Source organism: Phaseolus vulgaris, chromosome 3, assembly GCF_051622355.1.
Source record: "Phaseolus vulgaris cultivar YP4 chromosome 3, ASM5162235v1, whole genome shotgun sequence".
Taxonomy (NCBI): domain Eukaryota; kingdom Viridiplantae; phylum Streptophyta; class Magnoliopsida; order Fabales; family Fabaceae; genus Phaseolus; species Phaseolus vulgaris.
This window is the reverse complement of record NC_143500.1, coordinates 45,628,377-45,700,465: the sequence shown is the minus strand read 5'-3', so window position 1 is coordinate 45,700,465 and position 72,089 is coordinate 45,628,377. Positions and strand designations below refer to the sequence as shown.

Genomic DNA, 72,089 nt, shown 5'->3' with positions numbered 1-72,089 from the left:
TAAATATGAGTAGGTAACTAACAAATTTCTTATAGTGGTGTATGATATGAAATGTATGTGTATACTTGATGGTGATATTTGTATGATATGTGTCATGTGAGGATGACCCCATATGGTAGATAATCCTTAGTAAAATGATTATATATATATATAGTGATGAAAAATTTATATATGACCATTTATGGGTGAAACTTGTGAATGTATGTGACACTTTTAGGTGTATATTGTGTATGAGATACATTGGAATGATATCATGCTTTAGGTGGTGATACTAAGCATGTTAGATTATTAACTAAAGTAGATATCAATCGAGTGGATTAAATATCAAGTGGTGAGAAATTAAAGAAATTCATATATCTCAAGCTTAAATAAGTATATGTATGAACTATCATAATCTAAGACAAGTCTTGATATCTGATGAAACATATTCAATATAGATGTGAATATTTTAAAATGTAACATATTAGAATTACATCGTGAATTGAGATGTGACTTAAAATTCTAATATTTTTGTTATAATATTTTAGTTAAAACTATTTATTAGAGGTCTTTTGAGAAATACCTTCATTTAATTGAATATAACCATATAAAGTTGTGTATTGATAATCTTGTTGTTGATGTGTGTGTTGTTGTATCATGTTATGATTGAATTTTATGTAATGTATTATATTACATGTTGTAATACAATAATAGTTATTGAATGACATAAATTTTTATATTGCATTTTGTTGTATTACATAGAAATATTCATTTTGAGGATTAGATGTGAGTTGTATATATGAATATTATGTTTGTTTATAGCCGCAATGTACCTTTTCGAGATGCTACACAAAACCTTCGTTCCTGTTAATTAAATGTGAATCTTGCTTGATAAAGAAGAAATCGAAAGCATTTCCTTGTTCAAGATTAGAAGAAGTATATTCTGTGTATCACTAATTGGGTTTTTTTTTTGTACACTAGTCATGGATTCAAATTATAAAATTGAGATTCTCTAATAAGATGTGATTGGGTGCTTAAGTCAAGACACGTTATTACAAACTTTATACCCATCACTAGAACCCAGCTGAAATACAATTTTTTCCTTTAGTTATTAGATGTTATTTCAAATAGTTTTAACTGGTTATAAAGTTTGTGTAATTTTATTATTAATATTTTGTAAATGCATTTGTGATGCAGATTCAGGAGGATAAAGAAAAATACGTGTTTTAAAGAACATATCAATGTGATGACTTTTTCAAGATTAAATTCACTCTTCGAGGTTAAGAGTAAGTTGAATAAAAGTTTATTACAAGAGTGAAAAAAAGTTCATTAACACTTGAATTAACATATTAACACTTCAAATTAACATTATTGTTTTGTATGATTTTTTTTTCCCTCCGTCAATCTTCTACCGTTTATGGTTTTTAGTTTCATCACTGTTAACCTATTAGCATTTGTGTTTGGTAGACTGGTCACTATTGAACTTGTTCAAATTTTTCTCGACAGTTGATTTTAGTCAACAAATTTTAAATAATTATCATTTAGTGATAGTATATTTTACTCATTTTATGTCATATTATAACATTCATATATATATATATATACATATATATATATACATATATATATATATACATATATATATATTATTAACCGTTACATGACATGAAATAGAATATGATATGCGACACATTTAGATGGATGATAATACATTATTACTAAATGAGGAGATATACTATTCTCAATTTTTAAAAATCATTAGAACAAAATAGAAAAAACGTACTAAAACAAAAATTCTTCATATTTACATTTATTAACAAATATTGTAAATTCATATTTTTATCTACAATATAAAAATTATTTTAAATTTAATTTAATTCTAGTTTCGTGAAGTTAATATACTTTTTTTTAAAGAAGTCAATATACTAAGAAATGGTTGAATTTCACTGTACTTGTTTTTTAATAAGGTTAGTTATCATTTAAACACTAATGGTTTGACATTTTTGTTATCAATTTATTTATTTTCGTATTTATCATAAATTTCCCTTGTAAAAATACAAAAAAAATGTCATTTTTTAATTTTTAACGCATTCGCATAAATTAACAAAAATAAATTCTCATTATTAGAAGTTTTTACAACTCTCAGTTTCGTAAGAATATATCTTGATTATATTTGTAATTAGTAAAAATAACTTTTCCTTCATTATTCTAAAAAAAAAATTATAATAATTGTGTGAGGTCACATGTCGATCCATAATTAGAGAAGAATTGTTTAATTTCAATTGAAAAATTAATGGAGATTCTGATTTTATTATTAGGAATGATGAGAATTATGGTTATTGACAGATATATGAGTTAGAATTATTAATACACAATCAAAACTATAAACAAAAATGAGGAAACTTAGTATAAAAAAAGAAAGAAGACGGATGAAGAACACATATTACTTGACTGAAAATCAGATTCTTTCTCTTTACTAGAACAAATTTAATTAATATCCAACACCAACCTGAAAAAGAAGTTAATAGTTGACTAATTAAAGAGAAGAAAGAAAATTGAGTTTGGTGAATTATAGTGCTATAGTATATTTTCCAGATTCCTGTTTATATCTTGAGACAGAAAAAAATGAGCATATTGATTTGGTCGTAGAGAAAGAAGAGAAAAAGGTAGGAAAAGGACTCAGCAGAAAAGAATATATGAATTTGGATTTGATAGAGTAAAGATTAGAAAATGAGTAGGCTTAAAGAATAGAGCGCACATGACATGGTTTTGGTGAATGATCACAACAATAAAGTGATGTTTAATTAACTAAGGCCCAATTGTAGTTTGTTGAGGGTATTACAGAGGGAAGACAAAAGCACCCAGTGGACACTGCTTTGTTTTTGAAAACCAAATCACACCATTCCATTTCTGTTTATGTTTCTATTACAGATCACATCACATGCTTCATTTTTTCTACTTTTATTAATGTCTGACCACTGTGTTGTGTCACCAGAACAGCACAATGAATTGGAGAAATTCACCTAACTCCGCGCTTGATTAATACACATTTCAATTTCTGTTCAAAGTCACCAATGCGTGCCAGAGGACTCTGTTTCATCTTTTACCTTTTCAAAACTGCTTTCATTGGAAGCTGGATCATGCCTATTTTTCCATTCTCTCTTTCAACTTTCACAAACGTAAATCCTATATATATTTTTTAATCAGATAACTATATACATTAATTAAGTGAACATGCCAATACATATTATCCCACAATTTCTCCTCTTTCGTTTTAATTTACTGAACCCTTTTAATTTGACAGGTGTTTCAAATACGTCATCAACTTCAATTATTAATTTATAGTTATTAGAGTTAACAATTTTCCTAACTCAAAGTAGTACTATGAAAATCAAAGTTAAACTATATTTAAAAGATATTAAAAATTTGAATAAACACTTAATGGATCTTTAATACTTTGAACATTTGTCTAAGATATTTTATATTTGGTTCATCCTTAATTTTTTTATAATAATGATTTGTTGAAATTGACGAGGTATTCGAAAGATTTACTGAATTAGGTTTGGGTTTCAATCATTTAAAATGTTAGTATGCCGATTGTGAAATATATTTTTGTATTTGTTTTGGATATTTACTTGAGGTAAATAGTTATTAGACTAAAAATAATAAACAAAATAGAATTCTTTGCATTGCTTATATTTTATTTTATTTTTATTAAAAAGGTAGCTCATAATATATACATAAAGCACTCCACGAGAGTCATGGCTTGTATTAAGTAAATAACGTGCAAGTCACCAAGTCTTTAAAGTTTATATTTCTTCTTAGAACACACAAGAATATTTTGAAAAGTAATTTTTTTTATTATATAATGAAAAATTAAAAAGGAATTTTAGTTAAATTTAATGAACAAAAAAATTTTATCTAACAAAAATTAATTATTTAATTTTTATTTAATAAGGACTACTTCATTTGTCTACTTTAAAAAAAATATTCTACAATGGTGAATTCAAATGGAAGATTCCAAGTTGTGGGATGATTTAAGTTGGGAAGTGATTACAATGTTTAAATAGTATAATAGATCATAATTTACATTAGTTATTATGAATCTTAAATCAATACTAGTCGACTTAACATTTAGGGTGTGTTCGTTTTCATGGGAGGAGAGAGGAGGTGCTTTTTGTGTTTATTTTAAAGATTTTGAGGGTGGGGAGTGGAAGAGGGAGAATGTGAGTGATTTTTTTCATTCTTCACAAAATGAGGAGATTTGTGGAGATTTATGTAGGATGATTGTATTTTACCAAAATACCTTGAGCATGCATTTTATTACAATATCAAAATAAAATATTACATAAATTTATTTATAATTTCAAAAATATTTAATTATACTATTAATAACAACATACAATTATAAATAATGAAAATAAAAAAAAATTATAATATTAACAAAATATATATAATTATATAAAATAATAAATGAATATAATAATAAATATTATTTTCATAAATTTTAATATATTTAATAATTTTATTTCAATTTAACACAAAAATATTTTCTATTATATTTTTTAATTTTTTATTATAAAATATAAGTAATTATGAATATTATATATTAAAAAAATTAATTAATTCAAACATACACACAAAAAGAATCATAATTAATTATTTAAATATTTTTTAATAACAAGGACAAATTTGTAAACTTACAATAAACAATCCTCACAAATCCACTCTACCATCCCTCAATCCAAACAACCTCATATATCCTCACCATCCTCTCTAATCTTCACAAATTCACTCTCTCCCCTCCTCATAAATCTCCTCCTCAATCCAAACATAGCCTTAGTTTGTGTGATAATATATATCGTGTTACTTTCTCTTTCTACACCAACATGTATATCAATGTTGATTGTGAGTTAAAATTAGTCACATATTCAAACATGAATTATATATGAAGTAACATTGTTCTAACTTTATGAACTCTAATTATTTAACTTATCTAGCACTATTAGAATATGTAGCAAATGACATCTTCCTCTTCTCAGGACATGCAGTCTCCCTAAAGATCTTACACACCTCTTTGAACCATTAATATGCTACATCTTGATTTGAGTTCCTATTGAATTTAGGAGGATTATGTCTCCTAAATTTAGTCAAAATCAAATACTATAATTATTAGTTCACTTTTGTTGCCTTTATTATCATTTTAGTATAGTCTCTAGCTAATGCATATACCTAATGTGATAGGACACGGTGACACTTTGCTGTTATAAAGCAATCGTCATCATCTTTATAACTCAGACCACCTAACACACGTCTAATGAAGGGTGAGAAAGGTAAGAGGTTTAGGTGTCATCCTTTACACATATGCAAAAGATAAGTTAGAAATTAATTAAAAAAACTACAAACTTAATTCCTTAAACAATGAAAATTTATAGAAATAAACCAACAAGTAAAATCACCATTATTGCACAACAAAGTATAGCTTGAGGATGCAACCGAATCTAATATCATAAGTCTAACAATCCTATTATTTTAATATAAATAAAATAAACAACACACATATGTTTAGTAAGATAAGTAGATGTGCCCATACATATAAACTTACAAAACATTACATAATCATATTTTTGTAAAACTCTCAAATAACAAAATCTTGGGAAAATATACTTTCATCCTAGACACTAAATAGTTTCGTACTTATACTATCATATGCTCCCATTTCAAAAACAAGATTATAGTAGTAACATAACAATCATACATAAAGGAATAGCATAAACTAAGCAACATTGTTGAAAAAGAAGTCTTTAGCGATGATTCTTAGCTCCTTTTAACAATCATTTTATAACCATCGTTGATCAAGTCATCTTAAAAACAAATGTTTTCAATGATGGTTGAAATAGTCATCATATGTTCGACTGTACCGAAAGTTATGTGTAAAATTATTATTGTATATACACCTATGACAATGATTCTCATTAACAACCATCGTTCTTGGTGGATATGCGACAACAATTCTCATTAATAATCGTTGTCGTAGGTGGAATGAAGGTTCATTAATAATTGTTGTTGTACCCTTAACCAAAATCAACAATATCACATAAAAACATAAATAAACAATGTATAACTCAATAAAAAAACAATGTTGTAAATATTATAACTTGATTAAAAAACACACTGCTATATTATATTTTGTAATATATATCATCTCTCAATTCTATATCAAATGCAATTTCTCAATTTGACTTACATAAGATATCACCAACCAAAATTATTAATCCACATAATAATCCAAAGAAAAAAAAAAGAATAACTTATGATACTTTTCTAACATTCACCAATTTTTGACATTTCTTTTTAAACCCAAGTCAAAAGTAAATTAAACTTACCAAAATCCATCCCAAAGTGAACTCTCAATCTAATGTACCCTTAAGTCAAAATATAGATCTATAACAATTTAAACATTTTTCATATTTGTTTATAAATTTATAGTAATATGTTTCAAAGTCAAACAATTTAACAAAATACTCATTTTATTTTACATCAATCATAAACAATGTTCTCATCCAAACAAATTTTCAAATTTCAACTTATAACTTAAGTTTAAATTTAGATTAGAGTTAACATCTTTTAACTTGATCTGTTGTGCAGGTAAAGGATTAGGATTTGGAGAAAAGAAAGAAGCAAAAATCCTAAGAAAATCCTTGATCACTTCAACATGTCAACCCTAGTCAATAATCACTATCAAATTCGACTAAAACTAAAATGCTCTTGTATATTAAAAAAAACAAGTTGTAACATATACTATTTAAAGGAAGAATAGGAGGTTGAATGAAGGAGGAAGATGGTCACTAAGGCAAAGTTTCCAATTGGTGCTTTATACTCTTGTAGGTAGATAGCATACCAATTCACAAGAAAGGAAGAAGGAAACTTGAGTTCATGGAGATGGAGAGAATGAAGGAGAAGAAGGTTGACTTTGGATGTAATGAAACTGGTTTCTCTATTTTCTATTTGTAACCCCCTTTCTAAATTCACCTATTTTTCTTGAGTATTAAAAGGTCCAAGAAGTAAAGCCCAAACTTATTTGTACTTTCTACACCAAAAGTAAATTATTATTCTCATCATTCTAACTTAAATATAACTGACACCTTCATGAAAATTTACAATTAATCCACACATATAAAATAGACACCTAAAATACATGATTAATTAAATCAAAACTTAACCATACTACATCTTTAAAGGTCACTTTTAAATTATTTCAAACACTTAATTTATTACATAAAAATAAGTCCTTACTATCAATTTATTAAATATATAAGAAAGATGAATGATATTGATTGAGAACAAAAGGATTATATATTTAAAAAAAATGTCATTATTATTTTACTAAAAAACTAAGGAAGGTGTGTGTGTTTTAAAACTAGATGAGATATAACTAATATTTACTATAATACCAGGAATGATAAGAGTAATCTTCCTTTAAAATTATGTTATTTATTAATAAATCATAAATATATAAAAATAAAAAATAAAAATAAAAAGAAGTAACATAATATAAGGAACTATTTTTATAAATTTGTAAAACAAATAGTAGTTGAAAGTATTTTTTTTTTCTTAATAGTTCAAAAATAGATTAAAAAAATACATTATTATAACATAAGTAACGACTAAGCAGAATTTTATACAGAATTTATATTTTGATTTTACATTTTTTAATAAAAAATAAATATTATAATAATATTTACTTCTAAATTATAAAAGAGGCAGTATTTGAATGTCCGTCACTACTTAAAAAATAAAAAATAAAAGTGTATTTTATTAGTATATTGATCATAAATTGAATAAAATGAAGTTAATTTCAATTTGAACTTTATTTTTTTTCCTTTTATTTTATATTGCTATTATAAGGATTTGGTTTTTGTTATGATTAATAAGTGTTTATTTAAAGTGGAAATTAAAGTAGTATTGTTTATATTTCATATTATTTATTTTATGTGCAATGTGTGAGTAGTAGAGATACAAAAAGATACTTGAACTGTCTTTAGGTTGTATTTTTTTAAGAAGTAATATTAGTTATAGAATAAGCAAGGTGCTGGTGAAAAAAACATAGAAAGTAAAAAAGGTGCAAAGAGTGCAAACTTGATTTATAGAATAAACTTCTTTGTTTTTTTTTAAGATATTCCAAGTTCAAAACTATTTAAGAATTTAATAGTTGTAAGAGAATTCACCATTTTCTTTCATTTTTATCATTTCTTTTTAATAGATAAATCATAACTTATCTTTAATGGATAAACCATGGCTTAATGTTGAGACTCGGATGACTTAAGTTTAAGCTTGATTCTAGATAGTTGATGATTAGGATGATAATGAAGATGGAATCTAATAGGTCAATTTGCTAGTTCATCACAAATTTTGTGAGATTCATTGATATTTTTAGCCAACTCTAGTTTATCTCTTCGCCACTAATTTGGTAAGTGAGATACAGGATAATCTTTTTCTATTACATTATTTGAATTATATAAATATACAATAGTTTAATAGTTTGTAACTTAAATCATTAGTAATCATAAATGTAGTTCAATCTTATAAATGTAGTTCCAATTATTACAATGGATTAATTTAAAATTAATGTAAAAGTAATAATCCTTTTTAACTTATCCAAATACGAACATTAACTATTCAATTAAAGACGTAGAAGATATTTACTTGATTAAGTGCGTTTTCATAATTGATTAAGTGTGAATTAAATAAAAAATTAAAAAATTAAAAATTGATAAGCTAGCTAAACATGGTGAGTCAACTGATTTTCAAGATTGATTATAAAGCACATTCGTATGCAATCTTTATTATTCTTATCATATACAAATTAATTTGGGTTTCTTTTATGCAAAACAAAATTGAAAACAAAATACGAAAAGATAAATAACAATTCATATATATTTAAGAACCAAACAATTCATCTTATCATATTACTTTAAACATTTATATTAAAATTTAAACATTTAACCAATTCAATTAAACTATTAATAGAAATCAAATCAAAATATTATTCAATTTAATTTGTATATAATTATCAAATCAAGATTTAATTGATTTCTAATTTTGTTTCTACAGTCAAAAATGCAAAAATCAATATCATAAAACACAAATATGAAATTGGAGAGAAGAAGGAAAAACTTAGAACGTTAATATAAGGTCATGAGTCTGACCCGATGGTTGGTAATTTATAGATGGTTTTCGACCTGTGTATCTAACGTTATGAAGGAGCACAAGTAAAGGGATCTCAATTAATTAGCCTTAATCAGTCCATTAAGATAGAATCATGACTAAAGACGGAGAAGTTACAATTCAGTTTATATATACCAGATTATACTCTACAAAAGTTATTATCTAACACACAACACAGGGAGTACTTCCAATTCATATTTTATACATACTCATTATATGTTATGTTCTTACTTACTTGAGCGCATCAGAGTATCTTCTACCGGTGGAGCCACCTCGGAGTTTAACTGACTTCAACTACATGCTATAATTAAGAGACATACTCTTTGCTAGAATAGTTAATGATTTGGTGCAAAAATCAATTTGGATTGCGTGATTTTGATTTCGTGAATTGATCCTGAAAAATTAGTTCTTCGTATATAAATTAGTAACAAAAGACACAAATAAGAGAAGAAAAGGATGAAACATTCAAAATTTGAGAGAAAAAAAGATGAAGATACCTTCTGAAACTAAAAAACTAAAAAAATTATTTTTGTTTATATGTTTAGATCAAATTTAGGTTATATATATATTCTCATTAAATATGGTTTAAATGTGGTATTTAATTATGTCCACAGTACAATCGCAACAAAAAATTTTAAAAAAAAGAAAAATTAAATCGGTATAGATTCGTATACAAAATTCAACAAATTTAATTTAAATATCAAACAATAATAGAAAATAACTTAAGAATATAAATATAAACAAAATGTTCATTTTAAAACTCCAAAAATTTAAAATCCAATGCATAGAATCAACTAAAAATAATATTTACTGACAAAAGTTACGGTCAAAACAATAAGCAAAGATAATATTAACTGAAAATGCCAAAAATTAAATCAATGTATATTAAACTTAATTTATTATTACTAGAAAGAAAATTATTTAAAAATTAAAAATAAAGCATATTAAAAATATTTCAATGTATAATAAAATTATAAATGTGTGAAAAAAATCATAATATCAATATTAATAGTTTAAATTAGATTATATTGTAAATAATCAAAACTTAAGTAAATTAATATTTCAGTTATGTGTATAAATGTTTTTCTAACATAAGTTTTTAAACTCTAATTTTTAAAGAAGATTAAAAAAATCCATTAATTCTTGTTCATCTGACCTTTTATGAGTATTTTGGTTTTGTAAGTTTATTTTATTTAAGCTTTTTGTCATATAGATCAAAGTCGAAACCTATAAACTAAATCAAAATTGACGTGTATAAGGTAAATATAACTATTTAGAATTTTATAATTCCAGACTTGATTTTATTTTTATATATTTAAATTAATTAGTTCTAGCCCATTTATATCCTTATTAATTATATATTTGCATCTTTACGCTATTACTAAAGTATTTATACTTGTGCTTATTTTGTATGCAATTTTTTATTTTAGAATGTTCAAATAGATAATTTATGATGATAGTTTCTAAAGAATATTGAGTTAATAATCATCTTTATAGATATTAAAACCATGAAACTGTGCTGGATTGTTATCAAACAAAGAAATATATCACAAAACAAAAAGGATATTTAAAAAATGGCACGAATTTTTTTAAGAACAAATTAATTAAAAATATTCAATTCATGCACGTGTGTTGTATCATTACTGTCAAAAGAGGTTCTAACACGTTTTATTAATTATCTCCTTTCAATGTTTTTTTTCACAAATTATTCAATGCATCTGATCCGCAAATATTTGATATCATTATTCAAATGCTGTTCTGACATAATATCAAATCAAGTATTGCATTTGGGAAATCATTCAACTTAATATATAAAAATGAAAATCAAGACGTAGAAGTTACTCAAGTTGTGGTGCCTAGTGTTTCTCAACTATTTGTGTTATTATTATTTCTCTTAAACAAAGTAATAAAATAGTTCACAAACAAATAGTTCATTTAAATTTATTAATTTTAAATAATATTTTATTCAATATATACTATTTCTAAATGTACCAAATGAAATGTTTAATTTTTCTCAAACGGGAATATATTATTTATAAGAAAAATAAATAAAATCATTTATCCAAAAAAAACCAATCACGTCATGTGTATAATGACATTTTGGAACCTGCTTGAAATATTCACGTTCCCAGTGAATTAGTGGGTAAGTGTTGTCAAAATTTATTTTAAGTTAAATTGATTTTGGTAGACTCTATCAACATGTATTGTAACTAGATTGAGAATTAACTTTGCATATCATTCTCAAATAGATGGACAGTTTGAGAGAACGATCCAGTTTTTAGAAGATTTGTTGAAGATATGTGTATTAAATCATCTAGAAAGTTGTGATGAGATGTTGTCTTTGGTAAAGTTCACTTATAATAATAGTTATCATATCAGTATTGGTTGGGCCAGAGTTACTTCAACTGGTCACTGAGAAGGTGAAGCATATATAAGACAAAATGAAAGCTTCTCAGAGTAGGCAGAAGTCATATGCAGATCAAAGGAAGAAGCCTTTGGAGTTTACAGTTGGAGACCATGTGTTACCGAGAGTATCACCTACCAAGGGTGTAGGACGAGCTATCAGGAAGAAGTTATCCTTGAAGTTTGTTGGACCTTATCAGATCCTAAACCTGCATAATGTCTTTTGTGTGTTTCGGCCAAGGAAGTATTCCAAGAACCTAGTCACATATTGGAAATGCATAATGTGCAAATCAAGGATAACATGTTTTTTTTTTAAAGTAAAATTAGTTAAGATTGAAGATCGTCAGAGTACACAGCTCAGAGGCAAGACCATCAATATGATGAAGGTAGTACGAGTTGATAGGTTTGGTGATTCATCTTGGGAAATAGAAGAAACCATGAGAAACCTATCCCTATCTCTTTATCGCAAGTCAATTTTCGAGGATGAAAATTTTTATTGTTTGAGAGAATGTAAGTATCGAGAAAAAATAGTTTTAGAGTAGAAGTAGTATAATTAAAATGACATCTGAATATTTTATTATTAAATTTAAAAGAGCATATAAATAGAAATTTAGTTATTCAGGTTTCATTTTAAAAAGAATCATCATCTCTCTAAAACTCAATTTTCTTTTTCTCTGCTTTCTCTTTAAGATTTTGACATCCTCACTCATTAGACTCCTGACAACGAAGTCTACAAGACTGCCCAATCAGAATATCTGATAGAGTAAGTTCATTTTTTTGTTTCCTTTTTTCCTTTCCTTTCCCTTCTCTATAAGATTCTGACCTCCTCACCTATCAGTTTGACAATCGGAGTCTGCCATTGGACTCCTGGCAGTGAACTTTATGAGATTGCCCGATCAAAATCTCAAATAGAGTAAATTCATTCTTGACTCCTTTTCCTTTGAGTTAGTTTTGATATGGTTAGGTTTGTCTTTAGTTTAAGCTTGCATGTGATGCTTTTATCTTCATAAATAGTCTCTTTTTAGCTTAAAGTTCTAGTGGTATAGTTAGATTTTGATCAGGACTCTATGGTGCAGGTTAGGCTACCCTTGAGCTTTTGATAGTTTTGAGCTTTTATGGAGCATTTGCTCAAGTTCAGGTAAGGGAAGCTAGTCTTATTCTTTTCAATAGAATCCTAGGTTAGAAGATCTGGATATGGGGGTGACCTGGTCACCAGTTCCAATTTTTGCTTGCAGGATTCTCTCTTTTGAAGAGTAAAGTAATATATTCACTAAAATGGTTGATTTTGAATATTTTATATTGATTTTAAGGTGAATAAGTTGTTGAAAGTGTTTGTGTTTGAGAATTGAAAGTCTTTGAATGATAATATAAATGAGTTGAATTGTTTTTTAATATTTTGTTGAATTACTTAAACGATATGTTTGATGAGAAGTGGTTGTTTGATTTTAGATGAAGATTGATTTATAGAGCATATATTTGGAACTTAGTTATGTGTTTAAGTGAATTTTGAGATATATTTGGTTTGGTTGGAAAGTTTAAAATATGATGTGATTTAATGGTGCATTGATATGTTAAATGATGTGTGTAATGAGTTGAAAGTGTGATCAAAACATAGTATTTTCAGGAAAGGAAATATCGTGTTGAGATTGTTATTAGGGTGTATTGATTTGTGAGTGTCTTGTGAATGAGACGATCCTGACTCTACTGATATAATGGAATCACATAGATGAAATTATTCAGTTGGTGAGAGTCGAAAGAGGTTCATTTGGCTGAGTTTGAGGTTGGAAAGAACTTATTAGAGCAGATCAAATGGATTTACCCTATCATATGAGATGATGAGATATTGAGATTGATTATGCGCATGACTGTGTAGATTCACAATGAGTAGTATGACAAATGCATGTCTCTAGATGCTAATTTCAATACACGAGTCTTCTGGAAGTAGAGTCGAGTGTCTGAGTATGTGAGTTAATAGAAATCTGACAGGAATAATGTGGATGATAAATGTGATATATGATTTTGTTCAAATTATCCTGACTCTACTGATATAATGGAATCACATAGATGAAATTATTCAGTTAGTGAGAGTCGAATGAGGTTCATTTGGCTGAGTCTGAGGTTGGAAAGAACTTATTAGAGCAGATTAAATGGATTTACCCTATCATATGAGATGATGAGATATTGAGATTGATTATGCGCATGACTGTGTAGATTCACAATGAGTAGTATGACAAATGCATGTCTCTAGATGCTAATTTCAATACACGAGTCTTCTGGAAGTAGAGTCGAGTGTCTGAGTATGTGAGTTAATAGAAATCTGACATGAATAATGTGGATGATAAATGTGATATATGATTTTGTTCAAATTATGAGAATTTGATGAATTATGTGTGTTTTTAAAAATCAAATTTATATTAGAATTCTAAAAAATAACTAGCTTACCCTGTGTTTTGTTTTGTGTTTGTTTTCTTTAAATTTGTGATGATCGTGTTAATTACACAAGAGCAGATTAAGTTGTAGGTGATAAAACTCTTCAGAACAAGTTAGAGGAACAAATGTTTTATTTTGAATGTTTTATTTGTAGACTTTTGTGTATTTATTAGATCCTGTGAAGATGAATATCTTTTTGAGATACAAATATGAGGAAGTAGTATATGTTTATATGTTAATTAGATATTGCATGCATAATATATTAGTAAATATGGGTAAAAATAGGGATGTTACAGAAAGTATTTAGAAAAATAAATTTTAGAGAGATGATTTTTTAATAATAATAATAATAAAAAAGTAGTATCTATATTTTATTTATGGACTTTTATTTATTTAAAATTATATTTATTAAATATGAATTCTTGCGTAAACAATAACGGATATACCTATTATTACTATCACATTCTTAGAAAAAAATAAGTTCAAATTTGGTTAAAATCACATAGTTTAGCAAATGTTGGATTTTGAATGAGATGATGAATTTATGTAATTCATTTGCTATAATGGTGGTGCATATTAGCCCATAGAGGATCAACTTGTGCATTTAATGCTCAACAAGATATTTTTGCAAAGAATATGTAGACCTTTGAATTTAACATCTTATAGTTTTACATAGTTCTATGGTGTATATGGTTAGATAAAAGTAGAAGATATTTTCTTCCATTACGAATATACTTTGACATTAAACTAGTTTGGTTAGTTTAATCTTACTCTAAGTTATATTCTAAATTTATATTCACTAATCTTACAGGATGTGGTTGAATTAATACTTTATTAATTTTATTATCAACAAATTAACAGAAGTTCAAAGTAATAACTAAAAGAGAATACTAAAATATATAAAAAAAATTATTTATTTCAAGTATTGGATCCAAATACATAACAATATTGGTAAAGATTTAAAATTATATTTTGGAATTTTAATTATTTTTAAAAGATAAAAGATAAGTTTAAGTCCTTTAAACCACGACTTCAATTAATATGTGTTTCTAATATGCAAGTTTTACGATCTTATTCTTTACAAAACTTTCTCAGCATATCCTTTAAAATATAAAAAAAATTATTGGATATGAGAATTTATTGTTAAATAATAAAAAATATTGTATATTTAATTACTGAGTGATTCTTTATTTTATAATCCATCACAAGAAAATAAGAAATTAATGGTTATCACTAAAAACATATTTATAACATCTTCACTTTAAAAATTATTAAATAAAGTTTTAATTTAAATTTTGTCACATTATTTTTAATACATTATTGTAATTTTAATTTTAATGTAACTTTTTATAAAATCTGTATATTTATTAATATTTTATTTAGTTGTTAACAGAAATATATCTCTCTAATATTTACTTAAGTTCAGGTAGAAAAGTTTTATAAAATCCAAATTTTCATTTTATTAGTCAGTTCAAAATAATTAGAAAATTCAATTAGTGCTGCAGATTTCTTAAAAATATTAATTTATTAATATCTTTGATTTTACATCAATTATTTTTTCTTTCCATTATATAAAAATACGCTTCAAATAATTATAACATGGAACTGAAAATATATTAACCATATTTAAAATATTGTTTGAGAATATATTATTTCCATCATTTTTATGTTATTTATTAATCTATTTTAATTGCTATTTTTATGTACCCCTCCTAACACGATTTTCATTAACATTTGTTGGGTTTTACTATTGTTTTCAACATTAAATAACAAATATGAAAATTAATAAATTCCTTAAAAATATTAACGATATTTAAAACAATATAGGGCATTTGCATTTTATTGTGAAAGTAAAGGAAAATAAAAAATGATAATTTGTATAAAAAGACATTATTTAATTAATAGTAGCAAAAAAGAATTAAGCCAACCAATAAAAATAATGATTAATAAGAAGATAGAGTGAGTGAGAGGAAAAATTTAGGGTGAAAAATAGTATGAAAAGAAGAATTATAAAAACAAGAAAAAGAAAGCGACAAGGACAAAGGAAGACCCCACACGAAGACCCCAAAAACAAAGAGAAAAATTAAAAAGAAAACAAACTAAAGGGAAGAAAAGTGAGGAGCGGCGCGTGTGCTTCACTCCCCAATCATAAGCAACGTGGGAGTTGGGTTCCCGGAAAGCTGTTTCCCACGCGCAGACTCCCGCGCGTGAAAAAGCGTCGCCCTTTTTCTGTCATTCATCTGAGAGTGGAGTAGCCGTACGTGTATCTGCTCCACTCTCATTCGCTTTGCTATTTCGGTCTCATTCACTTCTTCACTCACACACTCCTTCACTCACTCACTCACTCTCTCACAACACAAACCTCTTTTCCCTTTCATTATCATAAGCCACCCTCTTCTCCGATCGCATGGACACTCGCCGGAAACTCAAATCCCGGCCACTCTCCGGCTAAATGCTCCCTTCCCCCGAGTCCCGGAGCGACGACGACGACGATGACGCAGAATACGTGATCCTGATCAACCCTTCCATTCCAGAGACTACTGTTTCCGTTACAATCTCATCCGCACTCTTTCGCAATGGCGGCGACAAACGCCGGCACGTCGGTGGAGTCGGCCTCCGCCGACGAAGCGGCGGCGAAGACGGCGCAGAAACGCTACGAGGGGCTTCTGATGGTTCGAAACAAAGCGATAAAGGGTAAAGGCGCATGGTACTGGACACACCTGGAACCCTTGCTGGTTCACAACACCGAAACGGGACTCCCCAAAGCGGTGAAACTCCGTTGCTCCCTCTGCGACGCTGCTTTCTCAGCCTCCAACCCTTCACGCACAGCCTCCGAGCACCTCAAGCGCGGCACCTGCCCCAATTTCAACTCCGCCGCCAAACCCATTTCCTCTATCTTCCCCGTTGTCGTTCCTTCTTCTTCGCCCTCATCCGCTTCTCCCTTTTCGGTTCAGCACAACCACCGCAAGCGAACAACGACTTCGCCTTCTGCTTCGGGTTCGGGTTCGGGTTCCCTCTACCACGCGCCATCACGGTTCGGGTCGGGTTTGGTTCCGCAGCAGCCGCATTTGGTGCTGTCGGGTGGGAAAGAAGATTTGGGGGCTTTGGCCATGTTGGAGGATAGCGTGAAGAAGCTGAAGAGTCCCAAAACTTCTCCTGGGCCCGCTTTGAGTAAGGCCCAAATCGATAGCGCGATTGAGTTTTTGAGCGATTGGGTATACGAGTCCTGTGGCTCCGTGTCTTTCGCGAGTTTGGAGCACCCGAAGTTCCGAGCTTTTCTGTCACAGGTTGGTTTGCCGGCGGTGTTTCCTCAGGAGTTGACGGGGGCGAGATTGGAGGCGAGGTTCGAGGAGGCTAAGGTTGAGTCGGAGGCGAGGATCAGGGATGCAATGTTCTTTCAGATTGCGTCTGACGGGTGGAAGTGGAATGAGAATGTGAATGAGAATGGGAAGAGTTACGATTCTGGATTGGTGAATTTGAGCGTGAATCTTCCGAATGGGACCAGCTTGTACAGAAGGGCGTTGTTTGTTACTGCCTCTGCGCCTTCCAAGTATGCGGAGGAGGTTCTGTGGGAGACAATCACTGGCATTTGTGGGAATCTCGTGCAACAGTGTGCTGGGATTGTTGCTGACAGGTTCAAGGCCAAGGCCTTGAAAAACTTAGAGAATCAGAATCATTGGATGGTTAATCTCACTTGTCAGTATCAGGGTTTCAACAGTTTGGTAAAGGACTTCGCCAAGGAGCTCCCCTTATTCAGGGCTGTGGTTCACAATTGTCTCAAGCTCGCCAATTTGTTCAATTACACCTCTCAGGTGAGGAACAGCTTTCACAAGTACCAGCTGCAGGAGTACGGCCACACCTGGCTGCTGCGGGTGCCCCTGCACGAGTTTGAGTTGGGGCCTGTGTATGCTATGATGGAGGACACCTTGAGCTCGGTTCGGGCCTTGCAGTTGGTCCTGCTGGATGAGCCTTTCAAGATGGTGGCCATTGAGGACCAGGGCGCCAGGGAGGTTGGGGACATGATTCGGGATGTGGGGTTCTGGAAGGACTTGGAAGCCGTTCATGGTTTAGTAAAATTGGTGAAGGACATGGCTCAGGAAATTGAGGCAGAGAGGCCTCTGGTTGGGCAATGCCTTCCCCTTTGGGATGATTTAAGGGCAAAAGTGAAGGATTGGTGCTCCAAGTTCCACATTGCAGAAGGGGTGGTGGAGAAGCTGGTTGAGAGAAGGTTCAAGAAGAATTATCACCCTGCTTGGGCTGCTGCTTACATTCTTGACCCGCTTTACTTGGTGAGGGACACCAGTGGCAAGTACCTTCCACCGTTTAAGTACTTGACGCCAGAACAGGAGAAGGATGTTGATAAGCTCATAACTAGGCTTGTTGCAAGAGACGAAGCACATATTGCTCTGATGGAGCTCATGAAGTGGAGGACGGAAGGGCTTGATCCGGTATATGCTCAAGCTGTTCAGATGAAGGAGAGGGATCCAGTCACTGGAAAGATGAGGATTGTCAATCCACAGAGTAGCAGGCTTGTGTGGGAAACTTATTTGACTGAATTCAAGTCCTTGGGGAAAGTTGCAGTGAGGCTAATATTCCTTCATGCAACCTCATGTGGCTTCAAATGCAATTGGTCCTTGTGGAGATGGGTTTGTGCTCGTGGCCATCACTCCAGGACTGCACTCAACAAGGTGCAGAAGTTGATATTTATTGCAGCTCATTCCAAACTTGAGAGAAGGGATTTTTCCAGTGATCAAGAGAAGGACGCAGAGCTGTTCACCTTGGCAAATGGTGAGGATGATGTGTTAAACGAAGTTCTTGTTGATACATCCTCAGTGTAACATTTTTTATTTGCCCATCTTCTTTTCTTTTTTGGGTTAATTACTCAGTTAGGAATTTTAATTTTTTAGGATTTATTGAATTCTTTCCACTACTCTTTTCTTCCATCTTTCTTTTTCACACCCTCTGCGTTTTGAACACTCACTGAAGGACTTTGAGCTACTCTCCTTCTTTTACCCTGCCATGATCGTCAAGCTTTTAAATATAGGAAAGCGGGAAAGATTGTAACGCCCGAACTGGAAGGATGTTGTAGAAATTTTATTCCTCTTGTAGTTTGAGATAAATAATATTTGTTAAGGGGAAATTTTTATCGATTCTCCTTTGATTTTAAGATCGTTTTTCCACTCAAACTTTCTCACAATATTTGTAAATTAAGAAGCATGCTTGCATGCATGCATGCATGTTGAAGGACTTAATCGTGAAAACATTGTTCTTCTGTTTTGCTTCTTTCTTTCGCTAAAAGCCGTGATCGGTGCCTATGAATGCATATTTAGTTTTAGTCTGTGTAGTCTTTGGCGTTAGAAATCGTCTTGATGGGATGTGTGGCTTATTTATCTTATGTTTACGTAGAATCTTCAAAGGTGTCCACTGCATTTGTAAAATCTGGAAAGGTGCTTCGCTTTCAAGCACTCCTACATTGAAGTCTGTTCATTCCAAAGGCAAACAGCTTTCTGTCCCTAAGTCAAAGTTGAGTGTGAATCATCCTAATCTCGTCTTGAACTCATATAAGCCATGTGATGGAACTTTATGGTCACTAAATGAGTCACCATGTTGATTCCTTAATCATCTTGATGTCCAGATTTTTTGTCAGCAGAATATAAAGAAGCTAGGTACTAAGATCCTTCCACGTTTGTTATCAAAAGCTGTTGTCCGTCACAAAATAACTTAACTTTCGGCTGGAAAAAGTCTTCTCACAAACTCAGTTCACAGGGAATCTCATACAAGGATACTAACAATCTTTATGGGTAGCTAAAAAGAAATCAAAACTGTGCCGTTTCCTCCTGCGATTTTTCTTAAATCAAATCATTGTTGCCATTCAATAAAGGAGCATTCAGAGTGAAGTTATTAAGTAGCAAAACATAAAGGATTCTGCTCTACTTTGACGTATGGTTAAGCCACTGATTTATGTTGTGATTATATAAACAATTTCATGGATGTAGCTTAGGGGAACCATATCCTGTTTAGGTGTTGAAAACAGTGGCGAGAGAGGCATGAAATTGTTGGTTGGTGGTGTCACTTATTGGAGCATTATCAAGAGGAGTTAACCAAAAGTATCCGATAATGGAATTGACTTGAAATCTTTTTAGCACTAAGCAGTCCTTACCAGTCAAGCGTCAAACGCATTGTTCTCAAACTCGGGAGAAAAAGGTTTGGTTCCAAGTGGCAGACCTACCTGAATCTATCCAATCTCCTTCTTCTGCTCTCAACTATGAACCCACCTTCAAGCAAATTAACCAAAAATTATTACGTGTTCATGAAGCAGCAATTAATGCATGCTTTTTTTTAAAGTTTTATACTCGTCCACGTAGATTTTAAGCACTCATAACTTCAAATTAACGGTGGAAGATCTTCTCGAAACATTTACCTCTTGCTTTTCCGAGATTATTTTATAAAATTTATCATTTCTCAAACAAAGTGGTGAATTCTTTTCCCAAGCATTGCTTGTTAAACTTTACATATCAAATCATTATTTTTGTGCTTTGGCTAACTTCTTCTTTAAACATTCCAAAGGTTGTTGTGAGGTTCATGCAGAGCCATTGGATGATGAATCCCATGACCATGATTTTGTGAGAAAGGTTCTGAGAAGACCTACAAGAGAAGAGTGTCGGAATGAAGCAGCACAGAAGATGCTGAGGAGCATTCTTCAACAACGAGAATTAACAAAGTTCCTTCCTTTTGGTTTTCTCTTCTCTTTTCTCTTTCAAACACTTATCTCCACTTTACATGCGGTTTGTGGGGTTGAAAGAAAATTTATTAAATTGAATTGTCTGCTAAAGTTCCATTTCTTAAAGTTTTAAACCACTTTCAAGAACTGTTTGTTGAAGGAGATCGAAGGTGCTCGTAACAGTTTCATTGCAAAGTAAAAGGGAAGATGTTGTTGTTATCGCATGTATCAAAATCAAAGAACTGCGTCACAGATGAATGCTCGATACTATTTTGAAAAAACAACATAGCATCATAGAAAAGATAAGTCCAAGTTAACTTATATTATAGCAGTTATATCTGTATCAACCGGTGGATTCCAGCACGATCAAGTGAAATACGTAGATTACTTTTTTTCTCGACTTACAGCACAAACGAAATTTTGATTCGACATATAAGAGACTTGAAGATTTGATATCATTTATTTCTCTTCTCTTCTTACCTCCTTTAGGTTTGAAAAATAGGTTACATTAAATTCAATACTGCAACCAAAGTAGTTAAGCAAGCTTTATATGCTTTTTTTTATTTATTTATAATATTAAGTGATTATTTTCTTAAAATTAATTTAAAATAAACGTGCAAACAAAAATGTTCAATGGAAAACGAGCTCAAACTCAATTCAATGTTTGGTTAGTGGGGCTAAATATACAAATCATCTTTCATAAAATTAGTTTATATGTCGAAACACACTACTTTGTATTCAAATTCATTATCAGAACAGTTTTGTAACTACAAACCTGAGTACTATCACTTGTATAAAAACAACTAAGCATGCATGCACTTAATTTCAAATTAAGGGAGTTAATACAAATTTTCAGGGTTTTGTTCCTATACACTGCATTTTTGGCAATTAATTCTCGCATTAGGTTCGCATAAGTGCCTTAAAACAAGAAAAAACATTGATATTTTGTAATAATTCGATGATGTGCTTTGTATGTCTTCCTTTTGGGTAAAAAACAAAGGCTAATTGATAGTGTACTTATTATGCTCATATGTGGCAATTATGCTGCCATTGATAATGGCTGGGATGGACCCTCTTTTCTTTTTGGGAGAGTGGATTTAAGTTTTCGATCATTTTCCCTCATGAGCAAAGCAGTTACTCATTATGGAAAAGCTGCCACTACTCTATATCACTCTTATTTTCACTGAAAAATTCTTTATATACACTATATACACTTCTACCCCCAAGATAAAAAAATCTTCACGTATTATATATAAAGAAATAAATCAGAACAGAAACCTGACAGACCCTCTATTCCATGAGACTATGATCTAATGTCATTATAGTCATAATATACAACATCGGAACTGTTCGAAACACGAATCTCTCTTTTGGTTGATGGTTTTCACATTCACACACCCACCACTGCAAACAGTAAAAAGGTGAAAGGATTAACCTAAGTGGGGGAGTCTTTAACTTTAGGCGAATATTGTAACAGTTCTGTCATTCAAACATTAAAAAAAATGTGAACTTGACGTATGAATATGATACTATATATGGTATTTTCATTTATATAATATATTTAAAAAATATATAGCCGAAAATAAATAAAAAATAGTTATATTTGTGTAATGTACTTTAAACATTTGGGTGAATGAAGAGAGTAGAAAAGTAGGTGTAGAATGAAGAAAATGGAGCATTGTATTATCTTAATCATGTCTGGTGTGTACCGGTCCCTGGTTGGGTCTTCTAATTACTCATTTAGTGGACAGACAGAAATCATTGTCGGCAAAGCCTTACCAAAGCTAAAAGTTCATTCTCTCACTTTTGGTTGTCTCTTTCTTTCACTCTCTCTCTCTCAAGAGGTTGAGCTTTTTCACCAGTATGGTATGCAGTGCACCTCTCTACAAAATTTGTGGTTTCAAGGGAAAGGAAAGTAAATATAATGATTAGTATTGGACGACACTCTCTTTATACGAGAATCTTCTCCTGTTCCAATGCTCTAATTATGCAACCTTTTTTAATCTTTGCTTCCCCATTTATTAATTATTATTGTTGGTTTTACTTAATAGCTGACTTTATTTGTATGTCCTTTTCCTCTCGGAAGAGCATTGATGCTTGACAGAAAGGAGAATGCCGTTGTGACTTGTGCTTCAAGATGGGTACCCACACGAGCTACTACCAGTACTACCCATCCATCCACTCCTGACATCTCTTAGTTTTAATCTTCCTAATCATTCCATTGCAGCCTTTGTTTCGTTATTTTTCACAAAATTTAATGACATCCCAACCTTCAAACCATGTCTCACCCCTTTTACCATTTCTTTCTCTTCTGCTACTGCAAATTATATGCCTCCTTCTAATTCCTCACTTTCATCCAACTTTTAATACTTGCAAAACTGCCCAAATTAAGCAACCACCCCATGCCTTTTCCTTTTACTTAACATGGCAACAACTGCATGAAAATGGTGGTCACGGACCAACCACCATCTTAATATGTCCACTTTGTATAAATAATCAACAATTCTCCAAGACTTTAATTTGGTAGTTTCATGTGGTTGATTAATTCTGCATGCAATTAAGACTGTAATTAAGGTTTCAACTTTGTGTTAAAGTTAGCCACCTCAGACTAAAATGGATGAGAGAGAAAGACTTTAGCTGTTACTACTACCAGTTGTTAAGTAAGCTTCCTATGTGTAGATTGATTTAAGACGGTGGCTTCCTCTCTTGTGAGGGTTTTATTAATTTATAAACTTAGTCTTCACCCCGGAGAAATCAAGAAAGACATAAAAGGAAAAGGTGCTTTACTAAATATTATTGATCATTGACTAGATACAAGAATGAATAGTAAACAAAATTTAAATCGAACCACTCACACTTTTAAAGTTCCACGTCTTGATTAAGTTGCATGTCCCTATATATGAATTGAAAATGCTTCTTCTCTCTTCATGACCAAAACAGTGCATGAAGGTATGGACCACCCTAGAATTTTTACCCTTCAATACCTTCTTTCCGTTCTTAGTCAAAACTGGACATATATTTATAACCTGAATTGAAAATGCTTGCTCTTTGTAGAGAAAGATACGATTTGAACTACTTGACTACTTTGTTCACTGTTGTTTCACATGGAAGTATGGTACATAGTTTTATAGTACCTTTGGCTGAGAAATTTCTCTCTCTCATAACCACGACTCCAAAAAGTCTTCGCTCTTTTATGTATTTTCGACCAGCCCCATGGCTCAACTTGGTTTTCCTTATACGTGTTTGCTTTGATTTATATATATTATATATTTGTACATTTGTATATTTGTATATTGTCTGTGGTCCTTCCCCTTTACGCTCATGTACATATATATAACACTACATTATTGTACTATTGCTCCCTCCACAGTGACTAGTCAGAATTAATTATTGTTCCTTTTAACCAATTCTAGCTAAAATTTCCAGGCTCACAGCAGCAACTAGCAAGCATGAATATTTTCCTACTCAGAATGAGATGAGAAGTATAGCGAAAACCAAATGACAGTTCCTTCAACAGATTGGATTTAAGTCGTGAAAGAAACACTTGACCTTTTTTTCTTCTGTTCCTTTTTCTGTATCTCTTTCGTGAAAGTAACCCCTGTTATGTTTCCTTCTGTATCTTCTTCTTTTACAGTTCCCATTCATATTTATAATTAATTGTAATTCAACAATTTTATTTGTATAAATTTTTATATAAAAAAGAAGAGAGGCAAGAGGAAATTATAAAAATAACTCTGAAATGACTGATGTAACCAAAAAGTAAAAAAAATATTATAAAAGGGAAGAAACTGGTATAAATATAATTATAATAGTTATTTATTTTCTGTATTGAAGTGTATTTTATTTGGAGGGGGGTGTTTAAGTAAAACCATTCATGTGTGGGAAAGTGCTTATGACTCACTTTTACGGCTTTTTAAATCCTTCACAGACCTAATTATATGGCGTACATTTCAGCCTGGCCCTCAAAATTTATTCTGACCAGTTCTTTCTTCTTTTTCTAAGACAAGCTTTTTTGTTCTTAACATCACTTCAATCAACTTAATTCAAATTAATTTTAGCAATATGACAAGAAAACCTCTCTCACGTGCTGAGATTTGTAAACAAAAGCAAGTTAATCAGCATAAAGATTCCAATAAAAATACCTTCTCACTCCCAACTATAATCGAGATCAACAATGCAAGACATATCCAATTAATTAATTGGATGAGCTATGTGTCATAATCACTCAAACTGTATTAAACAAGTGCTGAAAATATTTTTAATGGCAACTTTATGTAGGTTGTCACAGGTTCTAATACATGAAACTAAAGTAGTAAATTAACCCGTGGTGGTACAAAAGTTGAACCCAGAGTTTCAATTTTTGAATGTTATTATTATATATTATAGTAGTATAATTTGCTAGAACTGTGTAATTCTGCAACGTGGAGACCTAGAACTAGATGCAGCATCATGGTTGGTGATGGATATGTTCTGTGAAGTGACTAATGTGGCCTTGATAGAATTGAGAATCCAATGCAAACTGTAGTTTGGGTTTGAGAAGCAGACCTTTTATAGGAATGAAGTTGCTTTTTTGTTGCCTGTTTGTTCCTGTACAAAATCTCTAAACGAGATATGGTGGGTACGAGTATGGCAGTTGATTGGGTAGCTTAGTGATAAAGAAAATTTTGGTTGGATTAGTTATCCACTTTCACATGATATGATGGCTAAGCACCTCTTTTAATTTTTGCTCAAATTACAAGTCACCTCGCACACAAATTATTTGGTACAAGAAGGGGTTCATTATTTTTTGAGTGGAGGAGGTTTTGGGTATTTGGTAGCACTAGCAACTCATGTCAAGTAGGTTTTTGTGTCTGCCATAGTTTTTGTGTGGCTTAGTCTTGGTGAATAGAAGCATACGTTGGACTTCACCAGCTCATCATTTATGCTTCGATGCTTCTTCATACTCTTATACTTTTGGGACCAACAGGATTTCCAACCAGATACTCTTGCATCAGAGTATGTCCACATATGTATGCTCGTGGAATGGAATTATATTCAGATAAGTTCCAACTCATTCCACAAAATCACTTATTTATCATTCTAACTGTTACAAATTTTAATTCATAGAAAAAATACCTGATATTAAAATGATTCATCTAAATGAGAGAAAGTCCCAATTAATTAAAAACAAAAAAGAAATTCCGACCGGATTCGAACCAGCGACCTAAGGATCACTTTGAGTTATAACCCACTACAGTCCTCCGCTCTACCAACTGAGCTAAGGTCGGACGATGTTTTTCAGTTTCGTTTTCTATATTAAGATTACTAACATAGAAAGACCCATATACCAGGGTGCACAATTTGGAGAACTTTGTTGTTTTCTCTCCTTTAAGACAATTTATGAAAATACTTACTTTAGTGATTCTAGTCAATAGTCTTTCGATTTTTGGTCCACAGATATGACATAAATTATTATGTTACAAGCAAAATATTCATTCACTAAAATACATTAGAGGTTTGTATTGTGATGAAAAGATAAGAAAAAATTAGCTTATAAACCATCTAAATTGAATTTATGTAAGTCATTACAAAAATAATATCCATACAAATGAAACCATTATGCCTAAATAAATTAAAATATTCATATTGAAATTAAAATAGTATCCAAACACATCACATTTTAATAATGAAACTAAATGTTGAGATATACGAATTACCTAAAGTTTCTAGTAAATCTAGATAGTGCTTAATTTCAATAAATCTTGTAATTTTCATTGTAATTTTCACTTTGTTTCCACACAGACAAACTTTTTATGGTTCAAATGTTAAGGAATCTGTGAATTATATCAAGGATTATATGTATATCTAAAATCAAGCAATCAAATATTGTGTGAATTGAATTTGATTTTGTTTTAAAAAAAATATGAATTAAATAGAGCATTTAGTTCATGTAAAAAAATATAGATATTTTTTTAATCGAGTTTATGTTCTATTTTTTTTATCTTACGCATCTTTCCTATATTTTACGTTTTTTTTTCTCATATTTTGTATCTAGTATTCATTTTAACCCATTCAAAATCAATCTTCAATATGTATATGTATGCAACTTTAATATAAAAAAATAAATAATGAGATTGTTATATTTAATGTTTATTTTTCGTTAAGATTTTTTTCCAATCGTTTTTATCTTATCCGTAAAGTTTTAACTAATCAGATCCGACCTATGCCACCACACAACCCCAGCCTCAAGTCTAAATCTTAGATGCTAACTAATCAAACTCGACCTATGACACCACATAACCTTTAGACTAAGACTCAAGTCTCATAGGCTAACTAATTAGAACCAACCTATGACACCACACAACCTTCAGCCTCAAGCCCAAAACTTAGATGCTAACTAATCAAATTCGACCTATGACACCACATAACCTTTAGACTTAGGCTCAAGTCTTATAGGCTAACTAATTAGAACCAACCTATGACACCACACAACCCTCAGCCTCAAACCCAATTTTTAAAGGCTAACTAATCGAAATTGACCTATGCCCCAACCTCAAACTCAATCCCTAGAAGCTAACTAATCAAAAACGAAAAACATGTGTGTATATGCATTGTGTGTGTCTTCGTGTGTGTGTGCATGTGCGTCTGTGTTTGTGTGAGTGCGTGCATGTGTCTGTGTGTTGGAATTTTAAAACTTCTAACAAAATAATATTTATTTATTTAATGTGTTATTCCCTTTTTCAAGTTTCTTCACAACTTTTTTTCCTAAATCTCAGTGCCTTTCATAATGGATAAGATGACTTCTTTAATTCTTAAATTGTATGTGTGTGTTGAAATTTTAAAACTTCCAACAAAATAATATTTATTTATTTATTTATTGTGTTTTTTTTTTCTTTTTCTAGTTTTTTCACTACTTTCTCCCTATATCTTAGTGATTTTCATAATGGATAAGATGATTTTTTTTAATTCTGAAATTGTATGTGTTATTGAAATTTTAAAACTTCCAAAAAAATAATATTTATTTAATTTTTGTGTTTTTCCCATTTTAAAATTTCCCCCTAAATCATCAGTGGCTTTTATAATGGATAGAATGACTTTTTTTAATTCTGAAGTTGTATCTTTAAATTAAATGATAATTCATGTAGATTTCATTTGTTTATCATTGTTTTTAGTCCATTTAGAACTAGCCATATATATTTGATAATGAGTTAAAGAATAAATTTTGCATCAAAGTTTTCATTCACAACCATTCTTGAGAATTTAAGTATTTCTACAGTTTTTTCGTTCAATATTATGGTCATATACTGTACATGAATTATACAATTCCACAGTAATTAGTGTATCCACTAATGTCTGAATAAAAGACTTATTAATTGCTACTAGCATCAATAATTAAAAAAAAGTTTCTCTTTAAAAATAACAAAACATCAAAATATAATATGTAATTATAATTAGACTTGTCCATTTTAATTAAAAAACACGCAAGGCTATTTAAATACAATAATATAAAAAATTGAGAACAAGTACTGCATAATTAATTTTTACATAAGTATTGTAAGACATAAAACACATGTTACAAATATAAAATATTTTAAACTAATAAATATATATTTATTTTTTTTAAAGTGTTATATCAGCATGCAACATATTAAAACCATTACGTTAATAAAATTTTAACATTATTCAGTTGTGAAATGTGTACTAATTAGAATTACTTATTTTCTATATTATGTATTACTTTTAGTTATATAAATAAAATTGAATAATTTTTCGAGTTTTTAAAATTGTGTGTCGTCTTTTATTTAATTCTTAAAATAATATCTGAAAGAAAAATGAATACCCTAAACTAAAATTAGTATTTCATGCTAGTCCTTGGTATCATTATGTTAACGAAGAAAAATAATTTGTTGACGTGACAGGTTAAGTGTCACCTTATCATCACATAAGTGTCATGTAGGTAGGAACAAGATTGAAATGTAATTTTGAAACTTTAAATTATTATTCATTTTGAAACAGTGTTGATACTGAATTTGAATTCTCATTTGGAGTAAACTTTTAAATGTATGATTATTGAGTATAATGTTTATTTCCATTTGGAAGAATGGTTTTCTAAACACGCTAAATAATCCATAGAGATGCTAGAACTTGTTCTATTCCTCAACTTTAATGTGTCAAGAGTTTTTTACATTGATATTTTCATCACAAATTATCAAGTACATATAAAATTTGTTAAATTTAACAATATCCACTTCAAAAATCATATATCATACTTTTTTAATTCACATAGTAAATTAAACTCTTTGTTTTTATTAATTAAGATATAGTCGAGAACAAATTCCTAAGCAAAATAAATTCATAAAGGTAGCATGTGTTAATCCATTTTTATGTTCATATTCTATTGAAATATACCCTATATCAAATAGCAAAAAACTCAATTTTGGTGATAAGACAATAATGTTAACATGGATTCCAAATCATAACCCTAATTCACCAAAGTGTGGAAAGTTGCATAAACAAAATTTTCTTGATTGAAAATTTTCAAATTACACTATGGTTGGCAAAAGTACAAATTACAATGAAAATAAAAAGATCATAGTGTAATTTGAAGCTTAAACATGGAAAAAGAGCATTGAAATTAAAGTCATAGTTCTCATAGATGATCATACATTCTTCAATTCTCAACTACGTTTTTGAAGAAGTCTTTCCCTTCACAACCTTATCTTCTTCACCACCTTCATCATCAACTTTTGCTCCTTTTTCTCTTCTTCACCTTTGACTCCAAAAGGAAGTTTCTCCACACTTGCCACTATCTTTCTCTTTGTCGAAGGAAGCACTTTCGCCAACGAATTGGATCCGCAAGCTACAACATAGACAATTAACATGCCTTTGTTCCCACAAGGTATAGTGGTTCAAATTCCATTAAAGAGTTTCGAGGCAAGTGATTCAAATTACATTTAAAAGATTTCGAGGACAGAGCCATGTGTACTCTTTGACACTGACACAGTTCAAGAAAATTAAAAACAAAATGAATAGTAATTTACGATTCAAAAAACGTATCAAGTATACAAACTAACTTATTAGTTAATTTTGTCTATACAAAAGATCAATGTAAAAAACAAATCTTACTTTGAATATTTCTTTTAAAATGATTAGAATTCTATATAAATGTTATCTATACTTTAAAAAACCCGAATAATTATCTAATTTATAAATAAACTTATACGAAAAAAGCAATTGTTTTTGAACGGGTTTGGGACCTAGAGAACTATCTTCGGTTGGTCGTTGATGTTCCAAGCTTCCTGCTTCGCCGCCTTCTCTCGGTCGTCTGGCTCATAGGCGGAGGTGGTACCTGCAAAAGACACTCCAACGGTCAAGTCAGTCGAGGTGTTAGCACTCGGGTGTCAGAGTACTGTAGATAATGACGTACATTTCCCCTTGGAATGTGTGTTATTTATATTACCTTAATGGGCTTTCATTGGTGGGTCGTATTAGGAGGTTGATTCATGTTTAGGGTTGCACTAAACAACCTTTAACTATGGATTAACCTTGCTGACTTAGTCAATCATTGGCTCGTCATCAAGGATCGGTCGGTCACATGTCGTCATGTGACATTCTCACCATGGTTAAGTGGTTAACTAGTCCAAATGCTGGTCTGATCGTATCAGTAGAGCAATGTATTCATTATAACCTTTAAGTAGTCCACACCATAACATATGAAAATTTCAATGTACCCACAAACCATTATAGCACTTGTAATTAAAATCCAAAAATCAATTCCTTAGGCCTTTTAGGACTGAAGATATTCGGCCATTTTCTTATTAATTTACCATACTTCTTGTTTATGGGCTACAAGAACGAATCGCCAAATAATTAAAAATAAGTTGGTAAAAAAATAATTAATTTAGAGGACACAATTCAAAAAAAAAAAATCTTATAAGAATCACAAATTTCTAAAAAGCTTTCTAAGTATTTTAATTTTGTGATTATTAGGAAGCACTTATTCCTGCGCTATTTATAGTCTATACATCATAACTTTTTCCGATCTTAAATTAAAGAAGACAGGGTCGAATATACTTGAGTACATGTATGTTATTAGCTAAAGTGGGAAGCCCTTCCCTTTGTTAGTCAAAATATTATTCTCCGAGTAAGCTTTTTTTTATCTCCATACAAGTAAATCCTTACGTGACTCAATAAATTAAAGATGTGTTCTTTTTATGGAACTCAACTTCCCTGCACCGAAATATTTCTTGAATCACCACCACCCATTTATTCTGAAATAGGTTTTTCAGGATGTTAAAATTACATTCCAAAAAGCCATTCTGTGGAAGGTGACCCAAAAAATACGCGGAGTGAAGAAACAAACACCCTTTTTGGTATGGAATGCAACCAATTCTTGTAAAACGACTATTTAACGAAGGTGTTGCTCCAACGAATAGCATTTACCAGAATTTTGTCAAAAACAAATTGTCTCTAACCAATGAAAAATTCCTAACATATGCACATTTTTTAATAGTCAGTGGCTTGGCTATACCACAGCTCAAATGTCCAAAGAATTTGTTACAGTAAATGAATAAACAATATGGTTACAACACGTAGATCATCTTCCAGTGAGTCTGTGAAGTCATATCTGGAGATCATCTAATGAAGGTTCCTGTGCTGTTAGCATCTTCAATTTCTACAAGAAAGGCGGTATACAAGGGCGGTTATACAAAATTGCAAAATAAGGAACACTCTTGACTTGAAGAAAAAGGTAAACATTTCATTACCGTAATATATTGTGCAGGATCGTCAATACTAGACGAGCCCAGAATAACTTCCCTTCTCAGCTTACCAGTAAGCTTGTGACAAGTCCTAAGCTGATGATTAAACAACGTATCAGACCAGAAAAGCTGAAAGGGAAAAGAGTGAAAACAACTTGTTATCAAAGTATTGTTCAAACCTCAGATCTGGTCGCTCCACCAACAATGAATACAAATATTCGTTGCCCCATCTTCTTGAAATCACTGGATGCATGTCTTAACACCGGATCGCTATAGGCCAACAGGAAAAAAATTAAAATTAAATTGAGCTTTGAAAAGGGTGGGGTTCTAGTATGCAATTCCAACAGATACTCAATAGTCCCCTACAAATTATCTAATAATAGCAAACTCGTATCGAACACAAGTACACAGCTCAAGCTGGGAAGAAAACGGTGGTGGCAAACGGGCTCATATAAATGAAGAGGAAAAAAAACGACTGATTTCATTAGAACTATTTATATTCATGACTTGTAATAAGGAAAAAAGAAAGTAAAACCTTGAATATCCGTCATCATCAGAGCCTCTAGGTTTAGCCCAAGTTGGTGTGCGCCTTGATCTCATCGAATGAGCAGGAGGATGGTGATTTACTGGTCCAGCTAAAGGTGTACCGTGGAAACTTGGACTAGGGTCATTTAGACAAGGATAGTCCTGTTTCGATAATTCATTTTTGCTAACCTTTTCTATGAGTTCCTGAAAAATGTGAACCATTCAGTCACCAAATGAGGCTCTGAAAGCTTTAAAAAGATCATGATAGAGATAACGTTATAAATTTAAAATATCACAGCATGAAAACATGGTGTCCTTCATTTTCTTAATAATACGGTGAGACGAAGACCGTAAGACATAATAGAAAATAACCAATAGCTGACTAAGTGCCCTTTCTATTCAAAACCTAGCTTGTAGAAATATTTAAATAACCGACTACATCTGATCCTTTAGGCCTTAGAAAAAATCATAGGCTCACTTATCATGCCAAAAGTTCATAAATAAATAAATAAGGAAAGAAGATTGTTCAACCTTAGTTTTACATCCCCCCAATAAAAATTTAAAAAATTACATTTTATGTGGGGAAAATTTTCAACTCACTTCGTACCTCTATTATGGGATAAAAACGTGACAACTGCCACGTCTCCTCTTCGCCAGAACGATCTTTCCTTGCTGCACGCTTTTTCTGACAATTTAAAGAAACACTTTTAAGAAATAACTTAACACTGAAAAATAATATAATTTAAACTATAAATTACCTTTACCTTGTGCATATCAAACTTCAGAGCAAAAGAACTCATCGAAGTCTTTTTGGTATCAGGTTCTCCCTCAAGCATTCTCAAATTATTTATTGCAATTGCATCATCATCTGTCAACCTTGCTACCTGAAAAAAAAAGTAAGGTTACAAGGTTATTGCACAATACCATCATTGATGACAGTATTTATTATTTGACTTTAAATGAACAGCAGGAGGCAGTTGACACCAAATCTAAAGAAACTGCACCTTCATCAAATTCAGACCCTTTTCACCCTCAAATTTCTCAGGATAAATGGACGCGAGAATCATTAACAAGCGTAACTTATTTTCACGTGTTGTATCCTGCATAAATATGGTACTCGTAAGAATTTTAATAAATAGAAAACAAGGTTTTATTTCTAATTTCATGACCATTTTTCAACAATAAAAAACTTCCTTATCCCGTCCACTAAGTTAGTACAAGATACACCCTCTTCATTTGCCATCTTAGAGTTACTTACTTCATTTGTAGTCAGAAATTTGATCACTTCTTTCGTTCCTGCATCTCCAAAAACAAGATCTTGCTCCAGCTGCCCTAGTTCTCGAAGTCCTGACTCCCTAATAATTCTGTTAATTTTTCCTGCAATCTGGACAACAAGCTCATCATTCATACACATGTATGAAAATCATGATGACAGCCCCTTCCACTATTAAAATAAAATAAATTCATTTAACCAATTAAAATCTAATAGGGCGTTGAGGGGTGGGGGGTTGTCTTTGCCATAATCTTAATGTGTAGGTGGATACCAAGACCAAGAATGGAAAATGTTACCCAGCATAATATTATGCCTTCATTTATTTGACTGCAAGATAACAACTAAAATTTTGAATAGACATAAACTTTTAAGCAGTACTGTTAAATGTTCACACATCTAGCTCTAGTTTAATTGGGAAACAATTCTAATGCTCGCGAAATAGGAATGAATTATCAAATTGTTAAATCAAGGTTACCTTGTCTTCTATGCTGCTGCTCAAAGATACACGATAGCACAAAGGAAATTATTAACATGGGAGAGGGTTAAATGTTTTTTGTCTATAAAAATTCTTAAATTTTGATCTAGTCCCTAATATCACCCAAATTTTGTCCATTCCATTTAACATTCTCATTCCCTCGACATAAATAAATAAAGGTCATTACTTATGATGTCACTTTCCTTTTCTTTCTTTTTCTTTGTCTAAATAGGGAAATGGTAATAAGGGCAAAAACAAAACTCAAACAAATGCCCAACTAACCTACATGCAACAAAAATATGGTATTACCTAAGTGTAAAATAAAAATTTCAAAAGGGGTATATTAGCACACCTTAGAAAGTCTCTTGCCGAGCTTCCAAGTGAAGATAGCACATTCTTTTTAAAAAGAAAAGCATATAATATAGTAGTAGTCTTTTTTGGAGAGGACATCATTGATTGCATTACAGCAGAACTAACCTCTACATGGAGGGACAGCTTGTCGATTTGCTCGCTGTATTGTGGAAGTGCTTGAACCATCTTCTGTAAGTCCCTTGTCGACATTTCACCACTACCTCTAAATGAAATGCAAAGTTGTGTGAAGTTTATGATGACAATAACTAGATAATGCATAAATAGATCAATAACAGATCTAGGCCTAGTTAAATTTTACGAGGGCTAAGCTATTTAATCAAGAAAATTAGTACGCCTCAGGTTATTTTTCAAATCAAGGACTTGACTATTTTACACTACAGTACACAGTATATATTAGCTTTTAGAAGAATCGGTCCTTGATTGGTATCAAATCCTTTATGAGCAAGTGGTCACAGTTTGATCCATCCATCTCTATTCCTTTAAACAGAAAAATTGAATATTAACACAAGGTAAAGTGGGCTGGTATATTCTCCATGCTTTTAGCCCAAAAGAGCTCTTGCAGGAATGGATGTGTCAACTGATATAAAAATATAAGAAAAATGCTATAAATGGTACAGATCTGAATGAAGAAAGGTGAAAATTTGAGTTTTGTTAGTTTCATGTTTACTTTTCAACTTAGCTGTTTCCCCTCTCCAACAATTATTAATTATTAGACATTCATGATAAAGTTTTAAATCGTGCAACTCGGCCATGCAAAAATATATTTTCAGATAATGTTTGGATAAAACTACGTGAGTGACAAAATGATAACAGTAAAAGAAAATAAAGAGGGGTTGAATGTCCAATGGGAAGTTCAAGAAGTGAGGAAGGTAATTCTCTTCAATTCAACCCACATTTTGGACAGCAGCTAAACAAGTTCAAACTGGTCAAATTATACACTCACACGGTCCAAATATCAATGTGAAATGGTATTCAAATGTGATATTTGTGGTAAATAGAGGTGTGAACTGACTCTAATATTTAAAGGTGATAGATAAACAGAAGCATCAACACTCTGTGTATGTGCCCCAGCATGCACGTACACATACACATACAGAAAAAAAAAAAAGAGTTTCTTTCTAACATGACTAGACCATTATGCATAAAAAACAATAAAAAATTCATATTGCCACAAGTCATAAAAAGCTTGGGATAAGAATTACAAAATTACACTATATTTTACACCAGTAATACAATTAGGTGAAAATCAATATCCTTTTAGATCACAATATGTCAATGATGAAAAATTCACACAAAATTAGGACTGACCTTGAACCATGTTGGATTTGTGCAGCTTTGTTCTTTGAAATGAAGCTGGTCATCTTCTCATGCAGTCGTTCACTAGCCTGGCAAGGCCATCAATATCATGTTGCTAATTGGTAAATAGAAGAGATGACGCTAAATAGTAAACAATAAAGCCAACACTACAAAAATCAAATAAAAAAGCAGGACATACATCTGCTATATGTGCATGACGAAGTTCAACCCATATAGGATCATGATCCTCCAAGAGAACCTCTTTTCGCTCAGGTGGACCACCAGTCTTGCTAGGAACCTTAAGAATACAGTAGATTTGCATTCATAACAAGAAAGTGAACATAACAATTTAGAGGGGAAATTGAAATTGTAGAATACCTCATGAACAAATTTATTTCCCTCCATATTCAACAAATCATGGCACATGGCATCATATGTCCATTCATGTATCAGAGGAGCAATCTACATATCCAGAATAGCATCCCTGTTATAAGCAATATAATAACATTTTTATTGAAATAATACATGTACGTGACTGGAAAACGGAGATAAGAAACCTGATCAATTGTTCTATCAATGATGAGCAACTCGCAGGTCTCAGTCTGAGGAAAATTAGGTATAGTTTTTTTATATTTCATAAGACAGTCCCAGACACCAGCAGCAAGTTTTGTAGAAATAAGATCATGGAAGGTAGTCATTGTGGTTGCATCTAGAGACTTCGCAGCACGAAAGCGGACAAAAGGAAACTCCTAGAAAGATGATTACATAATAGAGAAGGGTTCTCAATCTTTGTTTGAACAATTAAAGATTATAAATTACAACTTTTGAATTTCTGTCACAAAGAGCAAAGCATTGATTACATACTCTTAATGAAGCAAAAACAGTAGCAATTCGAGTAGCCATCACATTTAAACATGCAACTGCTTTTCGATTATTCTCCTCATCCCCAAATAGCTCCTCTAAAGCTCTTTCATTGTTTGTAATGAAGCCCTATATTATCATGACAAAGAATACCAGCAAAAGAATGAGGACACAGAATAATGGGATGATGATGACATTAGAGATTGACAAATAAATCATAAAAAGCATATTTATGAAGGCTAATATATTTTCCCTTAGGGGAAAGAACCTCAACAAGCAGGTTTCACGAAGTTAGTGTTACAACAATGTAGCTCTACAATCATTTTTTCTGTTGGTGGTGAGATATTGTAAAGGCAATATGCATGAATGATTAAAATTGCCAACTTGCACACAATATAGGATTTCCAATCCTCATATCTCATAGTACTTCCAATTTTCGATAAAACATTGATTTACTTACTACTAGTAATCCTTCTAATTTTACAGATGCAGCAATAAAAATATTTTGTTTGTTCAATTCATTTAGCATTGAATAACAAACTTTGCATCTGAACTCTGAGGAAGGTTTTCTTTAACAGCTAACAAATTCTAATCAATTTAACTAAAAGAACATTGTCCGTCACTTGACACTCTCATTCATGGCTTTTATAACTATAGAAATAAGGCACAGATCTTCTATAATCAAGAATGTCAAGATTATACACGTATTATTAGAAATGTTTATATTTATTCTCGTATCATATATTTATTATTTGAAAATATCAAATATCCTCTATTTATTGTATTGATTCTGATTTCTCAATATAAATATAGCACTCTTGTTGTCTTAGAAACATAGGTTTCAGCTCAACTATTTCCTATAGTTTAACAATGGCTATGTGGAACTGAACTGGACAAACGTGTGTTGCAATCCAACATGTCATAAATTTTGAAAACTGCTCAGATGTGGCAGAGATTTTGTTACTGTCGTGTTGCAGATTTAGAAGTGTTATAATTATAGAAATAAGATTTAGATCTTTTATAATCAAGGATATATCTTATAATCTTTCAGAATCCAGAATATCTAGATTATATATCTATTATTAGGAATTTTGTATTTATTCCCTATCATATCTTTATTGTTAAAGAATATCATATCTCCTCTATTTATTGTATTGATTCCATTTTATATCAATATAAATAAAGCAGTCTCAGAAAACACGGTTTCAGCTCAATTCTCTCTACTTCCTTTAGTTTAACAAGGAGATATAGTTTGCATTTATGTTAATAATAATAGCCTATTTTTAGGACATTTGCTGTATAAATAGCTAAATCATTTCCTTATCTAACTTTAGATTTAGCTGAATCTTTTTCTTATCTTCAACCAACCTTGTATTTATATATTGTTGTACCCCTTCTACATATCAATCAATCAGAAAATACAGCTTTTCAATTCTTTTATCTAATCTCAATGAAAACAAAAGGACAGTAATTTTATTCATATGAAAAGTGATGACATAATGACAATCATTGAAGACTATGGTGATCAAGCAGTGATATAGACTACAAATGTACAACCACATACCTGAGTGTCTATGGTAAAATACTCCAAGTTCATCTACATTGAAATGAGGTAACAAAATGAGAATAAGAAAAAATTGAATTTTTGGGGGAAAATTCAATTTCCATGTAGATCCAAAATAAAATAAAATTTCACCTCTCTTAGAGCACCTATACGAGGCAACACCTGCGCATCTTTTTTAATTTCCATAACCAATTCTCTGGCAATAGGTGAACTAAAGAAAACAAATGCCCTACAAACCCAGAATAAAAGAGGATTGAAAGCCAATTAGCAAAAGTCAACATGAACTTGCACTCAAAGGAGATATAGAAAGATCACATACTTCCTGTACAATGGTTTCCTTCCAGACATGTCTGACAAAAACATAGTTATGCTGCCAACAAAAATGAACAAGGAAATCATTAGGCATGGAACAATTCTACAAAAGCCTACTTCATAAAGGTTAACTTAAACCTCCACCAAAGCTGAATAGGACCATTTTACAGCCACAACAGTTCAGAATATTTATCATTTAACTTGTATATTTGTGCGTCAGTAAAAGGGAGAGAAAAGTGACAGAGTGAGAGAAAGAATAACAAAATAGTTATGTGTCATGATACATTTTGTAGATAAGAGAAAATAAATACAGTATAATTCATGAAATATTTAAAAGTAAACACGAGGGAGGAAGTTAAACAAAGAATCACATTCATAAAGAATAAAATAAAGAGTTAATTGCAAGAGAATATAAGAGACTAAAGGAAAAAGAAAGTAATACTCTCAAATTTAGAACCCTATAATCACTGAGATTTTATGTTCAACCAGGAGATAGGGAATCATACTAACAAAAATTACTTTTCGCATGTGTATAGACATTAGAGACATACTTCAAAAGAGACTCTGAAATATACATACCGATAGACATGCACAACAAAATTAATTACACATTTTCAATACATTAATGCTAAAACTGAAAACTATCAACAAAACAATCTCTCCTTTTGTTTTCTTGGCCAGTATTAACACAAAATCACTTCTCTACAAGTATTTTTCACATGTTGCCAAACAATAATCTTCAGCATGAGGAACTTCAATTTTTCCTGTAGAACTAACAGAAATCATGCAAAAAGCAACCATGACAGACCAACAGAAAAATCAGCTTTTAAGTCAACTTCTATTGTGCTTCTGATCCGTGAGCAACCTCAAATTAATTAAAGAGAAATCACTAAATATGCCACCACAAACATTGGAGAAAGGACAAGTACTTGTCTTTGGTTGGTTGTATGAAGTATATAGCATCCATGGCGGGCAACGGCTGCCTTCGCTTGTATATGTCTTCAACCACTACAAATATAAAAACATATTACACCGTCCAAGAATTAGAACTAGTGATGCAAAATATGGGTTACGAGATAATTATCTTCCATAAACATGTTAATTAAATCCAAACTAAGAAAAATATTTCTTTAATGGAATGATTGTTGTTCATTAAAACATATAGCTGAACAAGAAGTGTAATCAAAGCACAAAGCTTCAAGTTTAACAAGGGTGAAAACATCTATGTTACAATTAAATTTCTGAAGGCACAAAAATAGCATCAAATCTTAAAATCAGAGGCAGCTAATGTTGAATGGAAAGGAAATAACTCCCCTTGTTCAGAAGGTAGAAGCTTTATGAATGGGGATGTAATATAGGGAATCTGTTAAACTACATTCCCCACTAAATTGGAATGTGAACCAAAGTATAATTAATTAAATTTTTATAATGGTTGTATTAAAACTTTAACTTTTCCTTTCTTGTCTGGTTAATTATCCAAACAAAGGGAAGCAACTCCATTCCATTCAATTTTTCCCCTTCACTTCCCATTTTATTTCAATTCTTTCCTTTCCATTCCAATATCAGCGATTAGTACGTGAAGAATCAAATTTCTCCCACAGTTCAAATGTCATATAAAAAGGAATGATATCATACATAGTTGAACAAGGTAAAAGGTGTAAGCATACTCCTACATTTATAATTAAGTTATTTTTCTACAAGATGAATACAATAGAAGAACATGGAACACCTTGTTATCTATATATTTACCAATCCACCAGTTTCTTCATTACTGGTACACTCAAAATCCTGAAGCTAGAAAGGAAACAAATGTTCTTTTGTTAACTCTTTGTTTAGGTAACTTTTTCTTTTAATTTTTAGTAGAGGGAGAGCGCAGGCAAAAGGAGAAGTATTAGACACAACAAACTAACAGAAAATTAACCACGTTTAAAAGATCTTAAATATCTTGAATAGCATATATTCAGATTGAATTCTTTGGAGGATAAGTAACAATTTTACATTTGAATATCAGAGAATAACAAAACAACCATGGTATTCAACCCAAATCGTAGAAAATTAATAGAAGGTCTTCCACTGACAGTGGACAGAACAAACATGGTTAATCAAACTTGTGATTCTTACATGAAACGCCTTCATCAGTGATATCAGCCATCTTGCAAGAATGAGACATTATCTTTACAGTGAGTTTGTCCATTATTAGTACCTGCAAGCAAACAACTCATGAACCAATACAAGATGGTAAACAAATGAAGCATGATGTTTTTAGTCTTTTTCAAGCTCAAGCAGCTTCCTTGAAAAATAAATGAATGTGTGTGAATTAAAACTCTAGACCACTTCATCGTCACTCTAACACCATGTAATGAAACCAACTATTGCAAAAGATTATGCTGCCTAATAAAGGTTCATGAATGGTTTCAAAATTTAACACACCTACACCAAAGCATATAAGAAAAATACATTTAAAGGAAAGAACATTACAAAGTCCTAAAATCACTCTACATACATAGCAATGAGAGTACACTGAGCAGAAACACGTAATAGAAATCCCAAAAAATTATTATTTACTCCACAGCAGTGATAAATTAAAGATAATAAAGAGCTCGTCCCAATAAACTGCTAAATGTCATTGTTTAAAGGATTAGTGACAAAACAGGTCACGGAGATTGGTACTGTTCTATTACCATGTTAAGAAGAGAGAAACCGAGAAGGAATATAATGAATTTTGTGTTTTGTACGCATGAGTATTCTTATTTATAATGAAGAGACGCATTGACTAGAGAAATGGACAAATTATAACATATAGTAGGTGCACAAAAATACGACCTTATAAGTAGGTTTTGTGAGATTGAGTTAAGCTTAAAGTCCACTTTCTAATATGGTATCAAAGTCTATCCTAACAATATTTATTATTTCTATCGTATTACCCATGATTGAGTCACTATCAAACCACCCATAAATATTTAATCTCACACTCAAGATGTTTAGTCTTCGGTGTGAAGAGGTGTTTGGAAATTCCATATTGACTACAAATATATGACCAAATTATGGTATATAAGTAGGTACAAACCTCACCTAACAAACCTATTTTATGAGATTGTATTAGTCTTGAAGTTTACTTTCTAAGAATATAATAATGGGAAATATTTGGTAAGATATTTTCCTATCATATTATACCTCCCTATTTAATGCAATAAAATCACATCTTTAAAATAATAAAATCATGTCTTTAACATAATCAAATCATGTCTCTAACATAATCAAATTATGTCTCTAACATAATCAAATTATGTCTCTAACATAATCAAATTATGTCTCTAACAGTCATAACAGACAACCTTGTCTCCAAACTCATCCCCCATTTCTCTATCACACACTAATGTCTCATTTTCATTAGTTTTTCAAGCTTTCATCATGTACCCCTCGTCTAAGAACATATATTTAGGTTATGTTTGGTTTAGGAAAGAAAGTGAGAGAAAAGAAAAGGTGTAAAAAATTTACTTCCTCTTGTATGACTTGTATAGAACGCAAAGGAAAAAATATGGGTAAAATGACATAAATGCCTACATAAAAAAATGATTTGTGATAAAAATAAGTCATTTGCGGTTTTTAATTTACAAAAGCTTTCATATTCTGTTCTTTCTAATTTAGAAAGAAACACTTCTTTTGTGGGACCCATAACTTTGTCTTTACCCTTAGTACTTTGAAAGATTTCAAAATGTGACGTTTTCCCTTTTTTTTCCTTACAAAATCATTCCTCTTATTTTAGCTAAACCAAACCGATGATATAGTAAAAAAGGCACAGTCATCAAACTCTGCTGCTCGATAGTTAATCGTAGTTACAGAAAAATGATAAATTTTTCACAATAATCCCACTTGAAACTATGCTAAGCTGATAACTAGTAATTACTTGGACATGCAGCACATAGCTATAGATCCAATGAATTGAGAAACCATTCCAAAAACATGATTTAGCTAATTGAGTACGAGGTGAAATACTTCATAGATTTGATTTTGCTAAATCTGCCATTCATCCAATCATCAGCATCATAAAATTAAATTTCTGCTAAAAGTTCCTAGAATGAAACTGCAAACTAAAGCCAAAATAGACAGAAGGGTGATCCATCTGTATCTATGGCGAAGTAAAAAACTTGGGCAGAATTCATTTCACTAACAGCATCTTATACCTTCCATGTAGATTTTGAATCCCCTGTTTTTGCTGACCTGAGCATTTCATGTAATAATCCTGCAGAAAGTTTGCCATAAACGGAAATTAAGAATAATCAGATCAGAAAAGCAATTGGTCAAGGTTAAGTTTTAAGCAATTTATGATAAAAATGTTAAAAGAAAGAAAAATTACAAAAATATGTAATCCTTGCAAAGGAATTACTGACTTCAAATATTTGTATTATTGAGTTTAAAACTTTTATTCAGTCTATCAGCTAGAAGGATAAAATGGTGCTATATTGAGTTTGGTGAGTTTATATGGAATGTAAAGTATCAGAGCGATCTATAACTCTTTAAAGAACAATGAACATTATTTCAAGCAATTTCATTCATCTCGTAGTTTCCTCTTATTTTCTTTCAGGGAGTCATAAGTAGATATACAGTTAGAGAACAAATGTGATGCACAAGAAAAAACAAAATGATGATCAACTAAGAAATGAAAAGCATAAAAGGCCAACAAACAAGAAAAACAAATAAATTACCCAAACCTTGTATTTTCTGAACATGTTTGCTAAAAGGACACATCTAAAATAATTATGATCTACACACCATAAGGACACTGGGAATAAGGAAGACCACTTCTATCTTGAATGGATACAAAAGACACATTGCAAAGCAATTTAAGACAGAGTAAAAACAAAATGGCAGTGTAGCCGAGATTCAGACGAGCTCTTTGTTCCGGAGAGACAAAATGCTCAATAGCAAGAAATTGTCCCAAAACTCTATCATTCCTCTCTAACCATAAGCTCCAAGTAAAACATACATACTAAAATAATAGCCTTATCCCACTAAGCGAGTCAACTACATGGACCACATGATACTATTTACCATGAGATTCCAGTTATTAACTTCCCCTAATGTCTTCTTAGTCTTTGTCAATTCCTTTTTCACAGGATTACAAACTATGCAACCTACTCTCCTAACAGGTACTTTCAGTGGCCTTCTTTGTAGGCGTCAAACCAGTTAACTCAATCATGCTACACCAATATTTTCTTGTAATCGCGTACATTCATTTTGTAACATAAGCCATCTTAACATTCTAATTTCTACTACTCTCACCTAGCTGCCCAAAAAACTTACTCTCTTCAGTTTTCCCAAAACCCCTGACAAGGCATTTCAAAAAGTGCTCCACCAACAGATCCAGCTTTGAACAAAAATTACCAAACAACCTAAACAACAAATATGCGGCAGCTAGAGAGCATAAAGATAAATGGCTAGAAGTATCAAATTGAAGAAAAACACATAACGTCAGCATTTAGTGAGAGGTCAGTGTGTTCATCCAAAACCAACAAAGAAAGACTTGGCATAGAAAGGTGAGCTTAGATTTCTAAAAGGAGATTACGGGAAGAAATTAAGAACCAGAACTTTGCTTCCAAGTGTACATCCCAAAGAAGTCTAAAGTACAAATTTTAATATCCACTAAGAAATACGGTCAAATAGACTCAAGCAAGGCAATTCAGACCGGTGCAGCATAAAAAAAAACTCTGATATAGTTCCCCAAACAAAAGAAGCTTCAAATGGTTCCTATTTTTAACACCACAAACCATAAAGATCATTTCTGTCACTCATATTTCCATGAATCTATGAATATTATGACACAGAATACTAGTCTCACATATAGAAGTCCGATTCTTAAACATATCTGTAGCAATATCCTTTGACAATTAACTTCTACATTCATTAAGGCAGAACATCATATCAAACAAACTAGCATTAACCTTGTATTTCTTGCAGCTTGGGTAAATTCATCGGTGAAAAGAAAAGCAGCAATTTTCATCCCAAACAAGAAAAGTGCAGAAACTAGATACTAATGGCTGAAAAACACTCTTAGCAAATTCCTAGCTCCTAGATTAGAAGATCCCGATCCCCATTAAGTACAACCTTCGCAGATTTCCATAACCAATTTAATCCGTTGCTCACCATTACCACAACACAAGAGGCGACAGTGCCAGCACGCTTCACATTTTAACGCACCAGCGGCTGACTTGCATTGACGTGCTCTATCATTTAGCTGTTAACACTCCCAAAAGATAAAACATACACCAAGGGCAAATTGTATTTTATTCACCGGATCAGAACCAACGAGTAAGAAAATACGCAATGAGCATATAGCCTCCTTTAACAGAACCAATAGCGAAAAGAGAACCAAGCAAAAAGTGTTTGACTAGCTTACAGATATTTGAAGTGATTCGGAACTTAATGCGAGTTGATTAGAAAAGCGAATTGGGAATCAAATTAACTACAAAAAGGGAGAGATACTTACGCTCGCGGCTAACTTGTTTGAGACTTCTGGAGTCAGCGCCATAGGAGGAGGAGGAGGAATCGGAATCCGACATGGACATCGCGACCACGGACTCTGTACCCTAAACCTCAATCGTTGATCGATCGCGAACGGAGAGAGATCGCCGGCAAATCGGAGAATCTGATCAGCCTGCGAGCCAAGAAAGCAGGAGAAACGGAAACGGTTTCGTGAAATTCACTAAAATGAAAATGGCGAGGGAAAGGAAAGAGGGACACCGGAGGAGCTAATTGACGAGAAGAATGATAAATAGAAGCAAAGTAACGGCATTACTGAGAGTTGAAGAGAGCATGACGTGTTGAATGGTGCAAAGTTTGAAGGAGTTCCAATTCGTGAAGGCGAGGGTCAGAGACGAAGAAATTTCGCAGAAGCGGAGTGGACCGATTGAGGACGAGGTCCTGAACCGGAACCGCATGTTGCTGAACCACCAGTGGGACCCACCCCTAACGCCAACTCATTCCACTATCATGCGCCTAGGTGTACAACTGCCTCCCTTGTAATAGTCACATTCGTTTACTTTTTTTTTACCCAATTTGTTAATAATTTTAGGGAAAAAAGATATGATTGCTCATCGTATCTCATCTCAACAACCTTTTTCTTTTGTGCGTGGACATTTCGTTTTTCAGTTTTCTTTTTGAGAAAATTTAAGGTGGAAAACGGTGTAGAATTACTAACTTCGTAAACTTGGTAAAAACCCTGTACGTTTAAACAGTGATTTCGTAAGTTTATATTTATTTTATCCTTCAAAAATTGATGAAGACTAAGTAAGCACTTTTTCACATCTCTTCCTTTGCAGTGATCCAAAAAGAAATGGTTGACTATAAGAATTAATTAGACTTGTATTAAATTTTTAAAGAATAAAAAAGTTAGGATAAAGTATCTTTCTAAAGTATTTAGTACAAAAATAAAAATGTGACGCCAAGAGATTTGTCACTCTCACTTTCTTTTTGCATAAGGCATCATAATGGATACATATAGTAGCTATTCACTGTCTTATATATAAAAAAAAATAAAAAAAATAAAAAAAATAAAAAAATATATATATATATATATATGTATATTGTAGTGAAAATATGTTTATTCAAATCATTATTTCTCCCTATTACACCACACTAGTATTTAAGTATTCTAGATAAATAAGAAAGATTCCTTAATGACCTATGCTAAAAAGTAAGTTTTTCACTAGATCTTCGTTACAAAAGTTATATTTAGAATCATAAGCTAAAAACCTGAGCTTTATTAATATATAATATGGATCTGACAATAAATTTAAGATATTAGAACAAAAAAAAAATTGATATTAAAAAAATCATTACAATTTCTTAATAATTTTACATGGAACAGCTTCTAATACATTATACTGTGTAATGCAACCTTTTAAGATACAAAACTGATGCTTAATGTTTGCATCTCACCAAGGAGTTGTGGCATACAGTTTTGGATGGGTCTTGGTCAAGATTGTTAACTGAATATATCTAGAATGATGTGATTGATATAGTTCTCATAGATCTTAATTGTTCTTACAATGGGTTAAAAATGTCTCAGTTATTAGCACTCTAAGTTGTTAATGATCTTGGTTGATGAGTCGTGCGATCTTCGATCTTTAGTCGATGTAGGTGGTGTACCTGCAAAAGGTATTTTGATGCTTAAGTCAATACATATTATTTAATGTGTACCTTTGCTTAGGTTTGTGTGCCTATTTATAAGATCGTGATGGGCCTCTGACAATAGGCTGAGATTAAGGTAGGTTATTGGATTAATCTTCGGATTTTATGTGAAATTTCGCAGTGTGATTACGTTAATCATTTTGTGTTAAGAGGTCTATGTGGGGTCTATTAAAACTGGATCGGTCGCGTCAACTAAGAGGGGTCTTTGGTCAACGATCTTGATCGAGACACCCTCGAATTCATCCCGAACGATGACCATCTTAGCCAAACTCGGTTCCAACCCCTTCATATTGTCTGACATTTGAGATTCATTGTGTTGGAGTAAGGAATAGTCCTTCTCCATATCCACGTGTATGGTTTTCAATGATCTCAACTCCCTAACAAATAGGTCGTTGTCACCCTCCATCACCTCAACCCTACCCTAAAGGTAAGAGTTCGCCTTAAGAACAACCTTCAGGGAGCTAGAAGAATAGGCAAACTTTTGCTTTAATTTTTCCATCTTTGCGAGAGAAGCTGAGATGACTCTTATGTTGGGTCTATTAGTGTCTAAGTTCAAGAGGGGAGGAGTGAATTGAGCTTATAAAATTTTCGCAAGAACACACAATTTTTCAGTATTCCAGAGGCAAAAAGAACAGATTGTTTTTACATGAAACAGATTGATTCTTCAGAGCAGTCTTGGCACAATTTGAATTTTGTTCAATGTAAAATTGTGTTCAACAAGGAATATAACAGAACCAGATCAGCTTAATATTGTGAGGATGAAAGATATAACTATGCTTAGAGATCAATCAAAAGTTACACAACACAAGGTTTCAAGAAGTATGATCCTTTCTCAGGTTTTAATGAATGATTAGTTTGTTCACAATTCACTTAAACCATTATATGCAGCAACCTTGTTTATGATCAGAAAACTTCAACAAATCAGGAAGAACAGTTTTCACTTAACCCAGAATTAACAGATTCAATTTAAAAAGAACAGATTTAGTTCTTGACAGAATTAAGCAAAAAACCAGAAAAGAGTGCAGGGATGAGAATACAAGATACACACGTTTTTATACTGGTTCACTCATACAGAGCTACATCCAGTCTCACCTTACCCCAAGGTGGAATTCACAAAAAACAGTGCCAATCACTTACAAACACAGCAGTTCTTGAACACTACAAGAACAACACACACAATGCTGAAAAACCCTATTTCAGCACACCTTGCACTCCAAGAAACCCTATCAAGGAGTGACTAACACTTACACCTTTACAAAACAGAATAAAGGAAAGATTACACCTGAAAAGAAGATGCAAGAACTCAAAACCAGTAGTTCAATTTGCTGCAGAACTGCACCAGCACCTTCACCAAGATTCAAGGTTTCCTAGAACAAGCACACTTGAAAATCTCTTTGGAAAACCTTTCAAAAACTCTTTCAATCCTTCTTCTCACATGGAAATTGTTTGATCTCTGTCAAAAGCGTAATTCCTCAGCACTGATTCATGTGAGAGAGACTTTTCTTTATATAGAAAACAGTTTCTAACTTCTTTTCAAAAAACAGTTGAAAAGCAGTTAAGAAAACAACAGATTCAGTTTTGAACTTAACAGATTTATTTTGTGAAAACTGCCAACTCAGCTTAACAGAAATAACTGTCTGAGTGGTACCTTTGGAGCCCTAACTAACTTGTGAAAAACCTTTCAACTCACCAAGGAATAAACCTGTTCTTTCTCAGTGAAACAGATTAAAGTATAACGCACAGGCCAGCTCAACTTAACTGAAATAACGAACTGAGCTTTCCCTTGGTGCCTTAACAGAAATTTAGAAAAGCCTTTTAACAGAGAAGAAATAAACAGATTCTTTCTCCATAAAACAAATTTATTTGTGTACTGTTTTAAAACTGTTAAAACCATTTTAAAAAGCTTTTCAAAAACTATTTAACGAAAGCCTTTTTAACAGAGAAGAAATAAACAGATTCTTTTTCCATAAAACAGATTTATTTGTGTACTGCTTTAAAACTGTTAAAAACATTTCAAAAGACTTTTCAAAAACCATTTAACCACACCATGTGCTTGATCTAGACTTGGTTAGGCATCTAGGATAGGTTACACAGCAAAAGGCAATCATACACACTTACAAGCCTAATTACAAATGAATCTAAAAACCTATTACAATCTTCAAAGCACTCAAGCCATTTTCTTCATCAAACACACATCAAGCCTTGGTAGGGAAGAAGCTTCCTCCAGCTTCAACATCTTATTCAAGAGATCACGCAAGTACAAGAGCATGAATATGGAACTCGATACAAGTCGAGAATAACTCGCCAGTAGAAGCAACAACCACCGACCCTTTCTCTGAGGGCAAAAGTGAGCACAATATCGCCTTCGACACCTTATGATTGTTTCTTACCAAGGTCGGTGCCAAGGCAGAGTTGGTACTACTAGGAGATGGATGAGATGAATGATGACTCTTTTATGATCTTTAGGGGAAACTCCGAGATTTCTCGATTCTACCTTTTTTTCTTTTTTCCTCTTGTCATTGGCCGAAGGGGGAGGACAAATATCAGTAATGGGTATGGCAGCGACATTTAACCAAGTGGTTTCAACATAGCAGTGGACGAACACTCGTCGTGCCTCATTCCCCTATCTTGACTCCTCTAATCTTAGCGAAATTATCATAGCATGGAGTGGACATCGGGAGCATACTTAACCATGACGCCTGAAATATATAAAGAAAGATCAACAAAGTTAATACCAACTAAGGCAAAGTGTGTTAAAGAAAAAACGCACACCATTAAAATCCATCTATAAGTGGGGAGAGTCATAAATGGCGAGAAGCTTTTGGGTGGGCAACCGATGACTTTCTACGACAAGTGCACCGCGTTGTCAGAAGTAATAATTGTCTCTAAAGACGAATATCAATCCACAAGGAACAGTGAATTATCAAGTACAATAATCGCTAAATATAGAACAAAACAATAAAAATATTTTGAATTGATTGTGTTGACAATGATCAATAAGAAAACAGACAAAGAATTAGTTGCTTCAAGTTGGAAAAATAGGGATTAAGTTCTATCTCTCTCACTCTTATGTATTTTGATTAGCATGTCAATATTAAGTTATTGGATTGAAATTGATGCCCGTAGAAAATTCATCTATACCAATCTCTCACACACTTATAAAAACAACTTAGAAATCACAATCAGACATTAATGGCAATTAACATTTTAAATCTATCTCTAACACTCAAATATGTTAAGTATTGTTGTTTAGGTCATAACCCTAAAAATACCTCTCGGTTAGATTTAAAATTTTCAAACTTGTTATGATTATTTAGAAATAAGACAACAATACCAATAATCAATCAAGAGCTCAAATTTATGATATACAAAATATCACCTCAATACATAAGAGTTCAAGCACATCACTCCCAATTCCAAATGGTATAATTAGCCACGCATACTTCTAGCACCTTCAATTATCCCAATTGGGTTACAATTCACTCAATGATGTTTTTCTCTCAATCTTGTACAGTAGGGTTACGCCTCTAGCCCCCTACTGAACCTAATTTGCTAGGGTTAGGTGATTTCCTGCATCGCGCTAATAGACTTAATGATAAAAACATAAAATGACCCAATTTGTCTAACACGTTCTCGCTCAAGCGAGAAAAGAGTTAATTTTCGAAAATCCTTAGTCGAGCATTCTCACTCAAACGAGAATTTCCACTATTAAGTTGGACTTTTTTCTCTCTCGTGACCTTCCAACTTTCTCCTAGCTTGTACAATTCTTTTTAGTCCAAATATCAATTTTTCCCTATAAACCTACAATTAAAACCAAATTTCATAATAAAATGTTCTTATTCAAATAAAGATCATAAAAAATGTAAAAAGATACGAATTCATAAATTAGAAATTATTTTATTTGTAAATTAGCAATTAATACTCATAAGTGCCTATATTTTGATATGAAATATTACTGAATTTAGGCACTTATCAGCAACTTCCTCGGCAGTTGGTCAAATATCTTGAATATCACTTCATCTTTGACGATCATGGAGGATCTTGGCCACGATTGATAACAAGTCAGATTCAAGGTCCAATAAAATGGGAGCCTCAAATTATTCTCATCATTGAAGAAATACTGAGAACCACTCGACCTACAAAAGTCTTAAACATCTCATCCTTAAGAATTTTGTAAAAGGAGATGAAAGGGACAAAAATACATAACCTTGATTGACTCACTAAGAAGGCTTCTTCTTCTTGCACCCCTACGTTTTTCTTCCTACACCCCCAAAATTTTGTAAATCCCAAAATTGACCTTCACCTTTTTATTTGAAAAAACTAGAGTTTTTTAGGTTATCAAATATTGGGATCTGGGAGTGTGCTACAGATTCATCAATCCGGAAGTGATTCGTGTTCTTTTTCAAATAAAGGGGTGTTTCGAAAGCAACTTGTTGATTTCTGGATTGCTGAATCCGAAAGTCTAATTTTTGTTACGGATTGATGGATCTTGAAGATTACCGGATTCACCAATCCGGAAGATTTATGGATTTCCCAATCCATAATGCAAAAAAATAAATGTGGATTTCCCATTCCGTAAAATTACCAAATTGCATTGTCCGGAAGAAGAAAGAGTAGTGTGGGTCTTATGTGTATTTTGGAATTTTTAAAAAATAATAAGAATATTTTTGTCTTTGTATTACATTGTGGGGGTGCAGGAAGAAAAACGTAGGAGTGCAGTAAGAAACGCCCACTAAGAATACTCAACCTATCGAGTCCAGAGGCCCGTTATTATAATAACGAAGAAAGGATTATGGAAAAGGTTTTAAACGTAACATATCGCACATAAGACAAAAAAAAGCCTACAGCGACACCATGAGTTGGAATGAAGTTGCATCAGAGTGATTGAAGATCCAACATAAATTCATTATAAACTCATCGAAAAGAAAGAAAATACAAATATTAGCATAAATAAATAAAAAATATTTTAGAATAAATCATAAATTTTATATGATTTCGTGCAACTTCAAACCTAAATAGATGAGATCTGCTAAATTTTTAATGCAAAAATTATATATGACAACAAACATATAACGTCATATTTGTTAATATCTAACTATATTTAATATTTAATTCTTATATAGTTAATGTTGTTCAAAAGTTTTCCTAATTTGAGGAAAAAACATAACACAGTGTAGACTATAAACAAGATCCATGTCAATGATAAAAAAAAATACAAACATCAATTAAGAAAATATAGTCCACATTCCTAAAAAAAAACAGCATCTTCAACATTGGAAGAGAAAAAACGTAATTAATATAAAACCAAAAAAATAACATACAACAGAATAATTCCAGCAATTTAAATAAAAAAATTCCAACATCTGTAAAAACAATTGATCAATATAAATGAATAAGTTGTGGTTACAATAATATTTGCTTACTAAGTATGAAAAAAATGAAAATCTTTCAACCAAAACAAATTAAGTACAAAACACATAAACATGAGAATAAAAAAATATCAAATTCTTAATTTTTTAGATAAATTTAAAATTATCTAATATTAAAAAATAAGTGATATAAAGTTATAATTATTTGTTGAAATTATTTACTTAAAAGGAAAATTTTGTCACAAACATTTTAAATTATCTATCAAATTAAATTAGACATTAAATTTTTCAAATTCGAATTGCAAAATGATATTTGCCTAAGTACGCAAATGGGTGAAAGCGGATGTCCAAAAGGTGAACCATAGTTTAGCGGGAAGCGACGGCGTTTATTTACGGAGGCGACAGAAGCTAAGAACCGGTTCTTCTTCCTGTGCTCCGACGACAGTAGATAGACGCCGGTATCAGCTCTGTTTTGCTTTGAAGCGAAACGATAGCGACGTATTCATCAGTATGCGCGTTGTTACCGCCGCCAACTCTCTCAAATCACTCCACAGCCTCCACTTTCTCAGAGTCACCTCTTCTCTCCCCCTTCCGTTCAAGGGTAAGCCAAACATCTCTTCCAATTTTCCCATTTTTCATTCTTCAATTCCACACTTAAGATAAAAACGATGATTAATTAGTGTGTACTTTTCCCCAGACAAACAGCACTTTGAAACACCACCACACAGCGCCACCAATTCACCGGATAATGATCACGTTGGACAGTCAACACTGGCGATGGACCTCGCCTCTCTACTCGAGGAATCGAAGCCGAAACCGAAACCGAAACCCAAGAGTCGGATGGAGCTGAAGCGGTTTCTCGAGCTCCGTATAAAAAAACGGGTCAAGGAGCAACACGCCAATGGCAAGTTCCAAGACCTTTTGAAAACCGTGATTTCGAACGCAGAAACCCTTCGCGATGCTTACAACTGCATCAGGATAAACTCGAACACTCTCGACGCGGCTTCGATTTCGAGCCACGACCCTTCCTTTTTGGATGACCTAGCTGAAGAGCTCGGGAAAGGGGATTTCGACGTGTGTGCAAATACGACGTCGTTCTCGACGAGGAGAGGTACTGTGAACAAAGAGATATTAGTGCTTCCCAATTTGAGGTTGAAGGTTGTGCTGGAAGCGATGAGAATAGCTCTGGAGGTTGTATACAAGCCACATTTTTCGAAGATTTCGCACGGCTGCCGGAGCGGGAGGGGCTGCACCGCCGCGTTGAAGTACGTGTGCAAGGGTGTTTTGAGTCCTGATTGGTGGTTCACAGTGCTTGTGGTTAAGAAATTGGATGCTGCTGTGTTGGAAAAGCTGATTTCGGTAATGGAGGAGAAGATAGAAGATCCTAGTTTATATGGTTTCATTCGGAGCATGTTTGATGCTGGAGTGTTAAATCTCGAGTTTGGGGGTTTTCCTAAGGGACATGGTCTCCCACAGGAAGGGGTTTTATCCCCTATTCTGATGAATATTTACCTTGACCTCTTTGACAGTGAATTTTGCAGGCTGTCGATGAAATATGAAGGCATAGGCGGTGGAGGGCTAAATGAGCGAGACAGGTCTGGCTCCGTCTTACGCGATTGGTTCAGGAGACAGTTGGATGGAGATGATGTTAGGAAGAGTTCTGGTGTTAAAGTTTACTCCTGTCGCTATATGGATGAGATGTTTTTTGCGGTTTCTGGTTCGAGGGATGCTGCTGCTAATTTTATGTCTGAGGTCCAGAGTTATTTGAGGAGTTCTTTGCTGTTGGATGTGGGTGATCAAGCTGATGTATTGCCCTGTGATGGGTCTCATAGTATCCGGTTTTTGGGAATTTTGGTGAGAAGAACAATTAGGGAGAGTCCTGCTGTAAAAGCTGTTCATAAGTTGAAAGAAAAAGTGGAGCTATTCACTTTGCAAAAGGTGGAGGCGTGGAATTATGGGACAGTTAGAATTGGGAAGAAATGGTTGGGTCATGGTTTGAAGAAAGTTAAGGAATCAGAAATCAAGCATTTAGCTGATAGCAGCTCCCTCCTGAACAGGGTTTCCTGTTTCCGTAAGTCTGGAATGGAAACTGACCATTGGTATAAGCACTTATTGAAGATATGGATGCAAGATGTTCAGGCAAAAAATGTCAATAGTGAGGAAAGTATCTTATCTAAGTGTGTTGCAGAGCCGGCTCTTCCTCAAGAGCTAAAAGATTCCTTTTATGAATTTACAAAGCAGGCAGAGCAGTATATATCTGCTGAGGCAGATTCTATTCTCAAGCTTTTGCCAAATAATAACAGCTCAACAGAACAACCTATGGCAAAAACCGAGACTATTGCTCCTATCAATGCCATAAAAATGCGTCTGCTGAGATATGGATTAACAACAACTAAGGGATTCCCCCGGTCTGCTAATTTGCTTATCATGCTAGATACAAATGAAATTATTGATTGGTTTTCAGCGATTTCTTGCCGCTGGCTGAAATGGTATGAAAATTGTGCTAACTTAGAAGAGATAAAGCTCTTGATTACATATCATGTTAGGAAATCATGCATTCGTACTTTAGCAGCAAAGTATCGGGTACATGAAACTGAGATAGAAAAGCTGTTTAGTGAAGAACTTGTCCGGATTCCATCAACACAGGAAACGGAGAAGGAGGTGACAAAGGAAGCATTGGATGTTGAAGCTTTTGATAACGATGAGGCATTAATGTATGGAATTGCTTCTAGTGGTGTGTGTTTGTTGTCTCTAGCAAGAATTGTTACCCAGGCAAGACCATGTAATTGCTTTGTAATTGGGTGCTCATCTTCAGCACCTAGAGTCTATACTCTACACGTAATGGAACGGCAGAAGTCTCCTAGCTGGAAGACTGGATTTTCACCTTGTATTCATCCAAGCTTAAATAAAAGGCGATTAGGGTTGTGTAAGCAGCATTTGAGGGATTTGCATCTTGGTCATATATCACTTCAGTCCATTGATTTCAGTGCATGGAAGCAATAAATTATATTTGTAGATTTCTCAAGATGTTTGGATTTAACTCGCATACTACTTCAGTTCATTGATGAGATGAAATTGCCGTTGAAAATGAGGTGTGAGATGGTATCCACTACTTTCTTCTTACCAGCAGATTTTCTTAAAGCACAAAGGTGATTCTTGGTCCTTCGTTATTGAGATTTTTATTTTAACTAATTGTTCTGCATCTATTTATTTTAGAAGGCATCAAATCATGACAACAGCTATATTGGATTGTAGGAGCTGGCTTTATAGGGTTTTTAACGTCATCCTAATGTAGACTTATTTTTGGCACCATATCAATTTTAACATGCACCTTATCATCTTTCAAATTTTCCAAAACTACCCTCTATTATGGATTTGAAAATCCAAAATTCAAAAAATATAATTTAAAAGTCAAAATTTCGTTATGGAAAAGAAAATCTGGAACACAAAATCTGAAGATGCAGTCCAGAAGTTTTTTTCTTGATTTCAAAAATATGTTTCAGAAATCCTTCCAAATCTGGAAATGAATTATGAAAAAAAAAATGTGAAACACAAAATTTGAAAATACATTACAAAAAAAAAATCTGAAATTAAAAAATGTGTTTTGGAGAAGAAATTCTGGATTTCAAAAATGTGTTCCAGAAATCTATATCCGGATTATTTCTAGAAAAAGAGTTTTGTAAGTATTTTTTTTATCCACACCCTCCTTTTATTTAAGATTATTTTTGTCATTTTGTAGGGGTATTTTCGTTATTTTCAATGACAGATTTGGTGTGAGTTGGGATTGATATGGTGCAGGGAGAATTTGCCTTTATTTTTTAAGAATCTTTCTTATGAGTGTTTCCTTGGATGATCTTGGTGCATTTTTCAAATTATGGATGCAACACCATTCACTCGTTTATTAAGTTGAGGGAATTGTCCAAGACCTGAAGTTATAAATTATTTATAGTGTATTTGGGAATCAATTTAGAGGCTTCCGAATTGGAAATCCCACTTTTCAAAGCTGCAAACATAGAAGGAAGGGAGGACATATATCCACGTTCAGTTCAATGTAATTGAATTCCAAACACACACTTGTCATCTTATATAAGGTGAGCTCTAAGCATCTTTTCATCTATTAAGTTGTGCATTGATCAATTTCCCAGCATCAATGCCTCTTAAAAGTGAATGGCGAAGAGGTTTTAACCGATGGACATCCACTAAATGGTCGATGCCTAGGCTAACGAATGGAAAGAGAGTAGTTTTACTATGATACAGACACAAGAGAAAGAGAGATTAGGGATATAGTGAGAAAGAATAGGACCAATTATGTTGATGGTTGATTGATTGATGAACAAAACAAGCAGAATTCTCCGTCCAAGGTAGCCTTTTAACAAAAAGGTTTCTGTTGCAAGATCGTGTCTATTGATAAATCTGATTGCAAATGCTCCTCTTCTACCCATATACGTAACCTTTGTTTGCTTCCAACAGTCCACTGTTCAAGCAGATTGAAAGGAGGGGACCACACTTGTTTGGATCCAATGATCAGCGAAGAAATGAGAGCAAGGAAAGGAGGGGAAGAAACAAGGGGAAAATCACGTTGGCAGCCTGGTTTTACCGTAGTACCATCCTCTTTTGTGGTTCACCATGGACGTGAGTGGTGGTGCTGTGTTTTGGTGGTGCTTGATGGTGGTTGGTTATCATTCAAGAGTCTTAAGAGGTAAGGAGCCGTGAAAATCTAAGAACGAAGCACAATGTTAAATAAAGCATGGATAATCGATTCTCTAAAAATATCATAATCGAAGTTGAATTTTTAGTTGATAATTGATATTTCAAAACTCCGGGCTTAGTTGTGGGGTGTGGTTAGCTTCTGGTGGTGTTTTGTTAGTAGCTGGTAGGGTTAGTATAAATAACAATGATAAAATAAATTTAGAAATTTTATATATTCAATTTTTTATTTAAATATGACATTAAATATTTAGGATTTATATTTATTTACGATTTTGAATATTTTAAGAATTTTATATTTTTATTTAAATAGGACATTAATAATTTATGATTTTTATTTATTTAAAATTTTGAATATTTTGAATATTTTAAATTTTTTATATATTTCATATTTTTATTTAAATAGGATATTGAATAATTTAAGATTTGTATTTATTTAAAATTTTGAATATTTTTAGAAAATTTGTATATTTCAATTTTTTATTTAAATAGGACATTAAATAATTTTTTTGACAATCATAAATATTTTTCAAAAATTTCACATAATTCATTTTTTTTTTCAAAATAATTCTTATACAGTACTAAAAAAAATATTTTAATTAAAAAAATTATAATTCACATATAAATCAATCAAATTATTTTTCAACCATTTTTAGATAAAAACATAAATTTGTAATTTTATATTTTTTATCAATTAAAAAATACAATTTTAATCACATTACTCATCAATTTTTATTCTTAGTCAAATGAATCTCATTTTTATTATACTTGCATGTCTTTTGGCAAACATGTATACTTTTATATATATATATTAGGAAAACACATGTGTTATATATTTTTTTTTAATATTAATATGATTCATTTATCAATTTTTTTTTTTTTTTTCGTGTTATCAACATGAATATTCAAATGCACTATCGGAAATCTCAAAATAGTTATAGAATAATAGAACATCTTCTTCCCATTTCTGAACAAGTTCTTCTTTTGAGTTTCTTGATAATCTTCTTCCATTCTTTATCATCAATTGCATTTTCAAATCTTTAATGAAATCCTCTGTTGTCGATTGTTGGTGGTGCCATTTCATATGCCATGTGAAAATAAAGATAAACTTTCTTGATAGAGGTAGAGATGGAGTGGAGCGTATTACAACTTAAAAGATTATGGAAGAGTTAAGAAGACACACTCAAAAATCATGTTTCTTAGGGTAGGAAGTTACGAAAGTTATCAAACAGACTTATCAAAGAGCTATGAAAGCTACAACTGATTAGATGCACAAGTAGTCATGAACAAACAAAAATTCTAAGTATTAATCATGAGTTAACCAAACTACAAATACCAATTTTAATAATTTTGTTATTGAAAAGCTAAATATGAGTTAAATGGGATTGTAGTATCATTCTATATTCATTATTTCTTGAATCTTTTCCTTTAGATTGTATAATGATTAACATAAAGTCTAACAATAAATTAATAAATTATGTTGTATACCTAAGTTTTAGTTGAAATCATCTTAGATATTTTAGAGACCATTTGATTTTAAATTAGTTTACAACCAGTATTTGATGTGATGATTTACATGAAAAATAAGTTTTCCTTCGTATGAATAAGCATGTAATGAAACTTAAGTAAATTTCTTACCATTTTAATTATTGGATGCTGTACTTAGTCATTAAATCCTTTCACGGGAAATAAATTATGCACTCACAGGAAGTACATGGAGAGAGAATAAGAAATGTGAATGGTGAATGGTGATAGGTGAACTAAGTAATGGTTTGGATCAAATCATTATTTTCTTTTTGTATTTCCTGAACCCCCACATTTATTAATTACACCTTCAAAAAATTTAAAATGGTTGTTCTATTAGTTGGTGACTTTTGGATTATTTATTTTGGATTTTTTTTTTCAAAAGAAGCTATTAAGAACAAGAATTTTAAAACAAAATTTCAGAATGTAAATGTTTTTCAAAACTAGTTTTCCAAAACAAACTTTCCAAAGTTTTTTGTAATAAAATTTTCAAAATATATGAGATTTCTTTAATGAATTTTCGAAAATAATTTTTTTAGAACACATGAGATTGAGATTTTTTCTAAAACAAAGTTTCTCGAACAGTATTATAGAGCTATGAGGGTGATACATCAAGAGAGTGTTTTAATTTTGTATTATTATTATGGGAGTGCAAATAGTAATCATAGTTGCTGATAAAAAAAAAATTGACAATAATGAGGGGATCCAGTGTCCGCAATAGTTTAATTAATTTGATTAATTAAATGATTAATGCAAAAACAAATTCTATGTAAGATAGGAGAATGTTGTCGTTAAAATTTTACCCAATTTTGATTTGGAAAATGAGATTCCAGTGGAATAAAATTATAGACTCAATAGTAAAAATATTTTAAATTATAATTTTCCACCAAATAATTATTTATAGATATTATAAATTGATATGAATTAGAATAAATAAACACTTAAACTTTTAACTTCGCCAATTTAATTTTAAATATAATTTTATAAAATAATTCAAATAAGTGATCTATTTATCTTTGTGTTTACATATTTTTAGTATTTTATTTAATCCCATTTAATAATTTTTTATATATAAAAAAATTAAAAATATATGATAATTAATATTTTTGTTTATGTTAAAACTAGATCTTATATAGTTATAATGAATATTATCATTAATATAAATGTCTTTATTTATTTATATTATAAGATCCTATTTTAATATTTATAATTAATATTAATATTATAATTCAACCTCCAAGTCGTTTCTTCCCTTGCCTTCCTTCCATACGACATCGTCTCAAGCTAGATCCTTCCAACATGTTTTACTTCTCTTTTATGCATATTTTTTGAGTGACTTGTTTTCATGTATGGAACAAGTAATTGCTTTGATTGTCATCAAATTTGTGTATCCTATTTTTAATTGCTATTTCACTAGGTGGGATTAAATTCGTTTGTTCTAAAATTTGAATTTTATTTATCAATAATGATAATAACTTGTTTTTAGAAACTTTGTATCACTAAAAAAAACATATTATTAACGGTTAAAATCAGTAAATAAAATAAAAAATCCATTGATAACATGTTCATTTTTAAATTTATTATCGAAAATAATTTCATCCATAATTATTAATATTTTAAAAATACTATTTATTATTAAAGAAATTATTATTTATGATTATTATAACATATTATTATATATTATTAAAGCAATTAAATATAACATTATCATTTTGTTGTAGGTAGAACTTGAACCAAAACCTTTAAACCACTAAGTAGGAGAGTCTCTAACCATTAGACCAATTTCATTGATAAATTTTATTGTTTTGCATTCAAATTTATAAATTTTTTAAGATACATCAAAATCCATTAATAATATCATTTGTCGATAATAAAAAAATTTATCGACAAACATAAATTTGACCATAATTTTTCGTTGATAATTCAATATTTTTTTTATAATTTAATGTATCTTTCCTTTAATTATTAATAATACTTAAATGGAAAAAAATAGATACAGTACTTTAGATATTTTCTAATATCAACAATCAGCATAATATTTTGAAAAAAAAGTCTCATTTATTTCTACGGATGCTGATAAAAAAAATGTCTACGGATATATCATTATATTTTAGATTGAAAAACAAGTCTTATTATACTGCTTATGTATAAACATAAAATAATTCTTTTATATAAAAGAAGTTTAAAATATTTAAAAAATATATTATAATTAATATATTTTTATATTAAAATTATATCTTATAATTATAATAAATATTATAATTAATATAAATATTTATATTTATTATAATTATAAATATTAATTATAATATTTAATATTAACTATAATATTTAATATTAATTATAACATTTACTATTAATTATAATATTTAATATTAATTATGATATTAGTTATAATATTAATGTTATAATTAATTACATTGTACAGTTACAACTCTGGCTGAGTTGGCTGCTTTGCTGTTTTGAGTAACTTATTCATTCAGTCATATTATAATTAATATTTTATAATTAATACAAGTATCATAATTAATATAATATTTATATTTATAATTAATATTTATAATAAATCATAATTAATATTTACATTTTATATTAATTGTACGTATTAATTATGATATTTATTATAATTATAATATTCAGTTCTAATATAACAAAACTATTAGTTATAATATATTTTTTATTTTTTTAAAATTTTTTATATAAAGAAATTTATTTTATGTAAAAAAGTTAAAATTGAATTTAGTCTTTGAACTTTATGTTGATGTGGACAATAATTCATCCCTCACATATCATTAGAAATGATTTATTACAGATGTGAATATTATAATATTGTAATATAGTAAAATGCTAGAACTCCGTTTGTCACGTAAAAAAAAATTAACGTCATCTGTTTTCAAATATCCATTCTAATCATTTCTAGACTACCCAATTTAGCCCAAATTTAGCGTTATAGTACGAAGATGAAAAACATCACTACTAGAAAATTATCAAATATAAAATAATTTTGGAGACAAAAAAGTAATTAATTGCTATATTGACTAAATTATATACTATTTTAAAAACTATAAACATTATAGGTATCTAAATTAGTTTATATTATTAATAATAGTTTCTAAATTTATATCTAATTAGGTATCAAGGTTTTAGTTACCAATTATTTAAATTCTAAAACTTTGGTAGCTAATTAGATACTAATTTAGAAATTATTTATCATTAATATAAACTAATTTATATATCAATCATTTGTTTAGTTTCTAAGATAATATCTACTTTTGTCAATACAACAACAACGGATTTTTTTGGGTTTCTAAATTTGGTTTCTATTTAATGATTTTTTTATAGTGCATATTTAATATTGTAAAATAAAAATTAAGGAAATTATTTTATAATTGTTGAATAAATAAGCATGACAAATATTATTATACATGAAGGTGACGTGGTCACATGCTTCAAATTTTCTTGCAAGGTTTATTGTTGAGTAAACTAAAGTGTTTTGATTGAGATTAAATGTAAAATTATAGAGATGATAGATTTTATTGATTTTGTAAATTTCATGTTGATTATGATGAGATTAAATTCTTAAATATGTTTGAACTGTGGTATGGATTGATTGATGGGTAAACATTTATGATTGTTGATTGTTTGAGTCTGGGTTTGAATTTGAAAGTGGTTTAGAATTATAAATGTATGAATATAAAGGTGGACATAAAAGTTAAAAGAGACTAACTCTCAATTTTTGTACAATATGGTATCATTTTGGATTATGTTAAAAATTATAATTTAATATTTAAAATGATAAATTTACTTAATATATTATGAATACAAAATTGATTACAAAGCTACATTTATACAACACTATTTTTTTTAATAATAATTAATGTTAAAGACAAAAAATAATTAGTTATGACTAAGTTGTATGTTATTTCATAAATTAAAAAAAATTGATATCTACAATAGTTTTTATTATAAACTGGTATTCAATCTTAACTATCAAATTTTTAACTATTAATTACTTAGATTTTAAATTATTTTTTAATATAAATTATAAATTAATTGTTATAATGACTAATTATTTTTTAACTCTATATTCTTTGTTAGTAAATGATATCTTTTAGAGCAAATTTATACAGTTGTAGAGATAAAAAAAATTGTGAAAAAATTATGCAAAACTTTACATTGTTTAAATATAAATTTAGTAAAGAATTATATAATTTTTTTTTTTATATATAGTAATAATATTTTTATAGAATAATAAGAAAAAGTGATATTAAAAATCTTAATAATGTAAGAATATTATAAATTGAATGGATAGATTTTTACTCTAGAAATATATAAAAAAAAATTGATTTAATGAAGTTTACTGAGGTGATGAAAAGGTTGTTGGGCCCTTTGGGTTAAGATGACAAAAAAGCCCACATTAAATGTTGGTGCAGAATGGATGCTGACGCTGATATCTGATATCTGGTATCTAATGCTATGAATTGTGCTAGAGAGTTCTATTTTCATGAGAGAATTACAAGCATCCAATGAATGTGTATAAATTGGGAACACATCTTTAGGTCTCAAATAATTGGGTTGGTCTTTCACCACTCTTTGTCGCTCCTTTTCGTTTTCGCCCTCTCTACTCGCTCATTGTCTCTCTGGTACACCTCTCTCTTTCATTTTACGGATTTTGAATTTTAATTATGTTCATCTGGTTTCGTCTTATGCTTCATCATTTTTCATTATTAGCTATTGTTTGTTTTGTTTCACTGATCTTCCTGTTTAAATCATCTTGTTACCATGCTTTTTGGTTCATTGGTTCTGTAATTGAAATTCGGTATATGCAAATAAGCGTTCTGGCCTTCTTTTCTGAGGCCTTTCTAGGGATTATGATGAAGCAGCTTGGGTTTGAAGCAAGTGTTTACATTTACACAAGAATTTAATAAACATATATAATCATTAATTAGGCTTCATAAGGAGAATTCATTATGATTAGATTTTTCTGAAAGAGCTTGTATTGAATCCTTGATTAAGGTTTGAATGGTTTTTGCGTTTTTATTGCGTTTTAATTACCCTGATTGCAACCTGTATTTTCAGTGAATACTGCACATAGATAGAATGCAAGGACGCGGGGGTGGCAGGGATCCTTTCTCCAATTTTGGTGACCCTTTTGGTGGGTTTGGAGGGTTTGGTTCCTTAGGACCTCCCAGGAGTTTAATCTCAAGCTTTTTTGGGGGTAGGGACCCGTTTGACGATCCTTTCTTCACCCGGCCTTTCGGAGGGATGTTCGAATCTAGTCCCTTTGGTGGTCCTACTGGATTTCCTTTTCCACCGGGTTTGCATCCATCTGGGTTTCTTCAGCAGCAAGTCCCAGGGATGCTTCCATCTGGGTTTCTTCAGCATCAATACCCAAGGGCGTATCCGTCTGGGTTCCTTGACCGTCAAGCTCCAGAGCCTAGTAGGCAAAGGGGACCAATCATTCAGGAATTGGACTCTGATGATGAAAACGAGGACACAACAGAGGAGAGGAAAGAAAATCCGAGAAAGCATAGTAGGTCAAATGATGAACCCTCTGTTGAATATCCAGATGATGAAACTGAAGGTAATGCATGTCTTTTCCCGCAGCAGTAGGTGCTTTTGCTCTATCTCCCAAAAGGGGCAGCTTGGATTTGCTTAGGCTGATTATTTCTAGTTCATGTTGCAGGGAAGAAGAGCAGACATTTGCACTCTGGAAATGAGTACAACGGAGTTATTACAACTGGACCTCAGCATCAATCTCAAAGCTTCTGCTTCCAGAGCTCAACAGTCAGCTATGGTGGTGCAAATGGAACATATTATACTTCCTCAAGGACAAGAAGGGCTGGGAGTGATGGAGTAAGCATTTGAATTGTTGATTAAAAGCTATAGTGAGATTTGCAGAATGTTATTTTTCTGATACCATTTTTTCTGTGTTAGGTGACCTTTGAAGAGATCAAGGAGGCTGATAGTTCAAAAAGAGAAGCTTCTCACTTAATTTCTAGAGGCATTCATGGCAAGGTATTCTGATATTATTCTCTTTGGTTGCTATGGTAGATTCACTAGGTTTGGTTTTGGAATAACTTTTGTGGTTAACTTTTTAATGCTTTAACTTATAACAGGTCTCTAACTGATGTTATTTTACTTATATGTGATGTTTTATAGGGTCATTCTCTCTCCAAGAAACTGAATTCTGATGGTAGGGTGGATAGTATGCAGACTTTGCACAATATAAATGAAGGTAGGTCATTTATCTGATATTCATGAATCTATGGTGGTGATATCATATGACCATAGTAGTCAATGGTTCCATTATAGTGCTGCTATAGCAATGTTGCCTAGGGTTGCATTGCAGCTATGGGCCCTTCGATGGAAGGCTTGCCTGTTATTTCTTTCTACAGCAGTGACTCCAATGGATAACTCTCCTCTGTGTTTCCAGCTAATCCACATTCTTTTGGAACTCTGGCAGACCTTTCGTGGTCTTTCCTCTGTTCTCATCCTTGGGGTTCTGTTCACATCAAAGAGGAGCTTATGTTTTGTTTTTTTGCAATTGTGTGTATAATATGCTATACGTCTGTTTTGTTTTCTCCTTTTTCACTGTTGTTTTCTGTTCAGATAGGTAAACCTAACAGTGGCCTTTGTCGCTGTACTTTTCTTTTTCCTTTTATATTACTTGCTTGATCCTTGTTATTGGAGTGTTTGGATAAAATTATGACTTTAACTATTAATATGCCATTAATTATGGCTATCTTTGTAGCATTTATATACTTGTTTGTAATAGAAATTATTTAATTTGTGTGTAGAAATTATGTGGTTGTGATCATCCTTCTATCAACTATCGTGTGATATTGGTTTTGAACCACTATCCAGGATATGACATTACTTTCACACTTTCATATACTTGTATGTCAGCATTCCTGAAAGGTTTTTGGGTTGTGATATTGTAGATGGACTTTCTGGCTTTGAAGAAGAATGGAAAGTGAAGGGTCAAAACTATTTGCCTGGATGGACTGGGAGTATTGGTGCGTAATTATCTCTATTCACTGGAAAATATCTCTACAATTTACCAGATAATATTTCCAGTTATATGTTTATATATATGTACCCAAAAGTTTCCTTAACGATACTGTTTTGTAAAAATCTCTGCTAAATAATGTAATATATTCATGGGATTACAAGTATTAATGTTCTTGAATAACTAAAATTGAGGAAATTAAAGTAATTTACTGCAGAACTAGATTATCAATAGTGTGTGCTATGGTGGTAGAGAGGTTATGGGTGCTGCTTTCACACTATAATAGCACGGTTTAGTGTCATGGCTGTGGGGGCATGTTGCGTACTTGTGTGCAATTTGGCTTGCAACAGTGAAGTATTCCCAAAACTTTAAATGCCCTTAAACCTTAAGTTTTGAGTTTTAATAATACAGGGGTGTTTTATGTATTTGCACAAGTTTTTGTAGAGCAACGTCTTTGTGTTCTCACCTGCATTTTCCCCCTGTTCTTTTTGTTTCTAGTGTTTTCTTTTCTCTTTGAAGAAAAGTGGTGCATTTTTAATTACTTAATATGCATAAAAAATTCAGGATAGTGGTCATCCTGTGACAAACTATCCCAATATTGTGTTTGCATCTATCAAGCTCGGTAACTATAATACAAAAATGATTTACATCATTAGTAGTTTTTGACAGAAATCAGTTTAAGTAATAACATGCATTTGTACTATTTTCAAAGCTACTAGGTCCTCCATAAAATAAAGAACTACTAGTTCAGCTTTTTCATGAGCACTTTCGAGCACAACTGTTTCTGTCTTTCCATTTTCGACTTCTTTTCTCCAATCTTCTTTCAACTCCCACATTTGCTCATTTGAAATAATTTTTCCAGTATGTTGCGGGTATGCTTCTTTATGTTCATATACTTTTGGTTATCTATTATATTTGTAAATTTTGTGGTTCGGAGCTGTCATGTATGCTTTTACAAAATTTGGAAAAGAACCAAACAAAATATCAATTTACATTGAGTAAAATAGTACTATGACATTGAAATAAATAGCAATAACCACTTGGGGTGATCTATATTTTTGTGCTAAAATACTTACACTATGGCTGTTGAGAGTTTATTTTAACTTTTAAAAGGAGCTCCGGTTCATTTGTTGTTTGTCTTTTTTAATTTGTTCTCTTCGGTGTTTCAGAAGCTAGCGGTAGTAATGGGCAGGCTGAGCAGGCGAGGCGGGGAGGTTGGGCACTTCCTTCTTCGGAGCATAGCCATCCGGTGTTAAGAATATCTGAAGCAAATGAAGTTGGTTCTTCTGGCGAACACCAGAGGGCAAGGGCACATTCAAATGCTAGCAGTCCATTCAACCGTCCAGGAGTAGGGCGTGGCCGAAATTAAGGCACTAATGTTGCAAAAATACTTAAACTCCATTATCAATGTACACAGCGTCTTTTACAGTTAATGTTTCTTCTTCCCTTTCCCTACAGGTATATGATGTTAGTACTGTTACTGTAATGTGTTTCTTCTTCCCTTTCCCAATAGGTATCTTCCCTTTCCCAATAGGTATCTTCCCTTTCCCAATAGGTATCTTCCCTTTCACAATATGATATTCCCTTTCCCAATATGATCTTCCCTTTCCCAATAGGTATATGACGACTTTTGTCTTTTTTCTTATGCTTCAATAGGATGGATTTTTCCATTGAATACATAAAATTTACAGCGTCCTCTATCGTGATGCATGAGGTGTTTACTGTTTAGATGTTTTCTGGTGTGCATGAGATATTTTGACGCCAAGAACGTGTGCCTCATGTGTTTTGTTGCACCATGTCAAGAATCGATTAATTCTGCTTTAATTCATTATAAAGGAGTCATTTTGTTGTGGGGGTGCATGAACGAGCCACTTACTGTTGGGTGGCGCTAAAGCTAGCAGAAGATATTGCAAAATTTATCATTTGGAGTTGGTAGATTACGTGCACAATTTGGAGTATTTAAAGGATAGAATAATATTAACTCCAATATTACAAATAACAAGTTCAATTAATGAGTGTATCGTGTAATTATTTCTAGGTGAGGAAAAGATATATATCATAGAACTGATTGAATTTGGAAAGCTGATAAGATATTGATATTCAACCTGGTTGGACAATATCTGAATTATTAATTCCGAGTAAGAGTATTTTATCATTATTAATAGAAAACAAAGGAGGACTTAAGAGAATACATTGAAGCTATATCCCTATAATTATTAATAATAATACTTATCCATTTTTACTTTTTCAAAACTATAAATTTTGTTTTATCATAATGGTTCTTATGTTGGATTTGGCACAATTAAGCACCTCTTTGTGAAAATAATGGTAATTTTCATGCAAATGGTATAGGTTTGGATGTTGTGTTCTGTGAAAGTAAAATTTGTTGGATCACTCCATTTAAGGAACACATTTATACCTAAATGAAATATAATATTACAAATTGATCAAGTAACAAATGTTTAGTTAAGGTTGACAAAAAATGAAGACATTAACCAAAAAAAAACTTTAAAACTTATGAGAATGAATAAATTGTTTCCGGTATAAAACTATGATATTACAAATAATTAAGTTGGAAACTTGTTCACCTCTTATAGAAATAAACTCTGAAATGAAGATGCATAACATCAAGCTCATTCAGAATCAAGATAAAGAAAAGTTAAAAATAGTTTTTGCAAATTTAAAATTTGTGTTTATTATGTTTAAGGCTATTTAGTTTTATATTTTGGTTTTTTAAATTGTGAAATTTATGTTATCTTCAATTGGTTTATGTCTTATATTAATATCTATTTTATAATACATTGGTTTTAAGGCATGATTTGAAGCTGCTTTACCCAATTTTTCTAAAGGTTGGTGTTTCATTTAACTGAAATCCAACAATACTTGTATTTCTTCAAAATAAAATAAAATAATGAAGTTATTCTCATACTTACGATATTAAAAGGAAATTATTATTTGAAACAACATTTAGTTCCAAATTTTATATTACTCTAATGATTTTTTTTCCCAAAACAATTTTTTATCACTGTTTTGTATTAATGAAATGTATGCTATCATTAAAACTAATATACTTGTATGAATTATTATGTTTCTACCATTTTACAAAATTAATTACTATTTAATGCCAACTATGTTAACTATTTGCATAAGAGATTGAAGTTTATATATATATATATGTATATATATATACTAATTCAATCATTTGATCATTAAAAAATAGTTATTTTTTTATTATTCAAATATACAATCGTCACTCTCGCATTTCAGTATCATGACGCTATTGCAACTTGCATTTCACTACTCTCGCATTTCAGTCTGGCGGTGCCATTGCAACTCGCATTTCACCACTCTCGTATTTAAGTGTCGCATTTATGGTGCCATTTCGCATTTAAGTATCTCTCTCATTTCACAGTCTCTATTTTTAATGTGAATGTTTGTGAGTTGCTGTTATTGAATATGATAATCCATCTAGGAGAGCTTAGTAAGAAAGATTCATGAAACTAAGAATGAAGCAAGAAGAAAACAAAGCCTCTGTATTCATAAAATTGATCAGAGAAAATTCGAATTTTACACTAAGAGTACCACTTTCTATATAAACATGTGGAAGGGCAAAATAGTAAAAACAGTAAACATAAGTCATAACAAATAATACAAGTTACAATAGCCCCCTCAAACTAGATTATGTATGATTTTTAATCCAAGCTTGGAAATAATATTTCTAAAAGAAAAACTATAAAGAGTCTTGGTGAAGACATCAACGAGTTGATCATGCGAACGTATAGGGAGAAGATGGAAAAGATTAATTTGAAGATTGTCACGGACCACATGATGATCAATGCCAATGTGTTTCGTTCTTTCGTGAAAAGTAGGATTGTGGGTTATGTGACGAGCTGATTGGTTGTCACAATAAAGAATAGTGTGGCAGAGGTTTGCACATGTAGATCTTGAAGGAGGTAAGTAACCCATTGCAATTCACAAGTTGTAGTAACCAAGACACAATATTCGGCTTCTGAAGAAGAACGCGAGACAATTGATTACCTTTTGGATTTTCATGAAATGAGAGAAGTTCTCAAGAAAATACAATAACCAGTGGTAGATTTTCTAGTGGACAAGAGGTCCAATCTGAATCTCTAAACCCCTTTAACTGAATTTCACTATCAGAGGAAAAGAAAAGATCTTGAGCAGGGTTGGACTTAATGTATCGAAGAACATGTTGTGCCGCTTGATGATGATAAATAGTTGGATTATGAACAAACTGGCTAAGAAGATGGCTAAGAAGATGAATGGCGAAACTCAGATATGGTCAAGTGTTGGTGAGATATAAGAGTCTCCCAACAAGTCTTCGATAAGATTCAACATCATACAAAGGAGCATCAGTGTTGAACAATAGCTTGAGATCCTTCGAAAGAGGAATGTGACATGGTTTACAGCCAAGCATTCCAGAATCAGTCAAAATATTCAAAGCATATTTTCTTTGACAAAGGTAGATCCCATGTTTTGATCGAGCAACTTCTAATCCAAGAAAATATTTCAATTCCCCTAAATCTTTAATTTTGAAGGTTTTGTTAAGAGCTTGTTTTACTTCATCAATGTTAGCCAAGGAATTTTCAGCAAGAATGACATCATCTACATACACAAACAAAGCAGTGAAAGCAACATTTGTTTTCTTAATAAAGAGGGAGTGATCAGATTTAGATTGAATGAAACCAATAGAAATAAGAAAAAAAGAAAGTTTGGCAAACCATTGTCGGCTAGCTTGCTTTAAACCATATAATGACTTAGTTAGCTTACAAACCTGATTTGATTGGGGCAAAATAAGACATGGAGGAGGGAGCATGTAGATTTCTTCAATAAGATCTCCATGTAAAAATGAATTATCTACATCTAGATGATGTAAATGCCAATGTTGCGTGGCAGCCAAAGCCAAGAGCAATCTCACAGTTGTTAACTTCGCCAATGGTGAAAAGGTATCTAAGTAGTCTATGCCTTCAATTTGTGTGTATCTTTTAGCGACAAGACGTGTTTTATATCTCTCCATAGATCCATTCGACTTGTATTTTATTTTATAAACCCATTTGCAATCAATGAGAACTTTATTATTAGGTAACTTGGTCAAATACCAGGTTTTATTTGCTTGAAGAGCTTCTAATTCCTTTTTCATAGCAGCAGTCCATTCAGGAAATTTGCAGGCCTGCTCATAATTTTTTGGTTCAATATGAGATGAAATAGTCATGGTAAAATGTAAGTGTCTATCAGATAATGAACTATAAGATAAAACAAAAGAAATGGGATATCTAGTTTGAGCAAAGTTATTGATACTATGATGGTAATCATTAAATTTTTTTTGGAGGTTTTCTAATTTTGTTGGACCATCTAAGACAATCAACATTAGCATTCCCATATTGATGAGTTTCGGTATTGGTAGCATGATTCTCTTTATCAATACTGTAGTTTTTTGGATTCTGCAGTGGTCTATCACTGCTTTTATTGCAGTTCAAATCAACATTGTAGTGGTCTGTCTCAATTTCTCCAATTTGAATTCTGCTTTTAGTATTATATTTGGTTGGCTCAAACAAAAAACTAAAATCATGATCCTTGATTGAATTCTCATGATGAGAAGATGAACCTTCAATGTTGCTATATAAGGAAAGACATTCTCATAGAAAACAACATTTTTATTGACAAATATTTCTCGGTTAAACATATCAAGAACTACATAACCTTTTACTCAATTTTTATAACCAAGGAAAACACATTTCCTAGATCTAGAGTCAAGCTTGGTTCTAATGTAGAAGCATAACATAAAGATCCAAACATTTTGAGATTCATGTATGTAGGAGGAGTATCATGCAATATTTCATAGGGAGATTTTCCATTTAGAGAAATTGAAGGCAATCTATTTATTATATGCACAACATAGGAAACCGCATAACACCAGTAAAGTTTAGGCAACCCAGATTGAAACATTAAACTGTGGGTAACATTCAATATATGTTGATGCTTCCTCTCTACAACACAATTCTGTTGTGGAGTTTCCACACAAGTCCTTTGATGTAAAATACCAAAAATATCATACAACTCATTATACTCAAATTCTTTCTCATTATCGGTCCTAATAACCATGACAACATAATCAAATTGATTCTTAACATATGTAATAAAATTTGAAAGGAGCCTTCTGGTCTCACAATTTTAAAAAGGAGAAATACATTAATTTTCTAAAAGTTTAAATTTATTGTATAAATTTTTATTATAATTATAAAAATAAGAAACAAATTCTTTTGAACTAGCCATGAAAAAACATCTTTCTGTTCCAAAAAAAATCTGAAACATACTTGTGCAGATAAATCTTTATTGTCAATTTATATAATTCATAGTTATATAATATACAGATTTGTGTCTCCATATCCTACATTTTAAAAGTTATACGTATTTATATATCCATGTTGTATCCGTATCCGTGTATGTACTACGTAGTGTATAAGACGTAAATAAAAAATAAAAATATTTGGAATATTTAGTTTTAGAAACTGAAAATTTAAAATAGTTTAAAAGATAAACAATTTTTGTAATAGTAATATTATATTTAATAAAATTAATTACAAGAGTTGACTATTTAAGAAACTGAACAAAATAAATATTTCATTTGATTTAAGGACCACTTAGCATAAAAAATATTAATTTATTTTAATCAATGTAAAATAAAGTCAATTTATTTAAAAAATAAAATTTAGCAATATATATATAAAAGTTGGATAAAAAATAATATAAACACCTCTCTCGAATAAAGCTATTTATCATAATCATGGTCTCATAAATAATAAATTATTGATTTTAAACATTCCATGAAATAAAAATTAATTTCGATTTATGAAGGTGCATTCGGGAGTAATTCCCAATTCATTCTATCATTTTATTTTACTACTATTATTATTAATCATGAACTAGATATAGAATAATGAAACATAATTATTTTTGGAGCAATTTTCATTTCATTCTATGTATTTTTTTTATTATTATATTATTATTATTACTATATATATTAAATATTGAAATGATTTGTTACCAAAACAAAATTGATTATTAGTTATTATTTTTACAAGAAATTG

At 31.4% G+C, this 72,089-nt stretch overlaps 4 protein-coding genes across 8 annotated transcripts; 3 read left to right on the top strand and 1 right to left on the bottom strand.

Moving 5' to 3' along the window:
- Positions 1-16,021: 16,021 nt before the first annotated feature.
- Positions 16,022-19,207, top strand: LOC137808019 (uncharacterized). The gene has a single exon (XM_068608911.2). It carries the CDS (start codon positions 16,617-16,619, stop codon positions 18,876-18,878), a length of 2,262 nt encoding a protein of 753 aa, XP_068465012.1. The 5' UTR covers positions 16,022-16,616; the 3' UTR covers positions 18,879-19,207.
- Positions 19,208-31,147: 11,940 nt separating this feature from the next.
- Positions 31,148-45,212, bottom strand: LOC137808018 (SNARE-interacting protein KEULE). 2 transcript variants are annotated; one of them, XM_068608907.2, is made up of 22 exons: positions 44,975-45,212; positions 44,666-44,833; positions 42,363-42,421; positions 40,300-40,381; positions 39,108-39,186; positions 38,186-38,236; positions 37,999-38,095; positions 37,867-37,899; positions 36,306-36,431; positions 35,999-36,190; positions 35,820-35,903; positions 35,641-35,739; positions 35,454-35,530; positions 34,251-34,347; positions 33,284-33,409; positions 33,030-33,125; positions 32,784-32,909; positions 32,633-32,710; positions 32,036-32,229; positions 31,680-31,770; positions 31,507-31,596; positions 31,148-31,415 (listed from the first exon to the last, which is right to left on the bottom strand). In XM_068608907.2, the coding sequence occupies exons 2-22, from the start codon at positions 44,742-44,744 to the stop codon at positions 31,362-31,364; spliced, it is 2,010 nt and encodes a 669-aa protein (XP_068465008.1). In that variant the 5' UTR covers positions 44,745-44,833; positions 44,975-45,212; the 3' UTR covers positions 31,148-31,361. The 2 variants fall into 2 exon arrangements, with proteins under 2 accessions (XP_068465008.1, XP_068465009.1); XM_068608908.2 differs by having other exon boundaries at positions 32,790-32,909.
- Positions 45,213-52,018: 6,806 nt separating this feature from the next.
- Positions 52,019-56,684, top strand: LOC137808017 (Intron maturase, type II family protein). 3 transcript variants are annotated; one of them, XR_011080639.2, is made up of 3 exons: positions 52,019-52,338; positions 52,435-54,886; positions 56,208-56,684. XR_011080639.2 is itself a non-coding variant. In XM_068608906.2 (2 exons), exons 1-2 carry the CDS (start codon positions 52,248-52,250, stop codon positions 54,738-54,740), a joined length of 2,397 nt encoding a protein of 798 aa, XP_068465007.1. In that variant the 5' UTR covers positions 52,019-52,247; the 3' UTR covers positions 54,741-56,684. The 3 variants fall into 3 exon arrangements, 1 of the variants encoding a protein (XP_068465007.1); XR_016519212.1 differs by lacking the exon at positions 56,208-56,684 and adding an exon at positions 54,993-55,049; XM_068608906.2 differs by having other exon boundaries at positions 52,435-56,684.
- A 5,646-nt stretch (positions 56,685-62,330) lies between these two features.
- On the top strand, positions 62,331-66,686 carry LOC137808016 (uncharacterized). Of its 2 annotated transcripts, none has more exons than XM_068608905.1 (7): positions 62,331-62,611; positions 63,048-63,552; positions 63,655-63,824; positions 63,906-63,986; positions 64,131-64,206; positions 64,913-64,987; positions 66,150-66,686. In XM_068608905.1, the coding sequence occupies exons 2-7, from the start codon at positions 63,069-63,071 to the stop codon at positions 66,347-66,349; spliced, it is 1,086 nt and encodes a 361-aa protein (XP_068465006.1). In that variant the 5' UTR covers positions 62,331-62,611; positions 63,048-63,068; the 3' UTR covers positions 66,350-66,686. The 2 variants fall into 2 exon arrangements, with proteins under 2 accessions (XP_068465006.1, XP_068465005.1); XM_068608904.1 differs by having other exon boundaries at positions 62,447-62,611; positions 63,643-63,824.
- The last annotated feature ends 5,403 nt before the right edge of the window (positions 66,687-72,089 follow it).

What these genes read in the sequence shown, in the direction of transcription:
- LOC137808016 (XM_068608904.1), top strand. Translation starts at nt 63,069, where the DNA reads ATGCAAGGACGCGGGGGTGGCAGGGATCCTTTCTCCAATTTTGGTGAC. An exon ending in TCCAGATGATGAAACTGAAG is followed by an intron (nt 63,553 to 63,642) that starts GTAATGCATGTC and finishes GATTATTTCTAG; the next exon opens with TTCATGTTGCAGGGAAGAAG. An exon ending in CTAGAGGCATTCATGGCAAG is followed by an intron (nt 63,987 to 64,130) that starts GTATTCTGATAT and finishes GATGTTTTATAG; the next exon opens with GGTCATTCTCTCTCCAAGAA.
- LOC137808019 (XM_068608911.2), top strand. Translation starts at nt 16,617, where the DNA reads ATGGCGGCGACAAACGCCGGCACGTCGGTGGAGTCGGCCTCCGCCGAC.
- LOC137808018 (XM_068608907.2), bottom strand. Translation starts at nt 44,744, where the DNA reads ATGTCCATGTCGGATTCCGATTCCTCCTCCTCCTCCTATGGCGCTGAC. An exon ending in ATACAACCAACCAAAGACAA is followed by an intron (nt 38,237 to 39,107) that starts GTACTTGTCCTT and finishes TTTTGTTGGCAG; the next exon opens with CATAACTATGTTTTTGTCAG. An exon ending in GTATAGGTGCTCTAAGAGAG is followed by an intron (nt 37,900 to 37,998) that starts GTGAAATTTTAT and finishes ATTTCAATGTAG; the next exon opens with ATGAACTTGGAGTATTTTAC.
- LOC137808017 (XM_068608906.2), top strand. Translation starts at nt 52,248, where the DNA reads ATGCGCGTTGTTACCGCCGCCAACTCTCTCAAATCACTCCACAGCCTC. An exon ending in TCTCCCCCTTCCGTTCAAGG is followed by an intron (nt 52,339 to 52,434) that starts GTAAGCCAAACA and finishes ACTTTTCCCCAG; the next exon opens with ACAAACAGCACTTTGAAACA.